The sequence below is a fragment of the Hibiscus syriacus genome, unplaced genomic scaffold (genome assembly GCF_006381635.1).
Source record: "Hibiscus syriacus cultivar Baekdansim isolate YM2019G1 unplaced genomic scaffold, ASM638163v2 tig00110057_pilon, whole genome shotgun sequence".
Taxonomy (NCBI): Eukaryota; Viridiplantae; Streptophyta; class Magnoliopsida; order Malvales; family Malvaceae; genus Hibiscus; species Hibiscus syriacus.
The window spans coordinates 2051298-2102260 of record NW_024062581.1 but is presented as its reverse complement, the minus strand read 5'-3'; the positions used below and the strand labels follow the sequence as shown (position 1 = coordinate 2102260).

General features: G+C 35.6%; 2 protein-coding genes and 1 pseudogene across 3 annotated transcripts; all 3 read left to right on the top strand.

The window, feature by feature from the left end:
• Positions 1–8572: 8572 nt before the first annotated feature.
• On the top strand, positions 8573–9349 carry LOC120214338 (annotated as a pseudogene).
• Positions 9350–12577: 3228 nt separating this feature from the next.
• Positions 12578–21825, top strand: LOC120214336 (vacuolar-processing enzyme-like). Its single transcript, XM_039212257.1, has 9 exons — positions 12578–12916; positions 12996–13160; positions 14850–15006; positions 19995–20080; positions 20171–20370; positions 20528–20576; positions 20664–20876; positions 20963–21166; positions 21245–21825. The coding sequence occupies exons 1-9, from the start codon at positions 12716–12718 to the stop codon at positions 21425–21427; spliced, it is 1458 nt and encodes a 485-aa protein (XP_039068188.1). The 5' UTR covers positions 12578–12715; the 3' UTR covers positions 21428–21825.
• A 21241-nt stretch (positions 21826–43066) lies between these two features.
• On the top strand, positions 43067–46886 carry LOC120214337 (FAM10 family protein At4g22670-like). Of its 2 annotated transcripts, none has more exons than XM_039212259.1 (11): positions 43067–43242; positions 43330–43387; positions 43487–43636; positions 43717–43804; positions 43874–43954; positions 44101–44165; positions 44428–44568; positions 44990–45106; positions 45192–45395; positions 45616–45673; positions 46561–46886. In XM_039212259.1, exons 1-11 carry the CDS (start codon positions 43133–43135, stop codon positions 46656–46658), a joined length of 1170 nt encoding a protein of 389 aa, XP_039068190.1. In that variant the 5' UTR covers positions 43067–43132; the 3' UTR covers positions 46659–46886. The 2 variants fall into 2 exon arrangements, with proteins under 2 accessions (XP_039068190.1, XP_039068189.1); XM_039212258.1 differs by having other exon boundaries at positions 43068–43242; positions 43484–43636; positions 46561–46873.
• Positions 46887–50963: the final 4077 nt, after the last annotated feature.

The window sequence follows — 50963 nt, the reverse complement described above, 5'->3', positions numbered from 1 at the left end:
AAAAATATTGAAGACACATAAAAATGTCATTCAACATCATGAAAAACATTCCCTAATCTTATACAGGCACTCCTGAGGTGTTCGCTCTTCACCCTGCCTGGCCAGGGCAGGTGAATTGTTATTACCTTTAGGTCTATCGCCTTCCTCTTCACTTTGTAAGTTCTCATGATCAGACATCTAATATAACATAACAATTTAACTCTATTAACAAGACAACACACTTCTTACACTATCAGATCAGAAAATTTTTCACTTTGTGTTGGCATGTACACTTTTTAAAACACTTTTGACTTCGGTTTAAGCCTAGAATCGGCTAAATCATAGGTCTGATACCATTAAATATAACACCCCCAAACCGTACCCGGCTCAGATACGAATCTGAGATGTCACATTGACTTTTCAAAACATTTACTTATACAAAATAATGAATAATTTTAAATCTTTCACTAAATACAACTGAATAATTTACATAAAATACAATCATATGATTTTACAAAATCAATTAGAGCATATTGGATTCAAATCTTTATTTACATATTCCTATAATCACTTATGTCAATACCACATAGCTTGTATTATAATTTCATATATTCATGTAGTTCAGTATCACATATCACATATACATGTAATCATGTAGATCATGTCACATATAATAACATATGACACATATACTTATTTTCAGGTACTCATGCACACATAAGAATCATATCAATCACAAATCAAATAACATTTTAGGAGTCATTTCTTACCATAGAAACTCAGTCACTGGCTCATCGCAAGCCAATGTTTGTTCGATAACATAAGTACAAATTAAATTTGCACTCACCTTGACACTTTATATATCCAAATCCACTTCTATGATTTATCTCATTGGATTGATCATAATTTTGCAGTGGTTTCAGAACTTGCTTGTGCTCAATATCTACACAATCATACATATAATATCCATATCATCATTCCAAATATTATGATTTGATCCTTCATTTCTTAGACTAAAAGAAAGATTTAATTTTATTTTCCTCTTAAAGTAGTATCGGTACCCCATAGGGTATCGGTACTTCCTTAGTTGTGGTATCGATAACAAGTCTGGGTATCGATAACAAGTCTGGGTATCGATACCCAAATTGCATTTGAAGTTCTTGTTCAAAAAATGTACCGATACTGATCTTATGGTATCGGTACTCTTGGTATCGATATTACCTACCAATTACTTTTACAAAGGTACAATTACATTTAAGCACCTCAACTATGTGAATGTTGCACTTAAATCACCAATCTTTTCAAACTTCCAAAATGGTCATATTTCACATCTAAATGCTCATTTTAATTACAAAACAAAAATTTCCAGCATAATACATCAACTATTAAACAATTATACAATCATTCACAACTTTTCCAAAATTGTTGAATTAGTCCCCCCAACTTTTCAAAAAATATAAAATGGTCCCCAAATTTTTCTAAGGCTTGTAGAATACTTCCTACATCATTTCCAGACCTTATATAATTTTCCATAATTTTTCTCACTCCAATAACCAATGGCCGAATACTTTAACATTTAAAACCATGTTTTCATGATTTTGCTCGATTTTGATTCGATTCAAGCATGAAATCAACATTCAATCAACCTTATAACATCTCTACAATCAAATCTCTAATCAACTCTCATCAGAAAACAAAGTTCTACAATTTTCTCTTTTGGCCGAATTTAAAGAATAATTTCTAGAAAGATTGAACATGTTTTAACCATAAATCAAGCTTGAAAATGAATCTACAACCTCTAAATAATCAAGATTTGTCATAAATTTCATGAATTCTATCATGAACATAAACCCTTAGATTTGGGATCTTTGAATTCCAACAAGATTAGAAAGAAATATTGGTATCAAATGATAGCTTTTTTCGCACAGATCACTTTCCTATTTCACGGCATAACTCGAATTCCAAATGAATTGGCTCAAAAATTGAAAACAAAATGTTTTCTTACCTTTGGGAGAAGGTCACGGTAATGAAGAAGAGATGAACAGCTTTGGCATGAAACTTCATATATTTTTTATGCTTATCTACCTTTAAATTATCCTTTTATGAGTATTAAATTCATTAAATTGAGAAAATACCAATTTACCCTTAATAAAACTTCATAATTACCTTTAAACCTATACACCTCAACCTTATCATCTTCCAAACAGAGACATCTCAGCCTTATCATCTTCCAATAGTCAAAGATGAAAAAAATATTTTCCCACTTTCATTTTGCCCTTAATTTTCCAAAACTTACAATTCTACCACTTTAATCCAACAATCCAAAATAAAAATGGAATTAAACCCTTAAATATTATTTTCTAACATTTAAAAATGTGAAAATAATATATTTATTTTATTATTTCGAAACCAATTGCAACTTTTAAAAATTATCATTTTGGTCCCTAAACTTTTTTAAAGTTTATACTTTGGTCACCAAACTTTCAAAATCTTATAATTTGGTCACTAACTAAATCCATTTATGGAATAAAATTCTTTTTGGGAAAAATACCACTTAGGTCTTTAAACTTTTCCCAATTTTCTACTTTGACCATCAAACTTTCAAAATTTGCATTTTGGTCACTTGTCCGCTTTTTGGGATGTTACACGACCTGACCCGATTAATTTATATATATATATATATATATATAGTATTTTAAGAGTTCTATTTTTTATTTTTAAAATATATTATTTAGTTATTAAAATATAAAAAATATTATGAAATATATCAGTTTAATCATTTAAAATATAATAAATAATTACTAATTTATTATTATAAAATATATTAGTTTAATTATTTTTTAAAAAATAATATATTAGGGGTCGGGGTCGGGTTTTAGTCTAAAATTCGGGGTGAGCTCTTGGCAAGAAAAAAATCTAAAATTTTTCGGGACGTGAAAAGATCCGATTTTAGGTATATGTTTTCGGGTGAGGGTTGGGATAACCAAAAACCCACCTCACCCCGCCCCGTTCCCATCCCTAATTCTAGGCTTTGCAGACTCAATTGCTGCCATGTAATTAGGTAACATTGCAACATTGTTTCCACTACCACAAGCATGAGTATCAGCCATACCCGTGTAATGGTAATTAGACCTTAAAGCTTGGTGTTTGAGATGAAACCGAACTACTATCCCCCATCTCCATCATGGAACTCAAGCTTTTCTTGTCCTCACTGTCATATTGGGTTCTTCCATTCTCATTGGCTTTGAATTCTCCAATGACATGCTTAAATCTTCTGCCAAAGAAGAAGAAGAAGAAGAAGAAGAGAGTTGACAATAAGTTAACTACCACATCAGCAAAAAACTAACGGATGTAACGGTAGAGACCTTTCTGGAAACGGACTAAAAGTTCGATGACTATATTACAAGTTTCAAAAGTTGGGTGACCAAAATGCAAGCACCCTAAAAGTTTGGGGATTATTTTTATAATTTACCCTGTTTCAAAACCATACTTAAGTTTAGTTTTTGTTTCATTTTAATATTTGTCATTAAAAACTTTAGTTTTAGTTTCATTTTAGTACATGTTCAAAATTTAATGTTAAGTTTTGAAAAGATTGGAAGTTTAGGTACTAGAACGGACCAAAATTGATAGTTTAAGTAATAAACGCATTAAGTTTTTAATGGTGGGGTAAAAATGAAATGGAAATTAAACATTAGGTATGGTTTTGAAAAAAAATAAAAGTTTAGGTATTAAAACATACCAAAATTAATAGTTTAGGTACTAAATATTTATCCTTAAATTTTAATAATAAATAAATTAATTTATAAATGGTCAACGACAGAAATGGTAACGATCAAATGGTCGCATTAATTTTTTTCTTAGTTTTGAGTTAATAGATTGGATTTTGAACCTTTAATCTTGCCCTTCTTGTTTTTCTTCAGTGGTTCGTCCCATTGCCAGTTTATTGGGAGAGATTGGTGCTGTGATTCGTCTTATTCCGAGAGCCTGTAACGTAACAGCGGACTCTCTAACAAAATAAGGAATTGGTTGATAGGCATTATCGGACAGGTTACTAAGGGTGTAGTTAGTGTGGAGGATTGGTGTTGTGTTTAAGCTCCAGTTTTGTTTCCGAATTCCGATGTCAGATTGGGTTGTAATCTACTTGTTTGTTGATTCGTTTTAATATAATATATGGGCCCTCTTTTCCTCCTACTACTATTACCGGAATTTTTTTATCTGATACGACGAGGGTTTTTAATAAGACTTGCTTCTTATTAAGCCTATTATTGTTGGTTTGATTTTTTTTTTAATTTTTTAAAACCTCACATAACATTAAGCCTATTATTGTTGGTAAAATAGACTGTAAAACTACTGTTAGCACTGACAGGAAATATAAACAATAATTGAAAATGAACAGATTCGTAAATTGTGTCGTGGTATAACCATTGTCTTAGAAACGAATTCGTCTGATGTGTGTAATCGCTGCAGTAGGCGGACCGTCCCCCGAGGTTAACACGGTCGCTCCAAATTCCGTACACCCAAAACCGAAGTGGACTACTGATGGTATTGAACATTTGATCGGAAAGTACAAGATGAAATATTTAGAAAACACTTGGAGAGTGAATTCTGAATGTTGAGATTGTGAGTTGAGAAGCTGAATTCAGCTCTCTATTTATAGGCTAGAAATATGGTTAAAATCGTCCATAAAAAATCAGGATTAAAATCATTCTTTGTAACAACTGAAACGTCTAGATGAACCTGACTCATAAATAATCCAAGTTCATTGCACCATTATTCAGCTGTTATAACTCCTGAAATTATATAATGTAACTCCTGAAATTAAATCATATAACTCCTGATATTAACAGCTTGTCTCCTCTGCACAAAGCTGAAATCAGTCCAGATATATTAACGTTTTTATTTAATTTAGGAAAAAATTATTTAAATTTTGATAATTCATAAATCAGCTGTTATCATTCGAATTTAAATAGTCCTCAGCAGCCTATAAATATCAGCCGTGCCGTGCCGAGACGGACGACGACGACGGTGCGCAAGAGTCTCTCTTTTCTCTTTCACTCAACAAGGAAGTGAGAAATCCAAACCTTAAATACTCATTCCCAATAATGTTTCTAATACTACATGGGATTGAGCATTACCAACATTTATTACTTATGTTTCAATAGCAACAACATTTTCACATGCTACAGGGACTAATAAGTCTAACAAACTAACTAAATAGGGATAGTTCTGCTACCCTAACATTTTCTGCTGCTGCTTCAATACTCTTAACGTGCTTCCCGCTTCAACTGACTTCTTTCCGTACTATGATTTCATCATTAGCTTTACAATTTAGGGTTTTTAATTTAAGATTTAGAGTTCAATGAGAATACTTTGGATTTGTATTTCATGTGAGGGAAAAATGCACAAGATAAAGGTTTAGTCAAAACGCTAACAACTTGATCTACTGCTGAAACATATTTTCTTTTGGAGTTGAGAGTGTTTTTTAATTAACCGAACATTAAATTTATGTTGAAGATATTCAAATGAAGTGAATCAGAAATATTGGAATCCAACTTTCATCATTGATGAAGATTGATGACGATCGATCATGACCAACGATAGTAGTGAATGATAACGGTCATGGAAGACTTTGGTCATATTTAAGGGTTAAGTTAATACTTTATGTAAAAGTTAAATATCAAATTGATATCTAAGTTGATAGTAGTGAGTGCCAACATCAGATGGTCTAATGGGATGAGGCACTAGATCCTTTAAATAGGGTTAGAGATTCGAATCCTGACAATTGTGACTAGATTAAACTGGGTTGAGAGGATCACTCTTGCCTTTGCACTACCCGATCTAGATTAGTCAATCAATAGATAAGATATCGTTGATTATACTAAAAAAATTTAAAAGTTGAATTGTTATTATGTTTTAAAATTAAACATATATATGAATTATTTTAGATAAAATTTTATTACGTTTATATTGATCTGCCCACAAATTTTTTTTTGGATTCGCTATTGTGACAGATTATGGATTGTCCGAACTAGCGAATGTGAACTTCCAGCACCGACTTCTTCTTGAATCAGCCGAATAGCAGTAAGGTTGTGGGATTGGATTACTGCTTTTTCAAAACCTTGCTCCCATGCTAGTCGAGAACTATGGCCCAGAACTCAGCTTGGATTGCGTTGCAGATTCCTAATTTCTTTGTGAAGCCAATTTAGACCCTGAGGATGTTGCTCCATCTGAATTTAGACAGCACCAGCCTTGTGGCGATGAGATTAGTAGAGCGTCATACCACCTCCATTCGCAATGCCAAGCATGTGAATTTGGGTTTGGACTGATGTTAAGGGTAAATCCATCAACATCATTACTTGTAGAAGCTAATGCTACACACCCATAACCCATGATCCAACCATTCCAATAAACTTGGATTAATGCCTTAAACCCAAATAATGACAATCTTTTTCAATGAAAATATTATACTACAACTTAAAAAATATTGATCTCGAACAATATTTTGATTCATTATATTTTAATATTACTATTCAAATGTTAATGCTTTCCTTATAAGGTCATAAATAATACAATAGAACTAAGTTGTGGGTGGACCCAATCAAATAGAATAACTGATATGATTAGGGATAGATATGGGTCGGGTTGGGTCGGGTTTTTGGTCCACCCGATAACAATGACTCCTTCATCCGAAATCCGACCCGACCCGCATAATATATACCCGATCCAAACCCGACCCTACTTTTTGAAATAAAATCCAAACCCGACCTGACCTGAAATAATAAAAAATATTATTTTTATTCAATAAAAAAAGTGATTTAATTGGAAAAAATAATATATAGGGTATTATTGTAATTATTCTTAAATATATAATGTAAAATTATATTTTTTTGGAATCGGATCGAATATTTTTCACCTTAAACCAAACTCAACCCAACCCGAACCCAAAATTAAAAAAAATCCGACTCAATCGAGTCGGAACTCGTGGAATTCGGGTCCTATGTCAATCCCTAAATATGATAACTCACACCTCATATTCTCTCACTATTCAACCCTTAGCTGATGCAATCTTTTTTCTTCAACCGCTAATTAATTAAAGGTTTAAATATATTTTAAATAATTTATTTATATGTTTGATAATAAATAAAAACAATAAATTAATTATTTAAATTAAATATTATTGCAAATAGATTATTTACTATCAATATTAAAGGAAATAATAATCTAATACGATAATAGTTCAATTTTTAAAATTTATATAACCTATCAATTATTACAAAATAATCTAATAAATTTAATCATTCATATTTAAAATATATATATCATTTCAATCTTTGTTCATCTCCTAAATTATTTATTCCTCTTTTATAAATGTTGATGAATTTTAATATAAAAAATAAATTTATTGACCCCTTTAAAATTAGGATAAAACTAATAGAAATATAAGATTTTAAGTCTAAAGTATTATTATAACATGCTAGAATAGACAATTATTCTTTGACGAAAATTTTAGTTGTACTAATATTTCAATAAAATAAAGTATTTTTAAATTTAAAAACTAATTTATTCATTATTAAAATTGTAAATTACAAATTTAGTAACTGAGTTTTCACACGATTCATATTTTACTCACCGTACTTTCAAAATTTTCAATTTGCTCACTCAACTTTATGGATTGAACTTTTTTTGTCACTCCACAGTTATATCAGTAACAACTCATTGAAGTGAAATATTTTAATATTAAACATGACACATCAGATTTCCACATAATAATAATAGTAATAAGGGTAAATTACAAATTTGATAACTGAACTTTCATATGATTCCTATTTTTCTCACCGTACTTTCAAAAAAATCTATTTTGTCCACTTTTTCGTTAAACTTCTCATCGTCAACGATCATCCACCGCTACCTTCATCGTCGAACCCATCTTCATACAATGGTGGCTCACACTGCCACCTCCAACAGCATCTGCGTCGCCTCCCAATTGAAACCTTAGTGGTCGATCGTCAAGGCTCCCCGCTGTTAGTCGTAGAGAAATTGTTGAAGGTTTATCGAAAAACCAAAGCTTCCCACCGATTTTCATCGATTTTCGGAGACCCCGGCTGTCCATTCGTCTCACCACCGCCACCGCTGAAGTCCTCTCCTCTTTCCAACCAAAACCCAGTCGATTTTCACTTTCACTGTCGCTGCCTCCGCCAACCGTCCATTTGTCTAACCCCGACATAGTGACCAAAAAATTTGAATCTATAAAGTTAAGTGAACAAATTGAAAATTTTGAAAGTACGATAAGCAAAATAGGAATTATATAAAAGTTTAATTATCAAATTTGTAATTTACCCTTATTTTTTAAGGATATAAAACGATGTCATTTTTGTTGAGATTGTCATGTCATAACACCTTTAGTTATTTAACGGTTGAGCTACCAAAACAGGAGCAATTAAAAAGTTGAGTGAGCAAATTGAAAATTTTGAAAGTATGGTGAGTAAAATAGAAAACACATGAAAGTTTAGTTATCAAAATTATAGTTTACCCTAAAATTTAAAGGTATAAATTAATTGAAATATATTTTACTCCTAATTAAAGTGTCGATAACAACTTAAAAATCGAAAATCCCTTTGTTTTCTCACTACTCTGAATCTCGACACGATATTCTCTTCACTAAACCTCCCACCACTAGTTAATTAATTCGTCAACAGCAGCTTAAAGATCGAAAATTCTTTCGTCTTCCCTTCTAATTCTTTGAAGGCTAAAGCGGTCGAACGTGTAGAAAGATGGGCAAAGATCTGAGCGGGGAGCAAGTATCCTCTATGAAGGAGGCTTTCACTCTCTTTGATACGGACGGCGACGGGAAGATCGCTCCATCGGAGCTGGGGATGTTAATAAGATCTCTGGGTGGGAACCCCACACAATCCCAACCCAAAGCTATTGTCTCCCAAGAGGAACTAACGACACCTTTCGACTTCCCCCGGTTCTTAGAGCTGATGGGAAAGCACGTGAAAGCAGAGCCCTTCGATAGGCAGCTGCGCGACGCCTTCAAGGTGCTGGATAAGGTGTCCAAAGGGTTTGTGTCCGTAGCGGATCTGAGGCATATATTGACTAGTATCGGGGAGAAGCTGGAACCCTCCGTTCGACGGGTGGATCCGGGAAGTGGATGTCGGGTCGGATGGGAAGATCCGTTACGAGGATTTTATTGCCAGGATGGTTGCCAAGTGAGAAAGCTCCGTTAGCTCTTGCTTTGTTTTTCTATTTCTGGGGAGTTTGGGTTTGATGTGGCCCATGATCATTTCCTTTTTTTCTTTTTTTTCTTCTTGTTTCTATGGAATCAGTACAAGTCATGCTAACTCTTTATTAGCTACTTTGATTGGCTCGGGTGCAGCTATGTAACATCTTCTTGTAAGTATATATATATGTGATCTGATTTTAACAAGCAAATCTGTGTTATGAAGTCAGCTTTTTGTTTATATGTATCTATGGATTTGTTTAACCAAAAAAAACATGTATGTAAGGAACAATTCAGGCTAAATAACAACGTACATATGATCATTTGAGAGCAGAGACCCCATGATTTTAGGAAATACTAGACCGGACATATTGCACTGGTTGATGGTAAAATTTGAAACGATCATGAACGGTTCATTCATTCTAGTTTGGGTTTGGACAGAAAGCTACCTCTGTCGGTGGCAGTGGCGGCGGCATGGAGAATGTAACAATTGCTGGTATGAATAAAAATAATGACAGGAAACTGCTGATTTATGTTCTATTTTTCACCACTCGTTTGAATTTCCAGTCCAGACATATATTACATGTGTACAGCGACTCCACATAAAATGGAAGCAAAGAGAAATCAAACAACTCCCAAGTGGATTGAACAAGAATTCTAGTAGCCAATTAAATGCAAAAATTATAGGGTATCAGCTAAAGTTCATGTTCCCCTTGTTACAAAACTAAATGCAAATGCTCCATAATATGAAGACAATTGTTGCAAAAAAAGAAACCATCTGGCGCTTTAATACATTTCTACAGCCATGTAGATGGCAGAAAAAATTCTAAAATTTGAACAAGTGAAGAGAAGTTGTACAGAAGTAATAAGATTACAAGATATAGTGCATGTACCTTTAATAGAGAAACCATAGTTTACCCTAAAAAATATGGCTTTAGTAGTTTTGACTAGTCGGATTTCGGTGGTTCCATTGTTAGTTTTACCTACTGTACTAACAAATAAAATTAAAGACAATTATTTATATTTATATTTGAATTTGTTAAATTATAACGTCATTTATCTTTATTATATGCGCTTGTTATTTTTTAATGATTTATTAAGTACATGAATAGTTGTTGAAAATAATCAGAAACCCATTTCTCTGTTTTATAAGCTTTTCCAACCGAATTTAGGTTTTATTTTTTGCAATCGGCTTCTCATGAACCCACTATTATGTGTCCGTCCCAGGCTGGATGATGATTAAGCCTACTTTTGTCACTTTTGTTAACGAAGGATCAAATTATTTAAATCTCAAAATGTCAAGGTCCAGTTTTAATAATTTTAATCCACATAGAAAGGCTAATGCCAATGCCCATTATACCCCTTAAATCTCTTTTTTTTCTTCTTCGCCCTCCGGTTCCAAGGCTTGACCTCGACTAATCTGGATAGCACACCTGATTTTGATGGGTGAGTCTCCCAATGGAGATTTTTTACATACACAAGAACTTAAACCTGAGACTGAACTTAAACCTGAGACTTAACTTAAACGATATCAAACTGCTTACCACTTGTACCAACCCCGTTAGTATTTCTTTTCATTGCTTAGATCAATCTAAATCTCAAATCAAAATTCATCAATCACAAAGCCTTGTGTGAACTGAGAACTTTTATCTATATTGTAAAAAAGCTTTTTTTTTAATAGAAGAGACTACTAAAAGTGAACATATTTTCTTATGATATTAAAACTAACTAATTTAGATCATATAAGCACCATACATAGAAAAAGTTAAAAATCTAATAAAAACTCGAATAAAAAATAAATACGAATAAATCTAACTGTATCAACAAACGAATCACAAAAAGGGATTAAGTGATTGAAAGACCACCGAGAACCGTAAATTAGAACTAAACATCGTGAAAAACTATTCACAAATGTAAAATCACGCATCCAAATTTAATTTGAGGATTTATAACGTAAAAGATCAACAAGATTACAAATAAATGCATCTTAATCAGCCGTGGTGTCTTCAAATTCCATCCTCGGAAAACATAAATAAAAGAACATTCAAACGATCGAAAAAAACGAAAAAACGTGTCATGAATAATTATTTTATTAAAATATTAAAAATGGAGAAAATAAAAAATCGACGGACGGCATTAAAACCGATATCATTGTCAGTTAAACAGATTCAAAAAAAAAAACTATTTTATAAAAGACAACTTAAACTCTAAAGAATAAAAAGGAGGAGAGTAAATGTCATAAAGTTTTTAAATTACATAACTAATACAGTGTTTGTATTAAATATATTGGAATTTTCACTACTTGATAAGTTGTATCTATTTGAATTCCATCGTCATCCATTAATATAAAATTTATCATTTCTCTGGAAATTGATTTTTTTTAAAACAATCAGTGTAATGTATTACTTGTTCGCGTGCACAGTACAGCAGGAATCTTGAAAATAGTTTGATATTGATTTTAAATTTTATATTCCATACTAATTTAATCTAATAATATTTATTTTAATTAATAAAAAATATGAAAATTAATAAAAAAAATTATCAAGTGTGAGCAAATTTACCTCACTGATTAAAGGAATCGTTATTATTCCTAGAAGCCACGGGTTTAAGTACCAACAATCTCAATAGGTTAATTGAGCAGTCATTATCAAATGATTAAAAGTATTTAAAACAGATACTACTTTGTAATCATCTTATCTTAATCAATTTTTTTATCAAAATATAATATTTATTTTTAATTCAACCACGCTTTATTCCATCACTTTGAAAAAAAAGTATTTATGCTATTTAGTAGTTAATCAATAGTAATTTTTTAATTAATCATTGGTATTTGGTCAATTGATCGACTAATTCAAATCGGGTATTGCAAAAGTAAGGGTCAACCCTCCCAATCTAGTTTACTTCATTCACAAATGTCAAGATTCGAACTCATAATCTTACTTAAAAGAATCTAATGCCTAATCCTACCATATCAACTGGTTGTTAGTTAAAACAATAGTAACTTAATATAATAATAATAATAATAATAATAATAATAATAATAATAATAAACAAGAAATATATAGCTATGTTTTTACATAATAATATATTAGATAAACAAATTTTATTATGTAAAACTTACAATAAAATACAAAATATATTTTATCATATAGAATAGAATATACTATTTTTAATAATCATTTATTTGATATATATATATATGGTCATATATTTTCAAAATCTAAAGGCACATCTCTGCCCTTATTTTTCTGAACTTAATCTTGCCACAGTATTTGTCAGTTAATAATCTCAGTATTCCGAAAAGTCAAACAACTTGCACAAAAAACAGTAAAGAGATACATGTCTCAGAATGAATGAAAAGCCATTTGTTTAAAACAGAGGACGTTTGGAGCACCAACTTTCCAACAAGTGTCAACCTCTTCTTTTGCATGACCTTTACCTTTACCTCCACCTTAAAACCTCTTTCCTCCTCTCCTCTGCTAAGAATCACTCAGCTGTGCTTTCCTTTCTCCTTCCATGGCGAATTTATGGTTGTTTTTGTTGGTGCTATTGCTTTTTGAAGCTATACACATGGGAGGAGCTGGTCGGTTGAATCAGTGGCAGCCTGGGATTAGGCTGCCTTGGGAGAAAGATGATGAAGTAGATGAGCATCGACTTGTAACAAGATGGGCAGTCCTTGTTGCTGGTTCATCCGGCTACGGTAATTACAGGCATCAGGTATTCACTATGTGTGTTACTTTTTGTTTTCCTGACTAAAAAGAAGAAAGGAGTTTAAGATGGTGGTACGCAAGTGCAGGCAGATGTATGCCATGCGTATCAGGTGTTAAGGAAAGGAGGATTGAAGGAAGAGAACGTAGTGGTGTTCATGTACGATGACATAGCCATGCATCACCTCAATCCCAGGCCTGGAGTTATCATCAATCATCCTCAAGGCCCCGATGTTTATGCCGGCGTACCCAAGGTAATTACTTCCCTTTCAATTATCTAAAATAAGGCTCAGCTTTAGTTGCTCACTTTGTAAGCCAGCATGCTCCATCCCTCCGGAGAGGACCAGGGTTCGATCTTCTCTGAAATTTTCAAATTTTTGTATAGTTTAGACATTTTTCTTATATTTTCTATTAATAATATAATTTATCTCTAAAATTTTATAAATTCACCTCGTACCAACCTAATTAAGTTGGAAGTACGCAGATTTTAAATATCTGGGATGGTAGTGGTGTGAAAATTTATGGTGCGAAAATTCTAGTATAAAATAAGGGAATCCAAGGGACAGGTAGACAGTCTCAATTGTTTGGTATAGAATAAGAAAAATATCATACGGACTGTTGCTTGTGTTTAATCATGATTTGAGGTGTTAAGTGTGCCCTAATTTGGTTGGTTTTCATATTTAAATCAATCCACTTTGATTTTGATAAAACGGTGGGCTCAGTGATTATTGCTACTTTTTAAATATTATCATTAGATTAATGGGGGTAATCCTAGGACTTAAATTTAATAAAAGATAAGACGTTGATTAATTTATGAACCCTCGTACGGAGGATTCATTGAATCGAATTGAATCAAGTTTAGTTAATTTATATTTTATAAACCAAATTTTATTTGAATTTTTTTAAAGTAAGTTGAGTTGATTTTTCATTTAAATTTAATCGTAAACAAACTGATTTCGATTTAAATAACTTTCTACAATCATATACCATATACATATGTATGTTTCTTCATACATATGACATGTAAAGTTGAGATATTTATCTTGAAGCTAAAAATCAATTTATTAATCACTAAAACTTTTGAATTTTTTTGAGTCTTATTTTATAACTTAAATTTTATTTGAATTTTTTCCAAGTTAAGTTAAATTTATGAAATTAGAAGTTAAATAAAAAATGGTTTTTAATCGAATCAAGTTTTATTAACCTCTAATACCACATATTATTATGGGGATTAAGGTAAATAAAACCCGACTCGACTTGAAAAATCTTTCTACTCAACTTGAGAAAACTCGACTCGAAAAAATTTCAAGTTCAAATCAAGTTGTAAAATTCAACTCGAATAATTCGAATAATAACTTGAATAACTAGGAATTTTTAGTAATTAATAGATTGATTTTCAAGTCTTGATATATGTATATTACATATGAAAAAAATATGAAGGTATACATATGTATTGTACATGGTTATTAAAAACAATTTAAATTGAAATCAAACAATATCATAGTATCATAAATATCTACAATTAAATTTAAACATAAACTCGAAAATTCAACTCAACTTCACTCGTATTTTATGAATTTGACTCATCAACTCCACTCAAGTTGTAAAATAAGACTCATCAACTTAAATAACTCAATTTTTTGACTCGTCTTGATCAAACACTCACCTGGGATGATACTTGATAAAAAATCTAAATGTCACTCTCCCTAGAGGGAAAAAAATGAAGAGATAATTTACTGAGAATGGACAGCGAAGGCAAATAAAATACGACATTCCAACCAAAAGTAGGGACGGCAATCGTAAATGTCACTCTCCCTGGATCATTGTGATGTACAACACTGCTAGCATAAGGCGTGAGCTTTAGAATGTTGTGGAGTGATATTTGATGTTCATCGGTTGAATTAACTGTCAACATATTCATACTGATGGGTCTGTAATGGTAGGATTACACGGGTGAGCATGTAACAGCGGCAAATTTGTATGCAGTACTTCTTGGTAATAGAAAGGCACTGAGTGGAGGAAGTGGAAAGGTTATTGATAGCAAACCCAATGACAGAATATTCATTTTCTATTCCGATCATGGAGGCCCAGGTGTTCTTGGTATGTTAAACACTTTCTTTGTGCTGTGTTGATATACTGACTTTAGAACTGTCAATTTACAGAAACTTTTCTTATCTTCAAAGTAACCGTGTACATTGTTTTTATATCTGCTCATAGAGCTTTTCAAGAACAGTGGCTTAGCTAGCTAACAGTCTTAACTAACTGATAACAACTCTAACCACCTAACCAATTCTTAACAGCTTAACTGTTTCATTATTCCCTCTGCTTCTTCTCCCTTCTTCAACAAGGCAGTACACACATCTTGTTTCTGAATTCTTCGAACGCCGCTTTAGTCAGCGGTTTAGTGAGACCATCAGCTACCTGGCAGTTGGCTGGCACATAGCAGACACGCAACGCTTTGGCAGCTACCTTCTCCCTAATGAAATGGACATCCATGTCCACATGCTTCGAATGTGCATGATAGACCGGATTCATGCTCATAGCTATGGCACTTGTATTATCACACCAGATAATCGGTTCTTCACGTGGCTTGGTCCCAAGACTGTCAAGTAACGCATTAATCCAAGTTACTTCTGCCGCTGTGTCTGCTACGCTGCGATACTCAGCTTCCATAGTTGATCTAGACACTGTATTTTGCTTCCTCGAGCTCCAAACCACAGGACACTGTCCGAGGAACACCGTGTGACCAGAAACGGACCTGCGATCACTTGCATCACCACCCCAGTCTGCATCAGCAAATGCTATTACCTTCAGCCCCGCTTCACTAGCCAGAAAGGTGAGACCATAGTCCAAGGTACCGGCTAAGTACCGAAGTATACGCCTGACTGCTGCCATGTGTGCCTCACAAGGAGCATGCATATATTGAGCAGCTTTGTTTACGCTAAACTCTATATCAGGTCAAGTATGGCACACGTACAGAAGTGCACCCACCAAGCTTCTGTACTCACGAGCATCACTGAGTGGCGATCCTGCATCATGAACTAGTTTTGTCAACCCAACCATAGGGGTTGCAGTAGGGGTAGCATGCAACATATCCACCCTCTCGAGTAACTCAAGAACATATTTCTTTTGTGACAACACTAGTTTGCCAGTGGTTCTCTTAACTTCTATACCTAGAAAGAAGCTCAGCTCTCCTAGGTCCTTGAGAGAAAAATCCTCCTGCAAGAGTCGAATCACTCCCTCAATATCATCCATGCTCTCACCAGTAATAATTATATCATCCACGTAAACTAAAACAAGTGTATAGCAACCACTTCCACACTTCACAAAGAGCGAAACATCAGCCAAGGATTCAACAAACCCCATCCGCTCAAGACTCGCCTTAAGCTTGTCATGCCAATTTCTAGGCGCCTGGCGAAGACCATACAAAGCCTTGTGTAGTTTACACACAAGTGGTGATCCATCTGCAGCCACTTCTTCAAATCCTGGGGGCTGTTGCATGAAAACTTCCTCAGCCAACTCTCCATTTAAAAACGCGTTATTCACATCAACTTAACGCAAGAGCCAATTCCTACTGACAGCCAAAGAAAGCACTACATTCAGCGTTGCAAACTTCACGACTGGACTGAATGTGTCCTTAAAGTCATAGCCAGGGACTTGCGAGTATCCTTTGGCAACTAAGCGCGCTTTATACCGTTGAATAGACCCATCCGGATTCTTCTTTATCTTGAAAAGCCATTTGCAACCAACAACATCACGTCCTTTGGGTACAGGTACTAAGGACCAAGTCTTATTTCCTTGTAGGGCATCGAGTTCTGCCTGAATTGCTGCTCTCCAACTTGAAGACTGTAACGCAGCTCGAATACTGGTAGGGGTTGAGTCATCGAAGAAGCTAGTGTATGTTTTTGGCTTAAATATACCACACTTACTACGTGTAAGCATTGAATGTTTATTCCCGAGTACACCTTCAGCAGGCTGTTCTTGAGTAGATGCAGATGTACTGGCAGTAGCCCGACTGGAACTATTCTATGCCTGACTGGTCATATGGGTGACAGAATTTTCATTGTCACTAACCAAAGCAGGACTTGCCACTCTTGACGCAGTAGAATGCTCATCATCCGGACTTGCAACTCTCGATGTAACAGGATGCTCATCATCCGGACTTGCAGCTCTCGATGCAGCAGGATGCTCATCACCCGGGCTTGCAGCTCTCGATGCTCCATCATGTTCATCAACTGCGCCTGTTCCAGTTGAGAGAACCCTCTCGCTGTTTATTTCATCACGTCCCACATCCATTAAGGTAGCGTCACCATGTGCACCGAATTTTCCTAGATCGGTAATCACTTCTAGAGGCAGTAGTTGTGGACTGATTTTGTGAGCTGAGGAACTTGTATGAGTAGGGCCTGCAAAAGGAAAATTTAGCTCATTAAAAATCACATGTCGAGACACATATATACGGCCATTGGGTGCAAGGCATTGGAAACCCTTGTGGTGAGGACTATAGCCAAGAAAGACACACGATTGCGATCGAAAGTCAAGCTTATGTTTCAAGAAAGGTCTCAAGTGTGGAAAGCACTGACAACCAAACACTTTCAGCCCCTCATATTCAGGTCTCTTGCCAAAAAATTTCTCAAATGGTGACTTCCCTTGTAACACTCTTGTTGGTAGTCTATTGATTAAGTGCACTGCAGTAACGACTGCATATGACCAGAAACGTATTGGCATAGACGCCTGAGCAAGAAGGACAAGTGCAAGCTCGATGATATGCCGATGCTTGCGTTCCACCACACCATTTTGTTCAGACGTGTGTGGACAAGTCACACGATGCAAAATACCTTCCTTAACCAACGAGGTTAACAGCCTCCTGTATTCTCCTCCCCAGTCACTCTGGACTGCTTTAATGGGTAAGTTGAATTGGTTCTTGACCATTTTCTGAAACAAGCCAAACGCAACGACGGCTTCTGACTTGTCTTTCAACAGATAAAGCCACGAGTGTCTAGTACTCGCATCAATAAAGGTGACATAGTACTTAAAGCCATTTGAGGTTACTGGTGCTGGTCCCCATAAGTCTGTAAACACGAGCTGAAAAGGAGTATCATACACAGTGTTCGAATTGTGAAATGGTAGTTTATGACTCTTCCCCATTTGACAAGCAGGACACGTTTTATTCATTGACCTTGAAATGTTTACATTCAATTCTTTGCAAATTTTTAGTAAACTATCATGAGAGGGGTGGCCCAACCGTCGATGCCAAAGTTCGTAGGAGTCAAGTGAAGCAGCCATGGAACTAGCTTCTTCAGCAACTAGAGCTGTCACTTGAGGATCAGCAGCAAACGAATACAAACCACCTTCTTCTTTTCCACGAAGCAAGACAGTCCCAGACTCTTCATCACGAACACAACACTCATGTGCATGAAATTCAAAGAAGGCATTGTTGTCCCTAGCAAGCTTCGAAACAGACAAGAGGTTCTTAGTTATCCTAGGAACATGCAGCAAGTCATTTAATAGTAAGGCTCTAGAAGACGAGCATAAGATAGAGTTACCAACTGCCTTGATGTCTAAGGCTACTCCATTGCCAACTACCAACTTACCTGGACTGTTGTAGTCATTTCTATGACTAAGGACTGTTCCATCTGGGGTGACATGATGGGTGGCACCTGAGTCCACCACCCATCGTTCGCGATTTGTTGTCGAGGTAAGCGCTTGAGGTCGTGTATCAATTTGAGACCCGCTGTTTCGAACACAACAACTTTCACACTCAGCAGGCTTAGTTTCATATGCAGAGTAATGTGCATCTGCAGGCTGGTCCTTTGAATACGACTTACTACCAGCTGTAACCCCAGGGAAGTCATGATCAAAACGATACCAACAGGTGTCTACAAGGTGGCCATTTTTACCACAGAGCTGGCACTGCATATAACGGCCACGACCTCTGCCTCTACCACCAGTCCTTCCATCAGAACTAGTCGGTGGTCGAGAAGGCTTACGATCGTAATAGTTGTTAGAGACGATGACTTGTTTGAACCTGTCCCTTGAGCAATGTTAGCACTTATTGGCAACACTTCAGGTTGATCACCAAAGCCAGCTAACTGGGTTTCTGCATCCAGTAGCATCCTGTACACTATGTCAGGAGTTAGGGCTTCACGTGTGGTTGTTATGACTGCAACAAACGGCTGGTACTCTCGAGGAAGGCCTTTTAGTATGCTGGCAACATGTTCAGCTTGGGACACGACACTGCCACACGACTGCAAGGCATCACACACTTCTTTTACACGTGTGATGTATACTCTCATCGAGTCATCCCCTTTCTTGAGAGACTGCAGTTTATAGTGTAAGCTTATAACAGCAGTTGTGGATCTGTTCCCAAAGAACTGAAGCACCGTGGACCAGACTGATGACGCCGTCTCAGCACCCACAAACTGAGGCAGAAGCTGCGAGCTAATCGTGGAGAGCAACCACGACGCAAGGGCGCTGTCTTGAGCGACAAATTCTTCAAACAGCTCATTGGGCAAGACTTCTCCATCATCGCTAACTATGGTCTCTGGCGGAGACCTCATCGTTCCCATCAAGAATCGCTCAAGGCGATGGCTGCGAACTGTCAGCAAGATTTGCTGTTTCCAGAGCAAGAAGTTCGTTTCGTCAAGAATTACGTTCACTTTTTTATTGGAGAACGCTTTAGTGCTTCTTGTGGTGAACTCCATGGCTGGAGAAGACGCATCGCTATTGAACATGATGAGCAGCAAACAACGCTAGTCACAGTTGAGAGAAGAGCCTTTTACACAGCGGAAACAAGAAACCTTTGCCCAGGAAATTTAGCGAATGATACCATGTTGATATACTGACTTTAGAACTGTCAATTTACAGAAACTTTTCTTATCTTCAAAGTAACCGTGTACATTGTTTTTATATCTGCTCATAGAGCTTTTCAAGAACAGTGGCTTAGCTAGCTAACAGTCTTAACTAACTGATAACAACTCTAACCACCTAACCAATTCTTAACAGCTTAACTGTTTCATTATGCTGCATCAGTATACCAGAATTCTAATTTGCATGCTGTTAACATGTTTGATAACTTTCTTGGAATTTAGGGATGCCAAATTTGCCATATCTGTATGCCATGGATTTTCTTGATGTCTTGAAGAAGAAACATGTAGCTGGAAGTTACAAAGGGATGGTAACATTTCTTCTAACTTGAGAAAATTACTCATGCTCTGCACTTGTATGAACTCGGCAATTTTGACCTTTATAATCTCCATGCCACTAGGTTATATATGTAGAAGCCTGTGAAAGTGGAAGTATATTTGAAGGCATAATGCCCAAAGATCTTAATATTTATGTTACGACAGCATCGAACGCTCAAGAGAATAGCTGGGGAACTTATTGTCCTGGGATGGATCCTCCACCACCTCCGGAGTTCATCACTTGTTTAGGAGATTTATATAGTGTGGCTTGGATGGAAGATAGGTATGAACACATATTTTCCTCTGAAATCTGATCTTACTTGCATTTACGAGATTATCGACTAGTTAAATGCAAATTTTAACACGATTCCCATCATCACTATTTCACTAATACAAGTGAATTGTGCTCATTAGCTCTTTTATACTCTTATCTTTGGCAGTGAAGCTCATAATCTAAAGAGAGAAACTGTAGAGCAACAGTATGAATCAGTAAGTACAAAAGATATTCAGCAAATTTGTGAGCTATTTTTGGTCTTATAATCAGCTGAACTCAATCCTTGAATTTTCATCATGCAGGTAAAAGATCGGACTTCCAATTTCAACTCTTATGTGTTTGGTGGTTCGCACGTTATGGAATACGGGAGTACTAGCATAAAACCGGAAAAGCTTTATTTATATCAAGGTTTTGATCCTGCCACCATAAATCTTCCTCCAAATGATTTGAGCCCTCGCACTCCTACAGAAGCAGTTAGCCAGAGAGATGCAGATATTCTATTTTTATGGCAGATGGTGAGCTTGTTGTTTAAATTACAGATGGTGGTATATTTTGTTTGGTTGACTTGAAATAGATGTTGATCATCTCATTTGTCATGCAGTACAAAAATTCAGAAGATGGATCGAAGAAGACAGAAATACTCGAACAGATTACCGAGACAATGAGACATAGAATCCACTTGGATGGAAGCATTGATTTGATTGGAACATTATTATATGGACCAGGAAAAGGCTATGCCTTTCTCAAATCTGTCAGGGAACCTGGTTTGCCCCTTGTGGATGACTGGCAATGCTTGAAATCAATGGTATTAATCCTTTTTCTTTTAAATCTCGAAATTTGGCTGCTTCTGATTTATTAAGCGACAATCAAATCTTCAATCCAGGTCCGGTTGTTCGAAACACACTGCGGGTCTCTAACGCAATATGGCATGAAACACATGCGTGCGTTTGCCAACATTTGCAACAGTGGTGTCTCCCAAGCCTTGATGGAAGAAGCTTGTGTTGCTGCGTGCAGCGGCCATGATCCAATTCAATGGCATCCTTCAAATCAAGGCTATAGTGCTTGACTGAATAATATATATATATATATATATACATACGCATATGACCAAAACTTGTGATATATGTTTGGTTTGGTTTGCTGTTAGTTGCAACATCTGTCCTTCCTACATAGCAGCATTGTATAGATGAAGCTTGTGTATATATATAGTTAAGGGTAAACAGAAGTCTTTGTATCTTCAACGTATGATTATTGAGGTCCCTGGTTTAAGGTCCTGTGTCTGCAGTAGTTGATGATTTGGGGCAGAGATGCACAGGACGAGGGTTTGAGCGCAATTAGCGGTGACTGGGTACGTATAGGGCTGGTGTTTGGACAAGTGGGCTTTTGTTTTGGTGGTATCATGTGCTGGTTTGGGTTGGTTAAGTTTAATGGGTCTAGGTGGTGGATAAGTGATTTTATTTTCAGGCAAATTGGATCCGAGCCTAAATATTTAAATCTTAACAAAATTTGATATTACAGTTGAACTAGGTGCAACTTGATTATGACTGCATTTCTTAGAGCGTTATGCACAAAGGTATCTTAATCTTATTTATTTTGATTAATCTGGATCTATGCACAAACGTATGTTAATCCTTTTTTTATTAATCTGGGATTCATAGACGATATTTTTGGAAAGAATTGGCGCTTAAGTCCGCCTTTATCATTACTAAGCCATGATCAAACCTATAGGATTAACAAAAGATACGGAATCTTAATACACTCGGGGTTAAACACGCCACCAAAGTTGAACGACTATGTGGAAATGTAAACGGGACTAACTTAACCACAAAGAGAGGCAACTCTGGAACAAAGCTTATAAAAGCCAAGTGAAAATAAATAAAACGACAAAGCAACAAGAACGAAATTTAAAGAAATTTAGAGTAAATATTGAGTTGTATTACTTTGAAGAGAATAAATGAATGATTACAAATGAGAAGGTGAGACTCTTATTTATAGTTGGAGAGCGAGAATGAATGAATGAATGAATGAATGAATTGAATGATTACAAATGAGAATATGAGACTCCTATAGTTGAGCTCCCCTAGTTCCAACGATCTTAGATTAAATTACATCAACAACTCAGATTGAATTGAAATCCTATCAATATCTTTCAAGTTTAAATCAAACATTATCTCTATAATTTAAGTATTTATCTCCTTAAATTAAGAGATAATTTTATCCTACTGGAAACTTTCAAGGAATGGACCAGGTGTGGGGGCTTTGGGCAAACCCAATACTCTGTATGACTCTTTTATGGATATCCACACACATGTCTCAGTTTGAACTCTACGAGACTCGACAAATTACCCCCACCGAACCTTGTAGCACCCTCATCGCTTTTCTCGAACACCCTCAAACTTAATCCTTCACATAATTAGCATTCTTTAAGAATCGGGCCAAAAATTTACGCTGTCAAGCCCAAGTCTACGCAAAGAACCTCTTATGTGGGATTCTACGCACAAGTCATGGACTCAAATGTCTGGGTCGTGACATTCTCCCCACTAAAACTCGTGATGCCTTCGTCGCGCCACTTGAACAACTTGGAATTGATCTCTTTGTACACCCATCGATGCCTCGACTTGCTGCAGTCCCTTATATGAACTGCTCGCCTTGGCTTTTTTCGTAACGTAACAACACAATCTACCGTGTTTTCACGCACAAATAGCTTGTAGGAACCGCTTCCTACTTGTACAAATTTGCTTCAACTAGGATCCATTCGATCCTTCAAAAAGGCTCCGAAATTTGGCATCTTCACATTAACAGTTTGGTCTAAAGTGACCTTCACTCATCAAAGAAAGCAAATTAAACTTCAAAACACTAAGAATGTGTTTGAGATATACTTCCCTCAATTTGACTTCAGCTCTATTTACTCTAAAATGTGCCAATCTTTCTTTACCAATGAAGTCTGGCACTCCTTGCATCGACACTTCTCCCTCGATGTTCGCTGCACCACTTCACATTATCCCTTCTATTGCAAAGTCCAATGCCTCTTCTCGCATCCTCCCTTGTAATTTGAAGTTTGGAGCTGGCATCAGTTCTTCCTTTTTGAAGTCTTGTGCCCCTTCTTACTTTAACATTTCTTACTTAAAATTCGTTACTCATTTTCCACCTTAAAAATGAGTGGTTTTTCCATGGTTGCCTTGTGCCCAAATGGCTCAATCTCCTTCGACCCTTCTCCAATAGTGGTGTCTGAAGGTTCTCAACACGAAAACGCTCAGTAAGCACCTCGATATTTTCTTGGATCGTGGCTAACCTTTCCTTCTTTTGGCATCCACTTACTTCGACAGAAGTAAACATTATAGGGCCAAGTATCAACTCCTCATCTATCATGGGGTTTTCCTTCTCCTCAGACCACTTGATTTTAGGCTCATCCATCTCCTTTGATGACTTGGCTTAATCTGGGCAAATTTGCATCATATGTTGCCCCTTATCTCGATAACCCTTTGTTTGTTCATTTCTTACCCACATCTTAGCGTCTTTTACACTTAAACTTGTGTCATGTTTGTACTTGTCTTCTCTAGAACAATTCATTTGGATCATCATTGAGTAGACTCTCATCATTACTCGATGAACTATACTCCTCATCATCTTTCGACAGCCTTTCATCACTGATTCCCTCGCCATTATCCTCGACTTTCAACATGGCCCAAGACTGGTTGATTTTCTCGACACCAACCTCTTTGATGGACTTGACGATTATCAAGGCTTTGGAAAGCTTCTTGACTCCTTTTTGTTCAAACACTTTCTTCATTTATGGATTCAATCCATACATGAAAGTGAATAACCTGTATTCTTCAGTCAAACTTGGGATTTCAAGTTGCTCATTTGACGGTTCAGTCATACTCAGCCATCTGCCAACTCTGGCTTCCACAATGACGTTGTTTAACTTACAAACATCATTGGCAAGCTCTTTTGTCATCTCTAATTTGGACAACACTTTCTGCTCTCGGTCATCATTCGACTTGGTAGAATCAAGCACCATCGAACGAAGCCTCGTATCGACCTTGTACATTCTTTTGGATTGGTTAACTCGATTTGGTCACCTTCGCAACTTATGTGGCCCATCACATCGGTTGAGAACTTTAGTTTCTCCTCTTTTTCCTCAGTTTTATGGCTTTATCCTTCGTTATCGCTCCAGGTCTCTTACTTGACTTGACTACTTTGGAATTTGTAGCCGTACTAATTCTCTCTCTTTGCTTGACAACATTGACATTTGTAATTGTGCTAGGTCTTTCTTTGAGTTTGACTGCTTTAACACCTGCAGTCGCACCTCGTCTCGCTCCGGGCTTGGCTACTTTAACACTCGTAGCCATGACACATATCCCTTCTAGTTTGGTGGCTTTGACATCTACAATTACACCAAGTCTTGCTACTTCTCCTCCTGGATCATCTATATACAAGGCAATATCTGTTCAAAGATAACTCTCAATCATTTTACATTGAATTTTCAAACCGTTGACATTTTCAATCAAGGAATAACAACAATTCATTTATCACTAAGCTCGCTTAATTCGTACTACAACTTATGACCTTTAAAAAATCTTATCAAGTGATTATAAAAAGAGAAAATAACCTCAGTGACAAAAAATCCCATATAATATACGATTTTAACCAACTTTTTCCGGATTTGCCAAAAGACCAACAAAATCGCAATGCGATCGCTAATTCGCAACGCGATCTCCATTATCGCAAATCAGTTTCCAGATTCGCAACGCGATTATGACTATCGCAATGCAATTTTCCTAATTTGCATTGCGATTTATGTATTCGTGTTGCGATTTTCATAATTCGCAATACGAATACGTAAATCGCAACGCGATTAAGTAAATCGCAATGCGAATTACGAAAATCGCAATGCGAATACGTAAATTGCAATGTGAATCTTACTATCGCAATGCGATTTACATAGCGTCATTCGTATTAACGCGTATTTTTTTTTCAAATTCCAAACACGAATTTTTTCTTAATATATCGGAAACTGAACCGTCCACAGTAATCGCAACTCATAACCTCAAACCTAAAATCACAACACTCAGTCCCATCTCCATCTCTCACTCTCTACGGCGAAATCCGTCCCCATCTCCGAAGATTTCCGTCCCCATCACCGGCGAAATCCCTCACAACCATTCACGGTCAGAAATCCCTCACAATCATTCAGAAATGGAAAATCAACCTCCGAGGGTTAGTTTTTTTAATTATTTTTATTTTGAAAATTTTGCATTATTTTAGGTTTTTCATATTGAAATTGATGATAAGTTTACTGGTAATTTCAATAATAGATTAACCATTTCACTTAGATTTCTTATTAAATTCATTCGATTGCTGCCAATACTGCTAAATTGTTTAGTATTTAACCCTGTGAAGTTAATATTTGTCTTTGTTTTGTCTTTTTCTTGAAGTAATGCAGAAGAAGAATAGTTTCGAGAATGAAAATCGCAACGCGGAAATAACTATCGCAACGAGAGAATCGCAACTCGAAATGAAAATCGCAACGAGATAATTGCAACGTGAAACCAAAATCGCATTGCGATTTTCATTTCGCGTTGCGATTTTCATTTCGCGTTGCGATTCTCTCGTTGCGATAGTCATTTCGCGTTGCAATTCTCTCGTTGCGATAGTCATTTCCGCGTTGCGATTTTCATTATCTCGTTGCGATTTTCATTTCAACCAAAAGACAAAACAGTGTTGCAAATTTTAGTTTCAAGAATAAACTACTATTTATGTTTATTGTTTTTGGTATATCTTCACAGTATAGCTTCATTGACATTAAGGAATAAAGTTAGCCTAGCCACTACAATTGCTTCGAAGCTTTCACCTGCACAAAGAAAATTATTTGAGGAAACCTGCTTCGGGCCATGGCTGAGAGTACAGCATCCGGGTGGAGATGCTAATTTGACCCATTTGTGGCTTCAGACCATGACTAGCGATCTGCCCGACAGTATACAACGTGGTGAGGAAGAGATATGGTTTCATTTTCCACCGACGTATACTTGTTTTGGGCGGAAGGAGTTCTGCTTAATCACTGGTCTACGATTTGGACACGATGATGTAGGCCGATACACTTGTCATATCACCCGCCCATCATGGTTACCCAAGGTTTTTCCTGATGAGTCAATAGAGAAGCCGAACTTACACGTCGACGACCTGAAGAAATTGTTTAATAAGAAAAATGGTTTTACTCGGATGAATGACGTCGATGTTGTCCGAGTATGCCTTCTACTACTTTTGTATGCCGGCTTTTTAGGCAGAGAGGCCAGACAACCTATTCCTCAGGAGCTAATATTATTGGTAGAGGACCTAAATACATGGAATCTGTTTCCGTGGGGTTCGTATATATGGAAAGCTAACTGGACTAAGTTGTCGTCTGCCTTTGATGACCACAAAAGTTTACGGGGCGATGGCTCGAAATACACTTTGTCAGGCTTTGTTTGGGCCTTTAAGGTAAGATTTTCTATATAATGTTTTCAAAATTATAATTAATTATTTAACAATTACTAATGTTTGTTATTATATTGTTTGTAGATTTGGATATTTGAGGCTTTCCCCAGCATGCGGACATATGCATTAAAAACCTCAAATGATATTCCTAGGGCTATTTCCTGGAAGAGGAAACGTCTGTTGGATTGGGAAGACTTAATACCATATACGACAATAAATAATGTAAGTTAACACAAATATTATCATATATAAACAAGTTATTAATAGTAGACGTTTAACTTTGTTTGAGTTTTTATATTTTTAGGAGGCCAACATTCCATTAATGAGACTGACACCCACGGAGGCTGAGCTTGCCACTGATTGGTGGCAAGCTAGTCAACATTTTCTTGATGGCACGAATGAAGAGCAGCCTCCACTTCCTCCACTTCGAGAGCCATCACCTCACCCAGAGCCATCACCTGATCGACCCGACTATACACCTCTACAACGAGAGCCATCACCTATCCCGTCACATCATCGAGCCTCTTCTCCACCATTACCTCATGATAGGCGACCGGCAAAGATGCCACGACTTCTATCTCCCTGTTCTCCACCTCTACCTCCACGTGATGAGTCAAGGGAGTTACGTGATGAGGTCAATGCCTTGCGTGAGGAGATCGGTACTCTACGCGATAATGATGGTGCATGGCGTGTGGAGGTGTCTACTTTACGTGGTGAGGTTGACGCTCTACGTGAGATGGTAGTGTCTTTGTAGAATGAGGTTCATACTCTACGCAACGAGGTAAGTTTAAGATTTTCCATATTTAACTTGATGATAAATTTAATCGTAATTTCACTTAAATTAACCATTTCACTTAGATTGCTTAGTAAATTTATTCGGTTGCTGCCAATACTGCTAAACTATTTATTAACACTGTGAAGTTAGTATTTGTCTTTTTGTTTTGTTTTTTGGTTGAAGTAAATTTATTCGGTTGCTGCCAATTCTGCTAAACTGTGTATTCTTTAATAATGTGAAGTTAGTATTTGTCTTTGTTTTGTCTTTTGGTTGAAAGTTTGAAATATATTTGTCTTTGTTTTCACTGTTTAAATATCATGTCTGTTTATTTATTGATATTTGTATTTAATTATTTAGCGGATCGATAAGGTGGATGCTTTACGTCGGGTTTTTCTTGCACGACAGAGTTCACGCATCAGACGGCGTGCACGTGCTATTAAGTCTCCGTACACCCCAATAGTGCGAAGACACCGTAAGAAGAAGCCCGACTCGCATGTCATCCCTCAAGAGTCCACTCCTATCATTGAAGAGGCCCCTATCATTCCTCGAGAGTCCCCTCCCACCGTTCAAGAGGCCACTGTCATCGTTGAAGAGGTCCCTCCCACCATTCAGGAGCCCGATTCACATAGCGTCATATGTAGGATTCTTGAGAAACCCTCTGACGTGCTGGACATGATGGATTCAAGTTGGCTCTCGTATGAGTTACCGGCCAGTACCATACCGGTATCTGAAGTGGATAGGAAACAACTACCGGACACAATTCTAGATAACACCCTTTGGGCTAAGACCGCAGTTGATTTTTATCTACATTTGCGGAGCCAGGGGTGTTTCACTGACATATGCAAGCTCAACGATGATATCTATTTGTTTCTTGATCGGTCTTGGTGGGGCGTATTATTAGGGGTCGAAGACAATGGCTATTTCGATGGAGGGGTAAGTCTTATATTTTTCTTATATTTTAATTTGATTATTTTTTTTAAAATTTATGTAAGTTACTAATATATGTCTTTTTTTGTAAAACAGCATATCAATGCGTGGGTGTCACGTCTTCTAATAATTAGGAAACTTAAGGAAAATAAAAGAAATACACGTTATACAATTATGCCGACGTCTTTTAACGCCGTTCACTTTAAGAATCAACGAGATGAATCATTTGCGTTGGGCAATGGACAAGCTAAACTTTATCCTGCATGGTGGGAGGTCGATAAGGTTAGTATTTATTTTAGATTGAGTTTAAAGGTATTCATAAATAAGTGCGCAAATGAATGAATTATTACTTATGATTGTAGGTGTTTATCCCTATTTTGGAACGTAAATATTGGTTTCTCGTCGAGCTTCAGATCCCATCCCTTAAGGCAATAGTATATGACAACATGATAAATTACATATCATTGTCTGATTTAAGAGATATTATTAAGGGATGAAGCTCTCATTTGGCTAAATTCTTGGATGCGATAAATTATTGGACTCGTTCTGGAAACAAGAAGCCAAAGAAGCTCAATATTATAGTTAGCAGAGACGAGACCGCACCACAACAAACGAAAGGACCCAGAGGGGATTGTGGTCCTCTCGTATGCTTGGCGTTGGAGCGTTTGATCACAAGAAGTATAAAGTATCTACCTCCCACCGATAGAGATAGAGCTGCAGTAGGCTTGTGGTTTCGGCATTATATGGCTATATCGATATATACGAGACACTGCCTACCTGCATCCGCGTTATAAAAATGTCCATAAACAATTGGTATGTTTATAGGCTTGTGGTTTGAAAATGTTTGGTTAAGTACCTAGAATTCAATAATTTGTTGTTTGTAGGTTTTAGATGTGTAGAAAGTGTTGTTTGAGTAAATGTTTGGTTTATGCAGGTTAATCTCAGAAGTGAGCTGCGTGAAAATGATGTATGGCTGCAAAAGTTGATTCAATAGTAGATGAGGAAATAAGAATTATTGCTTATTTTTTTATTGTTTAATTGATTTGTAAAAGTTGATTTGTTTAATTGATGTTAACATAATTCTTATTTGTGCTTGTTTAATTGATTGAAATGTAATGGTTGATTTCAATCTGCACTATATTGAAGGCAAAAATGACTATCGCAATGCGAAATGAAAATCGCAACGAGAGAATCGCAACGCGAAACTAAAATCGCAACGCGGAACTAAATTCGCGTTGTGATTTTCATTTCGCTTTGCGATTCCCTCGTTGTGATTTTCATTTCACGTTGCGATTCTCTCGTTGCGATTTTCATTTCGCATTGCGATTCTCTCATTACGATTTTCATTTCGCATTGCGATAGTAATTTCCGCGTTGCGATAGACATTAAGATGATTGCGAACGTCATTTCCGTGTTGCGATAGTCAAATGATTGCCTAATAAGTGATAACAACTGAACAGATCATAGCAATTTTCAAACTCAAGTTACTAATACATGCCTAACTGAAAATGTTAAAAGTTCACACATAAAATCTACATAATACAACGTTTGCATTTAAAAATCACCTAAGTTAACAGTCCCAAAAGGTGAAGCCAGTTGTGATTGGGATTTTAAAGATGATTGCGATTTTGATTGCCTTTTTCTTGACACCATATGAGCTTTGGATTTTGATGAGGATCCATATTTTGGTAGAGGAAAAGATGATTGTGATGGCACTGGTGATCCACATGTCAACCTTGTATGACCACTTTCCTTGCACCGACTACATGCCGATCTCTTTTTCTCTTCACCCTTAGACGGTATACGATCGTGACTTTTTGGTCGGCCAGGTAGCCTTATGTCCATGGCTGGTGGCAAAACTGTTTGTAAGTCATCTGGTATGTCCCACTCAGAAGGATGTGGAATAGGGTAGATAATTTCGGCATAAGTCTGTCGATATACTTCTGTAGTGTAGCAATCCATAACGTATGTGCTTGAATCATCTTGGTTTAGATGAAGAGCAACTTTTATAACATGGTCACACGGATAACCAGATGTTTGCCATTTCATACAACTACACGTCCTTGCATTTAGATCGACAAGCCCATTTAAGTTATTATCCAGTACTTCAAACAAAGTGTTTGAACATGGTTCAACTCTCCATGACGTTGACTTCACAACACGTTTCGTTATCTTTTTTCAGTCCATGGTGTAACACGATGTTCCAATGTTCCTGTAAATTTAAATAAATAATACTTAGTAAAATATATGATAAGTTACGAATTCAAAGAAATAATACCTGCATGGTTTCTTTTCTTGTAGTACCACTGTTGAATAGAGGCTCGAAAAAACTCCATTAACATAGTAATGGGTAATTTCCGGGAATGACAACTTAGAGCGTTGATTGATTCTGCACTATTAGACGTCATGAAACCATATCTTGCTCCAAGTTGATGTACTCTTGACCATCTTTCAAACCCGACATCTTCTAGTGTTTGAGAACACTGAGGCAAAACACATCTTAAACAGTTTATATGCTTATTGAAATCCACTTCCCGATAAGCTTTTACAGCCTTCCAGTATGTCCATTTGTGCTTTTTTATACCAACAGACCTTGATTTTAGATTTCTATACAAATGAACACCACAAAGTCCATGAAAAGCATCTGGGAAACACCTTCTAACAGCGTTGTCAATTGAGTTTACCCTATCGGATATGATTGTCAGATTGCTAATAGGACCTATACAATCCCTAATATGCCCCATAAACCATGTCCATGAATCAGAGGTTTTAGATTTGCCAACCCCGTAAGCTATTGGCAATATCCCATTATTAGCATCCATGGCTACTGCTAATAAGTTTACTCCAAGGTATCGACCTTTCAAATGTGCTCTGTCAACTATAATAACTGGGAGCATGCAAGTAATAAACGAATGAATCTACAAAAAAATATACACAAGAAATATAATCATTTAAATGTGAAATGCATGTAACTAACAAAAATGAGTCAACATAATTATATTTATTTACTAACCGCAACACCAATGGCGATAAACAGCAACTCAAAGCGTCCATCTCTATCTGTTTTGATATGAGTTACCGACCCAGGATTTTTCAGCTTTAAATTGTGACAATAAGCCGGCAGTTGGGAAAACGATGCTTCTGGCGACCCCCTCAACAATTCCAAGGCATAACATTTGGCTCTCCAAGCTTGAGAATATGATATACTAATCTTGAACCGAGCATTCATGTCAGTCATAATTTCATGTCCCCGATATACCCTGTCATTCAAAAACATTAACTTAGCCAGAAAACCACCTAACACCTTTTTGTTTGCCTGTCTATGGTGAGGAAAAACTTGGGTTCTTGAACATGTATGTTTATCAATAAAAGTCCTAACTTGAAACATTTCGCAATCTTTTATCCTCTTTGCAATCATACGCCACGTACAGTTTTTGTCAATCATACACCTTGTTTCGAAATGATCTTTGCTTGATTTGTTAACTTTTAGTTGATAGCCATCTTCCACACATTTCGTATACAAAGCTATCTTCAAGTTTTCCTTTGTATCAAAACAATCATCTTTCTTGATACGAATAACTTTTGTGTAACAATCAACTGCTTTCTTTACCAACTCTTCTTCCGGTATCTGAAGTAATTCTGGCATATTCAAGTTATACTCCCGTGGAATTTTCTTTTCTTCGGGGACTTTTTCTTCTTCTTTTTCTTCTTCAGGATTATATGAATTACAGAATGGATGTTCAACATGTTCATTCATAGTCGTAACTTCCTCCTCATTATCATCAACAATATCTTCCTCGGCAATGGTTGTTTCATCATCAAAATTCGGGTATTGACCAATATCAAAATCATTACACGCAGGGTCTCTTTCTTCTTCTGAAACATCATCAAAATCCGAGTATTGACCAATATCAAAGTCCGGGTATTGACCAAGATCAAATTTCGAATACTGACTAGTACTCACAATTTTTTCTGTTGTCTCATCATCGTCTAATTGGTCAATACGAAAACCGGAATTTGGTGCTGAAAGTTGATTGGGATTTGGATTAGAGAAAGGTTGTGGGTTTTGAGAAAAACTTAGTTGATTACTACCCGCTACTGACCCAACAATACTACTTCTAGGTTCAACAACATACAATGTAACATCATCACTTGAAACACTAATGTAAGTAATGAATCGTTCAACATATTCATTGTCGGTTAACAAATAAACTTTACCATTTCTCTGATAAGATAGCCTAAATCCACTTAGGGGCTCTAAATTCAATTTCTTTGAAACACGTAACATTAGAGTTTCATAAGTTAACTTTTTTAATGACAGTTTTAGTTGAAGATTCATGGGTAAAGGCATATATTGTAAAACACCATGAACATTCTCCCATGACCCTCCAAAACACAAATCTATCCAAACATGATCAACATTAGATGATTTCATGGTTGTAAATTAATTTACTAAACAAACGAGCTGCAAAACTAAGACCTGTTGCCGGATGAGGAAGGATGTATGAACGGATGTCGCCGGAGAGAGTGATAGATGGAGATGGAATGAGTTGCGATTTAGGGATTTAGGTTATGAGTTGTTGTTGCTACGTAGATATATACACAAAAAATTTGTGTTGTGAAACTAAAACGTGTTGCGAACTTTGAAAATCGCATTGCGATTCTGTATTATCTGGTTGCAATATTCAGAATCTCGTTGCGAAAGTCAGAATCGCGTTGCGAAAGTCAGAATCGCGTTGCGAAAGTCAGTATCGCGTTGCGAAAGTAAGTATCGCGTTGCGATTTTCCCAATTCGCAATGCGAATAAGTAAATCGCAATGCGAATTTGGAAAATCGCAATGCGATACTGACTTTCGCAACGCGATTCTGACTTTCGCAACGCGATTCTGACTTTCGCAACGAGATTCTGAAAATCGCAATCATCTTCAAAATCCCAATCACAACCGGCTTCACCTTTTGGGATTGTTAACTTAGGTGATTTTTAAATGCAAACGTTGTATTATATGTATTTTATGTGTGCACTTTTAACATTTGCAGTTAGGCATGTATTAGTAACTTGAGTTTGAACATTGCTATGATCTGTTCAGTTGTTATCACTTATTAGACATTCATTTGACTATCGCAACGGGGAAATCACAACGCGAAAATGATTATCGCAACGCGTAAATGGCTATCGCAACACGAAAATGGCTATCGCAACGAGAAAATCGCAATGCGAAATGAAAAGCGCATTGCGATTTTATCGTTGCGATAGCCATTTCGCATTGCGATTTTCATTTCGCATTGTGATTCTCTCGTTGCGATAGTCAGTTTCGTGTTGCGATAGTCTGTTTTGCCTTCAACATAATGCAGATTGAAAATCAACAAATCAACTATTACATTTCAATCAATTAAACAAGCACAAATAAGAATTATGTACACATCAATTAAACAAATCAACATTTACAAATCATTTTTTACAAATCAATTAAACAATCAAAAAATAATAATAATTCTTATTTCCTCATCAATTATTGAATCAATGAATCAACTTTTGCACCCATACATCCGTTTCACGCAGCTCACTTAAGGATTAACCTGCAGAAACCAAACATTTGCTCAAACAAGACTTCCTACACATCTAAAACCTACAAACAACAAATTATTGAATTCTAGGTACTTAACCAAACATTTTCAAACCAAAAGGAGTATATATGTTAACAAAACTTGCATTTGACTTACCAATTAACAATGGATACTTTCATAACGCGGATGCAGGTAGGCAGCGTCTCGAATATATCGCTCTAGCCATATAATGCCGAAACCACAAGCCTACTGCAGCTCTATCTCTATCGGTGAGAGGTAGAAACTCTGTGTTTCCCGTCGTCAAACGCGCCAAGCACATGCATACGAGAGGACCACAATCCCCTCTGGCTCCCGATGATTGTTGTGGTGCGGTCTCGTCTCTGACAACTGTGACATTGAACTTCTTTGGCTTCTTGTGTCCAGAATGAGTCCAATAATTAATCCCATCCAAGAATTTAGCCAAATGAGAGCTCCATCCCTTGATAATATCTCTCAAATCAGACAGTGATATGTAATTTATCATGCTGTCATATACTATTATCTTCAGGGATGGGAGCTGAAGTTGGACGAGAAGCCAATGACGACGTTCCAAAATAGGGATAAACACCTACAATCATAAGTAATAATTCATTTATTTGCGCACTTATTTATGAACACATTTAAAAAATTTAAAAAATAAACACTAACCTTATCGACCTCCCACCATGCAGGATAAAGTTTAGCTTGTCCATTGCCCAACGAAAATGATTCATCTCGTTGATTCTTCAAGTGAACTGCGTGAAAAGCCGCCGGCATTATTGTATATCGCTAATTTTTTTTTATTTTTCCTAAGCTTCCTTATTATTAGAAGACGTGACACCCACGCATTGATATGCTGTTTTACAAAAAAAAAGACATATATTAGTGAATTACATTAATTTTTAAAAAAATTAATCAAAATCATATATAAGACAAATATAAGACTTACCTCCCCATCGAAATAGCCACTGTCTTCAACCCCTAATAACACACCCCACCAAGACCGATTAAGCAAAAAATACATCTCATCGTTGAGTTTGCTTATGTCAGTGTAACACCCTTGGCTCCACTCATGTAGATAAAAATCAACTGCGGTCTTAGCACAAAGGGTATTATCCAGAATTGTTTCCGGTAGTTGTCTCATCTCCACTTCAGATACCGGAAGGGTACTAGCCGGTAACTCATACGAGAGCCAACTCTCATCCATCATGTTCGGCAACGGTGGGGGTTTCTCAATAATTCGATATATTACCCCATTTGAATCGGGCTCTGGAATGGTGAGAGGGATCTCTTCAACGATGACAGTGGCCTCTTGAACGGTGGGGGGGACTCTTGAGGGATGATAGGGGCCTCTTGAACGATTGGAGGGGACTCTTGAGGGATGACAGGTGAGTCGGGCTTCTTCTTGCGGAGTCTTTGCACCATTGGGGTGAACGGAGACGTAATAGCACGTGCACGCCATCTGATGCGTGAACTCCGTCGTGCAAGGAAAACCCGACGTAAAGCATCCACCTTATCGGGCCGCTAAAAAAAAATTAATACATAAATCAGTAAATAAACAGAAATGATATTAAACAAAGACAAATATGTTTCAAACTTGCATTGTATTCACCCAAGTCATTATTCTATCATAGTTCACAAAATGCATCAGATAACATTCCAGAAGTAAGCACTTAAATAAACATTTAAAAGGACAACATATATAAACATTCCAGAAGAAGAATAGTTTACTTTCGCAACACGAAACTTACTTTCGCAACGCGAAAATGACTATCGCAACACGGAAATGGCTATCGCAACGCGGAAATGGCTATCGCAATGCGAAATAAAAATCGCAACGACAAAATCGCAACGCGAAACACAAATCGCATTGCCATTTTCATTTCACGTTGCGATTTTGTCGTTGCGATTTTCATTTCGCATTGCGATTTTGTCGTTGCGATTTTCATTTCGCATTGCGATAGCCATTTCCGCGTTGCGATAGTCATTTTCGTGTTGCGAAAGTAAACTATTCTTCTTCTGCAAATTGAAACTTGAATGGATTTCATTACTTCAACCAAAAGACAAAAACAAAACCAAAAACAAATACTAACAAAAACAGTTTAGCAGTATTGGCAGCAACTGAATGAAATTATTAAGCAATCTAAGTGAAATGGTTAATCTAAGTGAAATTACGAGTAAATTTATCATCAAGTTAAATATGAAAAATCTTAAACTTACCTCATTGCGTAGAGTATGAACCTCATTCTGCAACGATGCTACCATCTCACGTAGAGCGGCTACCTCACCGCGTAAAGTAACACCTCAACACGCCATGCACCATAAAGTACCGACCTCCTCACGCAAGGCATTGACCTCATCACGTAACTCCCCTAACTCATCCCGTGGAGGTGGAGGTGGAGAACAGGGAGATAAACGTCGTGGTATCTTTGCCGGTCGCCTATCTTGCGGTGATGGTGGAGAAGAGGCTCGATGATGTGACAGAATAGGTGATGGCTGTCGTTGTGGAAATGTATAGTCGGGTCGATCAGGTGATGGCTCTGGGTGAGGTGATGGCTCCCGAAGTGGAGGCTGCTCATCATCCGTGCCATCAAAAAAACGCTTACTAGCTTGCCACCAATCAGTGGCAAGCTCAGCTTCCGTGGGTGTCAGCCTCTGTAATGGAGTGTTGGCCTCCTAACAATATAAAAGCTCAAACAAAGTTAAACGTGTACTAGTAATAACTTGTTTATAAACATATGGTAGTATTTATGTTAACTTACATTATTTATTGTCGTATACTGTAGTAAATCTTCCCATTGCAAGGTTCGTTTCCTCTTCCAGGAAATAGCCCTGGAATATCATTTGAAGTTTTTATTGCATATGTCTTCATGGCGGGAAAAGCCTCAAATATCCAAATCTACAAACAATATAATAACAAACATTAGTAATTGTTAAATAATTACTTATAATTTTGGAAACATTATATAAAAATTTTTACCTTAAAGGCCAAAATAAAGCCTGTCAAAGTGTATTTGGAACCATCGCCAGGCAAACTTTTTCGATCATCCAAGGCAGACGATAACTTATTCCATGTAGCTTTCCATAAATACGAGCCCCACGGAAATAGGTTCCACGCATTTAGGTCTTCTACCAATTTGATTAGATCATTCAGAATAGGTTGTCTGGCCTCTTTGCCTAAAAAGCCGGCATGCAAAAGTATTAGAAGGCATACTCGGACAATATCGACGTCATCCATCTGAGTAAAACCATCTTTCTTATTCAATAATCTCGTCAGGTCTTCCATGTGTAGATTTGACCTCTCCAGCTCAGGAAAAACCCGGGATAACCATGATGGGCGGGTAATGTGTCTAGTGTACCGACCTACATCATCGTGTCCGAAGCGTAGACCGGTGATTAAGCAAAACTCCTCCCTCCCAAAACACGTATACGCCGGTGGAAAATCAAACCATATCTCTTCATCACGACGTTGTATAGTATCTGGTAGATCGCTAGTCATGGTTTGAAGAAACAGGTGTGTCAACATCGCATCTCCACCGGGATGTTGCACTTTCTGCCATGGCCCGAAGCAAGTATCCTCAAACATTTTTCTTTGTGCAGGTGAAAGCTTCGACGCAATTATTTTGGCCAGGCTGACTTTATTTCTTAAGGTCAATTGAGCCTAATAAAAGTTTTACAAAAACAATAAACATACTAAGTTAGATATACCAAAAACTACACTGTGAAGATATACTAAAAACAATAATAAACATAAAGAGTAGTAGTTTATTCTTCAAACTTAAATTTGCAACACTGTGAATTTCTTATTTGTCTTTGTTTTTTGGTTGAAGTAATGCAATTCATTCAAGTTTCAATTTGCAGAAGAAGAATAGTTTCTGAAAATGAAAATCGCAACACGAAAATGACAATCGCAACGCGAATTTGACTATCGCAACGAGAGAATAAAATCGCGTTGCGATTTTGTCGTTGTGATTTTCATTTCGCGTTGCGATTCTCGGTTGATTTAATAAGCAATCTAAGTGAAATGGTTAATCTATTATTGAAATTACCAGTAAACTTATCATCAATTTCAATATGAAAAACCTAATAATAATGCAAAAATTTCAAAAAGAAAATAATTAAAAAAACTAACCCTCGGTGGTTGATTTGGTTGATTTTCCATTTCTGATTGTGAGGGTGGCTCTGAGAGATGGAGATAGACGGATTTCGCCGGAGATGGGGACGGATTTCGTCGGAGATGGGTGAGAGAGTGAGAGATAGAGATGTGACTGAGTTGTGATTTTAGGTTTTAGGTTATGAGTTGCGATTACGAGATATACTGTGGACGGTTCAGTGTTCCAATATATTAATATTCGTGTTTGGAATTTGAAAATAAAATACTCTTTGCGATACTAATGGTGCTTTGAAAATCGCATTGCGATTATGTATTATCTCGTTGCGAAAGTCAGTATTGCGTTGCGAAATTAAGTATCGCGTTGCGAAAGTCAGTATCGCGTTGCGATTTTTTATTATCGCGTTGCGATAGTTAGTATCGCGTTGCGATTTTCCAAATTCGCATTGCGATTTACTTATTTGCATTGCGAATTGGGAAAATCGCAACGTGAAATTAGAAAATCGCATTGCGATAGTCATAATCGCGTTGCGAATCTGGAAACTGATTTGCGATAATGGAGATCGCGTTGCGAATTAGCGATCGCATTGCGATTTTGTTGGTCATTTTGACAAATCCGAAAAAAGTTGATTAAAATCGTATATTATATGAGATTTTTGGTCACTGGGATTATTTTCTCTTATAAAAAGGATATATAGGATTTATTTAAAAATATATCATATGTCGTAGTATAACTTTTATTTTCATCTATAACTTTAAAAAATATCCAATTCAAAGAATTGTTTTTAATTTCTTAATAGAATATTTATTTTAGAATATCTATATTTAAATTTAAATAATTTGATTTACAATCAAGATTACGAACTCAAATTTTTCAGATATATAATTTGACGAAATTATTTTTTTGATTATTAGATAGATAAACCCTGTGGGCCGTGAAAAATATAATAACATTATTTAGTAATTTCATTTGTTTATAGGATAAATTACACGTTTGGTATCTAAATTATCGATTTTGATCTGTTTTAGTAATTAATTTTTTTATTTTTTTTTCAAAAACTTACTTAACTTTTAAATTTTGTTTTATTTTAGTACCTCACCATTAAAAATTTAACGGACAGACTGACATAATATAATTCCGATGGAAGGATGATCATCACAAACGATAGACCACGAGAGAATGATGATTCAACCAACATAGTCAAGTTTCAGGCCCATCGAACGGTGGACCATGGAGATCGAATGATGAAAAAATTGAAGAGTCCATCGTCGATTTAAGAAGATTGCGATATTTTCCGGTGAAATAGAAATTGGAATCGTGTTGAGGGATAGAAATAATACGGACTGAAAAGTTTAGGATTCATCGACCGACGAATGTGATGACCGACGACTATAGATAAAACGACCAACAAGTCTGTCTGTTAAGTTTTTAACTGTATGTAAGGTATTAAAATGAAACAAAAACATGTAATCACCATTTTTATCCCAAAAATATTTACTATATTATTATTATTATTATTATAATAAGTACAAAAAAGGGTCAGACAAAAAAAAGGGACTAAAATCCCTTAGGTGGCGTTTGGTTCGCTGGAATGTTTTTTTGAGGGAATTGGAATCTATGAAGGAATTGAAATCTGTCAGGAATTGGAATCCAATTCCATATTCTGTTTGGTTTGAAGGAAATTGAATTGGAATCCAATTCCCCAATTCCATATTCTGTTTGGTTCGTAGACATGTCAGATGAATTTGATTTCAGTAATGTAAAATGACAAGATTTCCCTTCTTGTTTTTTTGCTTAATTTTAGATTGTTTTATAAATTACATGTAGCAATATATTATAAAAATTTAAAAAAAATTAAATTTTAATTTTATTGATTGATTATTCATTTCAATAAATTATAAAAATCATGCTAATAAATATCATAAGTTAAAATTATCCCAATTAGGGATGGCCATGGGTCGGGTTGGGTCGGGTTTTTGGTCCACCCGACCCAACCCGAGAATAAGGGAACCTTCATCCGAGACCCAACCCGACCAAAACAAAGTTTCACCCGACCCGACCCGAATATATGAATTAGAAACCCGACCCGAAATAATAAAAAATTATTTTTATTCAATAAAAACAGTAACTTAATTGGAATATATATATATATATATATATAAAGGGGTATTATTGTAATTATTCCTAAATATATAAGGTAAAATTATATATTTTTTGGGTTGGGTCAGGTATTTTTCACCCTAAACCCGACCCGACCAAAATAAAGTTTCACCCGAACCAACCCGAATATATGAATTAGAAATCCGACCCGACCCGAAATAGTAAAAAATTATTTTTATTCAATAAAAACAGTGACTTAATTGACAAAAGTTATATATAGAGGGGTATTATTGTAATTATTCCTAAATATATAAGGTAAAATTATATATATTTTCGAGTCGGGTATTTTTCACCCTAAACCCGAACTCGACCCGACCCGACAAAAATAAAGTTTCACCCGACCCAACCCGACCCGACCCGAAATAATAAAAAATATTTTTATTCAATATATGAATAAGTTACCAAAAGATTGATGATTGTAGTATGGTCAAATTTCAGTTCCCTCCAACAAGGGAATTGAATTCCATCCATTCTTAGATGGAATTCACTTTCCCTCATGGAAAATTAAAGTCATGAGGGATTCCAATTCCCTTAGAAAACTTGAACCAAACATGAGAAAGTGGTAGAATTGAATTCCAATTCCCCCTAATTCCAAGGATTCATGCCAACCAAATGCTACCTTAATATCTGAGGTATTCAATGCCCCAACTGTTGCCACCATCGCCTGCCATCTATAGCTGCTGCCAAGCCTATCTGATCAGCAACAAACGCTCCAACCATCACCAAGCTTCACACCATCTTTTCTTGATATAATCTGTAAAGAAAAAGATTTTTTAGGGAGGAGGAAGCTTTTCCATTTTATTTTTATTTTTTTATAATTTAAAGGGGTTCTATAAAATCCTCTCTGAAATGCATATAGAGGGATCTCTCCCTCCATTCGAAAGCAATAGAAAACAAGACTCTTCTACTTTTTCTATTCGAAACAACCACAAGCAGCACACAACATTTTCAGAAGGTATTTCTTTGTTTCATTATTTCAACATTCCGATTGTTTTACTTTCATATTCAAACACAAAAAAAGAAAAAAGAAAAATGAGTGCTTTTGTACCTTATCGGAGCAGTCTGAACCCAACGGAGGGGGTTTCTTCGGCTTAACCTTGCCATCCGGGATCTCACCGGAGGTTAAAGAAACCAAAGGGTCAGGGAAGCTTTTGGGTTTTTTGGGGCACCGTTTTTTGAATTTAGCCTCGGATCTAAGTTTATAAGAGGAAAACGAAGAGTTTAGGTCATTTAGGGGTGACTATTGGCTTCGCAGACCACCGTGGGCGATGGCTGATCGGGCGGTTCTTTAGGTTTTAGGATGTGGTATCGTATGGCGAGGATGAGAGGAGAAAGAGAGAGACGAAAAAGAAAACAAAGGACGAGAGTGTTTTTATTAGAGTTGGGGTTACAAATGAGCAAATATAAAAAAACCTTAAATACTAAGAGTTTAAGACTTAATTGCTATCAAGTCCCCAAACATTTGTCAGATATTTACATTATAATCCTTAATTTCAAGTTCATTTTATTTATTTCGAATTTGATGGCCTTATTGCACGAATTACCCTTTTGTTTTCCATGCTTTGAATTACTAGTTAAAAATGAAAAACCACATTATAGTCCCTCATATTTACCTGTAATTTTACATTTTCATCCCAATATGAGTTTTATTAATTATTTTAATTTGGATGAATTATTGTATATTAATTTTAATTTAGTCACGTCTTTCATTAATTCGAAATACCTTTCTATTAGGGCCTATATTTTTAGGTTTAATTATTTAGGTTAATATTAGAGCATATATTTTTAGGTTTAATCATTTAGGTCATTTAAAATTCAAAATTTGACACTTTAAGTTAGAGAAAAGTCTTAATTAATCCACTTAGTATTACTATGTTCAATAATGAATTGTTTGATTGCATTTTAATTTCAAAAGTAGGGCAATGTTCATTTATTAGTGAGCTAATAGTGTATCATTTGCATAAATGCCTGGGGTGACCAAAGATAATTCTCGAAGTAAATCAACATCATTTAAAAAAAAAAGAGCATGCATCATGATTTCTTAATCTTCAAGGCAATGTTTATTAATTGAGATCAATAACGAAGCTTTTCGCATAAATACTTGAGGGTGATCATTATTGGTCTTGGAAAATCAACATCATTTTCCAAGTTTGCATGCATAATAATTTTCAAATTAAATAAAAACATCGAACTCAAAATTCTCAATTTTTAAATATAGGTTAATCGATTAGATACTAATTTTGGGCATTGTGAGGTGCTAATCTTTCCCCATGCATAACTTCCAAACGCAATTTCAAATAAAATTTGGTATTTTTGATAAAATAAAAATATTTTATTAAAATTACCTGAAATGGTTTGTGATGACTATCAATATTTCACAAATATTTTCCAAAAATCCATTATTTTTCTCAAGTCGAGCTATTTTTACCCTAACAGGCAAAAAAATGATGTCGACAAATCTAAACATCAAATATAGTTTTGAAAAAAATGAAAATTTTAGTACTAAAACGAACCAAAAGTAATAGTGTAAGTGTTAAAAGCGTAGTTTACCCTTGTTTATTATTGAACACAAGGCGATCCGATCCCTAGTAGAAGGTACTAGAAGAAGAGCGTCTGATGATTCATCCACTGCATTAGTGTTATTTATTAATGTGCGCTGGGCGCCGTTGATGCATTTCATATGTGACAGATAAACAAAAACCCCTAAGCGAACAACCTCTCTAGAAATTAAAACCCAATGGATCCGGCGAAATTGAGCGAGCTCAAGAAGTTCATCCAGCTCTGCAAATCTAATCCTTCCGTTCTCAATGATCCTTCCCTTTCCTTTTTCCGCGATTATATCGAAAGGTATTTTCAATTTTCAATTTTCAATTTTCAACTCTCAATCTCTCCTTGTTTCAGTCGTTAATAACAAGAAAAATCTCTCACTGTTAGTCTTGGAGCAAAGCTTCCATCCTCATCTGACAACCATGGAGCCAGCGAGGCCAAATCGGTAACCGTTCTAACACTAATTAACTCCCGCATTTCTCTCGTTCCTTTTTTCTGCAAAACTAAAATTACTAATCTAAATGGGGATTTTGGTTTATAGAAGAGTTATGTGGTGGAGGAAAGTGACGAGGAAATGGCGGAGGGAGGTGAGAAAATTGATGTAGAAGAGGAGGAGGAAGAAGAGGAGATTATTGAATCAGATATCGAGCTAGAAGGTGAAACGGTTGAGCCTGATAATGATACTCCGCAGAAGGTATTATCCTATCTAACACTTTATTTCTGGTTTAATTTATTTCAGTTATTTCTCAGTCTGTTGTTTTTTGGTGTTTGCAGATGGGTGACCCTTCGGTGGAGGTTACCGATGAAAACCGTGATGCTTCGCAGTCTGCTAAGTTCAAAGCTATGGAGGCAATTTCTGAAGGCAAATAAATCAGAACTTGATATTTATTTATTTATTGAATTTGTATTTTGCTGAATCATTGTAATGCAGGGAATTTAGAGGAAGCTATTGACCATCTGACACAGGCGATTTTGCTGAATCCAACATCGGCTATCATGTATGGAACACGAGGTTAGTGTTTGTTATTTAGACTGTCATGCTCCCTTTCAACTTTTATTTGTTATTTAGCAAGTCAGATGCTCTGTTTCGTTTCGTTTTTTTTAGATTCTTATATTTGTTAGAATGATTCAGCTGCTTGGTGTTTTTTCTCCTTTCAGCCAGTGTTTTCATTAAGATGAAAAAGCCCAATGCTGCTATTCGAGATGCCAATGCCGCTTTGGAGGTTTGTATAAGCATTGCTGTTTGACTTAGTATGAATGCAGTTTTTTACCTCCTTGTATGATAAATTGCTTCACAGTAATTGTATATCTTTTGTTCTAGGTGTCTTGCTTTATTTTGGTCATTCAAAAACTATATGTAATGGTTCATGTCGAACAATGTTGTGTTCTGTATTTTTTCCCTTGTGTTTTCTGGTTATCTTGGAAATGGCAAGGTCATATTGGAGAAGGAGATTTATTTTAATTATCCTCATTTATGTCTTGCAGATTAACCCAGATTCTGCTAAGGGCTACAAGTCTCGTGGCATTGCACGAGCAATGCTTGGGCAATGGGAAGATGCTGCAAAGGATCTGCACATGGCATCAAAGTTGGATTATGATGACGAAATAAACAGTGTACTAAAGAAGGTCTGCTTTTATATGTCCTTCTCTTCGGAATTTTCAATCCATGCGTCTTGTCATGTGATTTAGTACATCTGTAGTATTATTGTAAATTCATCAGATTATTTCTCTTTCCCTACAAAGTGAATGTCTGTAAATAGGCTTGCACGAGTTTACCCATACCATCAGAGCTCTATACAATAGGCTTGCACGAGTTAACCTATCTTATCTAAGGTCTCTTGCCTTTATATTTCTAATTGAGTGATTTGATCCTAATCTGAAACATTAGGAGCAAGCTTTTCCCCAATTTAGCATAAAATAGGAGTGTGATTCTCTGCCACCAATGTAGCCATTTTTGGCCGCACCTGCATCACTAAATATGAGCAACAGGACCCCTGTTGTTGTAATTCCTACTTTGAGAGCTCACATTGGCTCATTGATTAAACAGGTTGAACCCAATGCGCATCGCATTGAGGAACACCGTCGGAAATATGATAGATTGCGCAAAGAGAGAGAAGAGAGAAAGATTGAGCGTGAGAGACGTCGTCGTCGTGCTCAAGCTCAGGTAATTTAATAGTCATTTATCCTCTGATAATATTGCCTTATTATTATCTTCTTTGACTCTGCTTACATTCTATATTATACTCAAGGCTGAATATGAGAAGGCGAAGAAGCAGGAGCAATCATCCTCCAGTAGAAAACCTGGAGGCATGCCTGGTGGGTTCCCGGGTGGGATGCCTGGAGGTTTTCCTGGTGGGATGCCCGGAGGTTTTCCTGGAGGAATGCCTGCAGGTATGCCTGGAGGCATGCCAGGTGGGATGCCTGGAAATGTTGATTTTAGCAAAATATTGAATGTAAGTACTAATGTACTATGGAACTTGCCTTTTAATTTTATAGCAATCAACTCTGTCATGCTTGTATATGCTATCGTGATTTAGATATTCTTCACGTTATTTTTGGTTGGGATGATAAGAAAAATATATTTTACGCACTAATATTTGCTTGCTAAATATCTGGAGAAGGTGAATTGTTATTATAATTTTTTTATGCGGTTTCTGATCTTATTGTCTTCAGGATCCTGAAATGATGTCAGCATTTAGTGATCCAGAAGTCATGGCTGCACTTCAAGATGGTAAGCATTTTACTACGTTTACTAATTTTATACATGCAGTCATTAATGCATCATTCCTCTCCTCCTACATTTGCAATTTATGGAGTATTCTTTCATTTGTCATTTTCAGTTAACTTGGTCTATGCTTGCCATGAAAACTTGGGAACATGTTTGGTTAAGCTGATCTTAGTTTTCTATACTACGTAGTGTTTAGCAGATACACTATTCTATCAGGATACATAGCATAATGGGTCTCTTATAGGGAACTCCAAATAGTTGGCCGAGGCTTTATTGAGATTATCACAGATGTTGTGTGCCGAAGTATAATCATGTCCGACTTTACATGCACTTGACATATTTTTTGGTGTTGGATATCTTGATTAGTCAATCTAAAATTGATCAGGGAAAATTTGTTGCAACTTGGTAAATAATTTGTCACTACTGGAGTTTTGTCCTGATTTTTTCAGTTTATGCATTTTCGAAAATGCTTTTGGTAATTTGCAAGTTTCCTTTTATTGCCATAAAGCCAGCCAACCTTCAGGCTTGGATGATCCATGATCTTGGTTGTTTGTATCAAATGACTAGATGGAAACCAAAGTATGAATAGTTCACACTGCTATCTTTTCCTTTGGTGACATCATTTTTGGCGATCTGTATGCTTAGAGCGACTTTGCATCAGCAGTGTTGGATAGATATTCAATGCATGCTTTCTGTTCATTCGAGTGCGACATTGTTGGGTTATTTCACCTGTTCATTCAAACCATTTGGGGTTTTTAAGCATGCAATGCACAATAGAGATTGGGAACCGAAATGTATTTTCTCGTGAAATTCTAGGTTTTCAATGCAACAGAATTTCGTACATGAATGCCTGTTGACAGTTTTATTGAATGTTTTGAATGGCTTTGCAGTGATGAAGAATCCTGCTAATCTAGCAAAGCATCAAGCAAATCCCAAGGTGGCTCCAATAATTACCAAGATGATGAGCAAATTTGCAGGACCAAAGTAGGACGGTTTTCCGAATTGTCAATTTGTAGGGGGAAATATTCATGTTGTGTTCGTCTCTGAAGGAAACTATGTTCCGTTTGGTAAATCCGCTCGCATGGTGGTTGTGTTGGTAGTTTGTGTTATAAGTTGTAGGATTTTGTACTTTTGGTTTCTTAAATCCCCATCACTTTATGCAGTTAAGAAGTAGCGAGGGTCGTTTTCCCCGTCGTTATATAATATTATTTGCGAATGTTTTGCATTGGCTTTTATTCAACCTGGCTGCTATTATGTTGGAATAGACTTAAAAAACAGGGGGCTCAAAGGTAAAATCCAACTTACAAAATTTATTTATGAAATTTATGCTTGATATGTTTTCCCCTAAAATCCGTTCTTAAATTTATTTTTGAATTTAGAAAAAAAATCAAATCATACATAATGTGTAGTTCAACCTATGATTAGGGTCTCACATGTCATTCAGTGACGTTAAGGCTGTAAATGAGGTAGGTAAATAATAAGTCACGTGTTTGATTTGGTCAAATATCGATCGACGTTTGATTTTAGTGTATTTGATCGATTTTAGTGTATTTGCTTCTAGTTTTTAATGAACTGGAATGGATCATCTCATATTCGATTTGAAAAAACTCATTAGTAATTTAAAAGTATACACGCATATCATATTTTTAATTAAAATAATAATAATAATAATAATAATAATAATATTTATATAGTTTTTATTTATTTATTTAAGATTTAAGGAGTTTTAATATTTGTTAAAAACGTAGAACAAAATTATGGGAATATTTTGAGTTAAAAATGTAGAATAAAATTTTCACGTGGTTTATGTATGAATATTTCTTTTTAGGGTAAACTACATAAATGGCCACATAAGTATAGGTCAGGTCATGAAATGATCATCACTTTTAAAATTGTGACAAATATAACACTGAATTATTTAAATAGGTTCAGAGTGACTACATGACGTTAACATTTAACGAAGGTGTTTATATGACAATTAAAAAAATAAAAAAAATACGGGTACATGTGACCCGAAAGTACGGGTACTCGGATGTAATTGACCAGGACACGAGTTGAAATTTTGATATCCGAAAATTTCGAGTACCTAGTACTTCAGATACTCGAAAACATGTGTACTCGATTTTGAACATCCTTAGTGGTAGGACTTCGAAGGAGTAAAGAGAGTGACTAAACTATAAAACGTACAAAAGATAAGAACCTAGATGTGAGATCATTTTTCAAGCAAATAAAATATGAATTCAAACATATTTTCACAATCATCTTCTTCCTCTCCTATATTTACTTTGATATACATGAGTTTGCTGCTTATGTTGGGGAGTGCTCATGGTGAAGTCAGATAATTTTTATTAATTATGAAATTATTATGATGTTAGGGAGATAAAATTGGCATAATATAGTTAATAAATAATATGATATAATTAATGTTTCATATATTAAGTTAATTGAGAACATGACCACACTTAAATCATTAAAATAAATCTAGTAGTTTATTTATAATTGATTTAAGATTTTATTTTTTTAAACTAAATTTACTGTTTTCATATTTAATTTTTAATGATTATATATATATATATATATATGAAATCATTAAAACATAATTTAATATTCAAAGTATAATAAATATTATTTTATAATTAACGACATATATATATATATATATATATATATATATATATATATTATATTTAATATTCAAATTATAATCATAAGATTTTGACACGTGTCGCAATTTGATTGGAGAAATAAATTTATTAAATTAAATTGAAATTAGGACCTAATTAAAAATTAAGAATTAAAGTTAAATCTTGGTGATCAAGTTGATTAATTATAAAATCTATGGGATTTAATCTACAAATTTAATACATGACTAGAATAAAAGATTTTAAAGTTAATACTCAAATTAAGGCATTAGACAAATTAAAAACAAAATTAGGATCAAATTGCATTAAATGAAAATCCAAGGAAACAAATCATATACAAGTAGTAACAAAAATGGAAGAAAACAAAGTAGGGTGCCAGTTCCATAAATATGTAACTTTACAAGGACCCATGCCCTAATTATACCAATTTTTTGGCTGCCATGCAAACAACCCGTTAAATGTTAACGTCGTGTGATCATTTTGAACTTATTTAAATAGTTCAATGGTATATTTGTCACAAATTTAAAAATGATTGTCATTTCGTAACCTGGACCATAGTTATGTAGTCATTTATGTAGTTTACTATTCTTTTTAACTGCCCGGCTTGATCACCAGCCTTCACGACCTACCTCAAGGTTATTTGTGCCCACGTAAGGTTATACATTCCCACAACCTTGAATATCCAGAGGTCACTTGCACCCTTCACAACATCTCTAGTCTTGAACCCGTTAGGATTATCTCTATCAAATTAAAATTAGAAAACGTTTCCATTAATAATCTCTTTTGAAACAACCACCCCCACCTTTCTTCAACAAAGCAAATTTCCCTTTTAATAATGAGATAGCAGTCCTCATCTTTTAACCGGACTTACTCCACTGTTGTGTAAAACAAAATTCTTCGAGTAACTTAATATTTTTGGAGTGATCCAAGATCAGTTTCTGCTGATTGTTTCAATCTATAATTGACTCACATATCTCACGTCTCCCTGCATGTCTTCACATGAAAGGCCTACACAAATCTTTTGAGGCATTCTATTGAGAGTAAAAGGAATGGACAACACAGTCACTGACGACGCTCACTACCTCCGCTAACAGGAGATACGATAATCGATGAAGATGGAACAAGAAACTTCGATAAACTTAACCGAAGCCATCCTATAAGTGTTCAACAGTTTCTTCACAAACATGTGTATCGGCAGATGAAATCCAACCTTTCAAAACAACCAAGGGAGTAGAACCACTTGTTCTCTGCCTGAAATCGTGTTGTGGTTACTCGGGTAACACAACCCTAAAGGTCTCTATCGCAACCGTCTTTCGGTTGGGCCCCGAGATTGGGCTTCGACTTGAAAATTATGGATTGGGAGTCGCCACCGATTATTTATTTAAAAATAAATGGGTTGATCGGATACCCTATTTCTTACCTGATCTGCGTCTTACCAGAAATATGTCGGGCTCGGGAGTCGGTTATAGTCAAGGAAGGATTAGCACCCTTGAACCGCCCTTTCGGTACTACGTAATTTCCAGTTGTCTTAATTAAGAAAATTGTAATTTTAAATTAAAAGATAAAATTTGATCATGAATTACTTACCTCTGATTAATTGACGAAAACACCCTTAAAAAGTCATAAGATGTGTTAGAGGGAAAAATGAATAAATAAAAAAATGAAGAATAAAAATAAGTAAAAAAAACATAAAAGGATAAATAAATAAATAAATAAATGAAATATTAATATATATATATATATATATAAATGAGTAAAATATAAAATAATAATCATAACAATAATAATAGTAATATGAAAATATAATATAATATAAAAAAACAAAACCAAAAATAAATAAATATATAAACCAAATATAAAAGTATACATATAATGATAATTGACTTATAAATAAACTATTAAAAACATACATATATACATATAATGATAAAGTAAAAAAACTAAATAAAGATAATTACAATATATATATATATATAGTAATACGCTTATAAGTAAAATATTTAAAAAAAGTATATATATATAAAAATAATAAATATAGTATTAAAAAATAACCAAATGAATATAAATAAATAAAAAATATATGTATATATAATAATAATATATAGTGTAAAAAAATCAATTGAAAATCATTTAAAAAAACATACGTATATATATTTATTTATATAATGACAATAATGTAAATAATAAATAAATATAAATATCTATACAATAAATAAAAGGACTAATATAAAGAAAAATAAAGATTGGGGCCAAATTTGAAAGACAATTAACGTTGATATTACGCATTAGGGGGATAAAAAATGAACACGCCTCAGGGTAGATCTAAGTTCGAAACTTCAAAACCTCACCCATTTTTGGTCATTAACGCAACCCACGTTTTGGGTTATTCAAACCAAATCTCAAAAAAATAACGTGCACATGCGAGAAATGAACGAATTAAAAAAATGCTATCTTTTATTTTCTTTTCGAATCGTTTACAATAGCTTTACCTTTGTATTTTCCGTGTTTTCCTCTGTATTTTGTTTGTAAATCGTGTGTTACAATAGTGAGTTACAATGGCTATTTATAGTGCTTGTGGATCTTATCTTTAGGAGTTTAAATCATAGTAGAACTCAATCCTATTTTTAGGAGTTTGAATCCTAGAAAAATTC

What these genes read in the sequence shown, in the direction of transcription:
- LOC120214336 (XM_039212257.1), top strand. Translation starts at nt 12,716, where the DNA reads ATGGCGAATTTATGGTTGTTTTTGTTGGTGCTATTGCTTTTTGAAGCT. An exon ending in ACGGTAATTACAGGCATCAG is followed by an intron (nt 12,917 to 12,995) that starts GTATTCACTATG and finishes ACGCAAGTGCAG; the next exon opens with GCAGATGTATGCCATGCGTA. An exon ending in GTGGCTTGGATGGAAGATAG is followed by an intron (nt 20,371 to 20,527) that starts GTATGAACACAT and finishes TATCTTTGGCAG; the next exon opens with TGAAGCTCATAATCTAAAGA.
- LOC120214337 (XM_039212258.1), top strand. Translation starts at nt 43,133, where the DNA reads ATGGATCCGGCGAAATTGAGCGAGCTCAAGAAGTTCATCCAGCTCTGC. An exon ending in TAAACAGTGTACTAAAGAAG is followed by an intron (nt 44,569 to 44,989) that starts GTCTGCTTTTAT and finishes TTGATTAAACAG; the next exon opens with GTTGAACCCAATGCGCATCG. An exon ending in CATGGCTGCACTTCAAGATG is followed by an intron (nt 45,674 to 46,560) that starts GTAAGCATTTTA and finishes ATGGCTTTGCAG; the next exon opens with TGATGAAGAATCCTGCTAAT.